Here is a 68974-nt window from a genome sequence, read left to right on the forward strand (position 1 = left end):
CTCATTTGAGGCTGAGTCGACCTAGGGGAGAACCCAGGACCGGTTCAGATAATCATCACTGGTGTTGGCCGTGAGCGGGAAGCGAACTCTGGCTGTCGGGTTCGGAGCGCAGCGTGCTAACCGCTGCGCCACCGCTCTCAGCGCATGCACTCCATAGCTACGCAGCTGCAGTCACATTATTTCGCCTCCCTTCTTATTCTTCTTGTTTACCCAGGAAAGCTTCACCGAGTCTCAAGTCTCTGTCTTTTTAAGAGAGAGGGCCCCTTATACTGGTAGGAACGAAGTGAACCAGCCTACAACAGATTATATCGTCCGTCCGTCCGATGTCCGATTAGGTGTAGCAAGATCGCCCCCTACTGCAAACACTTGGCAGGACCCTACAAAAACCTTTAGACTCAGTGACGCTTTCCTGGCTAAACAAGTGTAACATTCCCTTAATTCCCTGAGATAGTTTTTTATTATTAATTGAAACATTTAAATTAAAAATTAACTCACAGCGACCTAAAGCCTACAGCTAGGCCTAAAGCCTAGAACTAGGCCTCAAACTCTCCCTTCGTATCGTACCCCCGCCATTTCATTTTATTATAGCCATTCATTTTTTCGTTCCTACCAGCCCACCCCGCAGGGACCTGTTCATTTTAGAAAACCGGTGACATTTCACTTCAATGGGCCCTCTACACACACACACTGATCTCGGGTGGCAGACTGGCGCATTGGCAACACTTTATTTTTACCTACGTGACTTTTCCGAAAAACTCTAAGAGAATGCATTTATAATCAGAGCATGTGTGTTTGCATGTTCACAAGTACGTGTGCTTAATGCAGACATGATTCCTTGCAAAATGTTTCTATTTGGTGTTTGAACATCTTAACACCTCCTGTTTTCATATTCTTTAAATCAAAATTTAAAACCTCCTGTTTTATTGCCAGAAAGGCTAAAACCTCCTCTTACTTTTTTCACGCTCTGTCAGCCAGCCTATGGTGGCTTTTTTGTCTTCTTCAGAAACTCGTGGATATCCGTTGCCGACGCCCAACAAGGTAGGAAACACGCACACCGCGGATTGTGTAACGCCTTCCAAACTCTGCCATCGTTATTTCTGTTAAAGGCCAGCAGCATCGTCGTCATTTCCTTCCCCGTTTCCCCGTGGGTTCTGTTGCTTCTCCGATTTCCGAGGGCTCCATTGCCAAGCCCAATTAAAACGTCGCTCCTCTTCCCATCCGTTCTTGCGAGAAACATTTCCATTCGCATCGTTGCAGGATTCCCCCGTGCCGATGACTGGTCGCAATGGACGCATCTGAGCAGCCAGCCCCACAGCCCAGGCAATTCAGCGAGAGACAAAGGGGCTGTCATAAATGACGTCACGCACCTAAGGGGTGGGGGGGTCAGACCTTTGTGACGATGTGTGACGAGGGGGGGGAGGTTTGAGAAATGTGACGTCACAGCAAAATGCGCAACTTTAAATGAATATAAACACGTTCTACTTAATTAAATAGGCTTTTTAATAAATGTTTTCTCCTACAACATCAGAGTGCAGCGCTACATTAAATACGCACTACAATGACAATAGTTTAAAGGGATTTGAAGCATGTTTTATATATATATTTTTTTTTGGGGGGGGGGGGCAGAGTTTTGTGACGTCATGTTTGAGGGAGGGTGGGGCTGGGTGGGGGATGGGTGGGGCTGGGTGGGGAGGGGCTGGTCACCCCGTGGTGCCCTTATAAAACTCAACGTTTAACCTACTCACGCCGGCTTGTGCCCGCCCTCTCAGTCGGGCATATTTGCGGAATACACCACGCCGCCGTTGACCCTGGCCATTGATCGAGCAACCCAACGTTCCTACCAGCTCCCTCAGCAAGAATGTGTTTTAATTTAGTTGTTTACATTTTATATTTAAAAAAATTTCCTACGTGACTTTACCGAAAAAAACTACAATCATGTGGTTTGTCATCCAATTATTAAGTGTAGGTTGAATTTGTAGGCGTGAATTCGTGTAAATTAATTGCTTGCAGTATGCTAGATATTTGACAAGCATAAGGGAGCATATTCCACGAAAGTGCGGCTTCGACAGGATCTCCATATTCTTTGGATCTTTCGGTAAAGTCACGTAGATAGAAAATAAAATATAAAATAATAAAACAAAATTTTAAAAATGTAACGCCACCGCTCCCCATCCACAACCCCTCAGGTAAGATGGCGGCCTCTTTCTCACGCGCGCGCGTGTACGTCTTTGCCCCGCCCACACGACGCGACCTCGACCAATGAGCGTCGCCGCCGCTCCCCCACCCCCCTCGCGCCTACTAGTCTCGCGACCGGCGACGTCACTTCCTCTCCCACCGCGAGCGCGACCCGACAAGACGCGAGCAGCGCTCCGCCGCCGCCGCACAATCCGAGTCCAATCCTCCTCGACCGTGTGCCATCCGAGCCCCGGCAACGCATCCCGCGCAGCGCCATGGCCTCCGTATCCGAACTCGCGTGTATTTACAGCGCTCTCATCCTCCACGATGACGAAGTCGCCATCACGGTGAGCGGCCGAGGTTGAGGCCTAAGGCGGCAAACATGGCGCTTAAGGAGGGGAAGGGGGGCTGATCGGGTATGGATTTGATTGTGATGAGGGTAAAATAAATACAAGTGATTTGGGAGTGTGTTTGGTTGTGGGTGAAGTATTTATATGGGGGTAGTGATGGGAGAAGTTTCGTGGTAATAGTGGAGGCGGTGATCGCGGTTGGAACTCGTGATGGTGTTGGCGGGGTCGCTGTAGTAGGTGATGTGGCGTTTGGGTGATGGGCGAGGTGGTGAGGAATCGGATTTTAGTCGTGATGGTGGTCATAGGGTTGGAGGTGGTGGTGTCGATGAGAGGGGAAGGTTGGCGCTGACTGTGGTAGTACTATACCGCCTGTGTGGTGGTACTGGCGTGTGTAGACGTGTAGGTGTTAATGTATCTGGTGTTGGGCGATGTGATGGTGATGTGGGTGGTTGTGGTGATGGTGGTTGTTGGCTTGTCTCGTCCACCGCGCACACGGAGCCGGTTGCGTGCCTTCTAACTCTGCCATGGGGCACGTGAGTAACACGTGGAGTCTTAAGCCGGTCCTGGGCCTTCGCTAGGTCAACCCAGCCTCAATTGGGTACCCGGCAAAAGTGCACGCGGTTAACACCGGGGGAGACAAAGGCGGAGTGCTGGCCACAACGAGTCTTGTGCAAGCCAATGGTTTTAACTCGAATCGGGCCTCCTGTTGATGCAGCCGAAACCCACGTGGTTCTCCGTGGAGGCCGGGTCGTCTCAAAACGCCTCGAGTGGCACTGTTTTTTAAAACTCTGTGCCTCCGATCTTAACTCCGTAGAACAAAAGTGTAGAACGCATGTCCCCGGGGCCCATGCCGTTGTATTCGTGACTTTAACTTATGCCCGTGTTCACATTAAAGCCTCTTACCACATAGAAGCTGCGGGAATCTTGGGCGCACTGGTTGGGATCTAGAATGGCCTATGTTGGGTCTGGCAAAACACCGGTATGTAATTGTGGCGAACTCATGTCACTTATGTCACATTGCTAAGGCAGGGTGGAAGTTGTGCGGTCCGCCCTCCAAAGTTGTTTGAAAGTGTTGCTCTTCGGCCCCTAGTAAGGAAAATGTTTCCCCACCTCCTTGGTTGTAGAATATGGAGTTTCTTCTTGGACTCCACAGTAGCCACTCTGGTGTCTGGACAGCCGTGTACTGCTGTCGCCTTGACCCATGACTACGATTGTGTTTGCGGGATAACGCGATGGCGTGGGGGGTGAACATCACGTGTACGCAATACGGCAAATTAGGCGTGAACACCACGTGTGAACGATACTGCAGAGCACGCGTGGACACCGCGTGTGTGCTGTTTGAGATCATGAATGTGAACGCCCTCGTGTGTTCTCACCTCTCTGTAGGAAGACAAGATCAACGCGCTGATCAAGGCAGCTGGAGTCACAGTGGAGCCATTCTGGCCCGGACTCTTCGCCAAGGTGAGTGGGGCATGGGTGAGAGGTGCTGAGGGTGAGAGGTGTGTGAGTGGTGCAGTGAATGGTGCAGTGGTGAGCGAGGTGTGAGTAGTGCAGGGGGGGGTGGGTGAGCTGCACATGGGATCAGTAGTGTAGGGGTTGTGCAGTTAAAACACCACGAAACAAACGAATTAACAGGTTTGAATTTACAGGTTACCATTGACATAAATAGTGTTAGAATGCGTTTCACTTTCATGGAATTGATTGGCATTGCCTACAAATGGAAATTTGTGCGAGTGTAAGATTTACACTAAAACCTCTCAAAGCCCATGTGGTGATGGGGTATATCCGGTTACTCAACATGATGTGCAATTAACTCCACTCACTGAAATGTAATCCACTTTCCAATTCTTTTGTGGAGTTTTACCTTCTACAACAGTCTATTTAATTGATGTAATTTTAAATATGTATTGCACAACAACAATGTTAAACCGTTGCATACATGAATTTTGTAATAATTTTAAATAATTTATTTCTTGAAAACGATACTGCACAATTAAATCTAAATATATACATAAACATGGACCATCTATATATGTCACTTTCCAATAATGCATTTGCCCTCGGCAGTTTTTGGCGAATGATAACGGTCACCGTGTTTGCACCGTTAAGACCACAGGGCTCGGATGGCACCTCTGCCCAGGATGAGAGCGCCGCACGCCGTGGCGAGAGTGGCCAGGATGCCTAGGAGGGGCCCCTCTTAAATTCTCTGCAAATCTTGGGCATCTCTTTGATCAATTTAACCGATTTTAAACTAAAATTTTTTTTAATTTTACCAGGTAAAGCCCACTGAGCTATATAGCCCTTTTTCATAAGCGACCTGGGCACCAATGATAGCTCAAGTAAGTGGCTTAGCATTTCGATATTTATAACAGCCAAATACTCTAAATGCATGTTGATTCTAAAAGTGGAGGGAAAACCAGAGGACCCAGAGATAAATCCTCTCGACTACTTGGGAAAGACATGCAAACTCCAAATATACGGGCATTGGGTTTGGTTCGTATTTCCATTTGTACGACAGTTATAGTGCCACCACCCACCCTTGTTATTGACGGATGGACAGAGATTTTACATGGCCACTTTCAGTGTTGTGGTTGGTGTTAGAAAACCAGAGAAGGGTTACCAGTAGAACAGCACATGTTCAACGATTGCATCAGTCAACTATGTGGTAGGCTTGACCACGCTGGTCAGAAAGGGTTTGTAACCTAAGGATTGTTGACCCCTATTTCTCAAGCGATTATCAAGAACGCTATAAAACTGAAAATAACAACTAAAATCATAACCACTCATAACTGCACTCCGCTCCTGCATGTACAATCAACCACCCACACACAACTGAACCACTCACGGGCACCTTGCCGAGATGTTGACTTCCTCACCTGGTATGGAGGAGGTTGTGGGTTCCATCTCGACCCTGACGCCTATATATTTGGAGTTTGCGTGTTCTCGTAGCTGCATGTATTTTTGTCAGGGTCTTTCGTTTTTACGCTCCACATTTATAAACATACGTTTAGAGTATTTGGCTGCAATAAGTTTCCACGTAAGCCACTTCATCGAGCTATCGTTTGTGGCCAGGTCGCTTCGGAAAAATAGCTAATAGCTCAGTGGGCCTTACTTGATGACATAAAAATAGTTTAGTTTAAAAAATAGTTTAGTTTTATCAGCCTTTTGGGTCCAGAGCTGGGCGGTACTGCACATAAGGTGTCTAATATTCATGGCGTGCGGTTTAGTGACGCCTGATGATGTTTGTAAGTATTGATGTTGCGTGTGTGGTGTGTTGGTGGTGGTGCATGCTAGTCATGGTGTTGATGACGTGCGCTTGTACAGGCACTGGGCTCCATTGACCTGGGCAGCCTCATCTGCAACGTGGGGGCCGGAGGCGCAGCGCCAGCAGCGTCCGCGGGAGGAGCTCCCGCCAGCGGCCCGGCACCAGGTAACCACGCGTGCGTGGAGAGTGGTGGTGCATTGGTTGGCACACTGCAACCAAGACTTTTTAAATCTCACTAGCCCCAGACCTAGCTGATATTAATCCCTGACTGCATCACAGTGCCAGAAAACTAGTTAATCTAGGGATAACATCTGTGGCACATGATTCCTCCCAAGGCCTCCTTGACATTTGTAAATTTTATGTAACCAATTGTTAATGCCACTTCTTGTGGAAAGACTTCCATTCGAGGGAGCTCTGGAGAGTATTTTGGCCTCTTTTCACGCTCGTCAGACACGCTCGGAATAGGTGGGAGTACACCCCCCACCACCACACGTCATGTGCCCACTGTGGTGTTCCCAATTATCTCTAGAATATAATGTCCAGTGCTCTAACCACTGGACACCATGGCAGTCTCCCACCTTGAGTTAACTCGGCCGTAAATAAATAGCTGGTGTAGAGCATATCAGACATGAGCAGACACAACTATGCGCGATGCTGGCAGCTTGAGTATGCCTTGCCAGCCTTAGTCATGCACGCCAAGTTGTGTTTCGGGCTGGGCTCTCCCCATCAATTATTCGACTAATATGAATACACAAATAGAAGTCGCATAATGAGGCAGGACCTCGTATTAACTTTTAAAAGTAGTCTATTATATTAGTCCATTAACGTACTAATCGTCCCACTCCTATGATTTATATGTACAAGTGTGCACGTGTTCATTCATGTTTGTGTGTGTGTGCACGTGTGTCCACAAACAGCTGCAGAAAAGAAAGAGGAGGAGAAAAAGAAGGATGAGTCGGACGAAGAAGAAGACGACGACATGGGTTTCGGACTGTTTGACTAGGCCTCTGACTCGGTTGGCAATAAAATCGTTGCGATAACAAAGCTGTACTGCGTGGTGCCCTGTTATATGTTGAGTGTTGTAATGTATAGACTCTGGTGGATTTGATCCATCGGTCAGAATATTTAGCCTGGAGGAATCCTATGAGCTATGAAGCTCTTTGAATGTGTTCAGGAATGTGGGGTGTTCGAATGTGTGGTGCTGTGATGGACTTTATGATACTTATAGGATGTGTGGTGCAGCGTTAGATTGTGTGCCAGTGGTGGGTTACACTGATATCGCCTCTGTGGTGTTAGGCTGGTGCTGTGTTAGAATGCATGTGGTCTATTGAACGTGTTGATAGCGCATGTACTGTGTGGTGCTGAAGACACTTGGTAGAAACACGATCATCATAGATTACGATATTTTAATAAGAAAAGTGTACACAACGAGACTCGTGCAGATGCCTCTGACGCCACCAATAAGACTCCTTTTGGCTGGGTCCGGGGGGAGGGAGTCGGGGAATTGTTTCAGGCTCACCCGTGAGATTGTGGAAGGGGTTAATCGGGGACCAGGCAAGAGGGGTCTTGGGGTGGTGTTTCGCTGCCCTCTAACGGTGCGGCAGAGGCTGCTGCCGCTGGCAGTTTAGCCATGAGGCTGATGAGACATTTTCATTTAAGGCCGTTCCACCAGCTCGACAAAGTGCTACTTGGGTTGGGCACTGCGCCCGCTCCACCTTGGCCCAGGCGTTGGCACGACTCAGGGGGGCGCCTGGCTCGTTGGGGTGGGGGGTACGGTCCCTCGCGCCTGGTCCACGGTATCGAGCAGGGCCTTGGCGTCGATGGCCAGCACGTGGGCGTGGTTCAGCAGGGGCTTGCGTAGCCCCTGCGCCACCGTGGTGTCCGCGTACTGCTGGGCCGTGCGCAGGCCGCCGATGAGGCGGCCCAGGTCTGCGTTCAGTAGCCGCTCCCCCATCTCCACCTGTGTCGGGGGCGAGTGCGTGCGAAGACGGAAGGTAGTTATAGCCTGAACCAGAGGTGTGGATTCGAGTCATGTGACTTGGACTCGAGTCAGACTCGAGTCATGAATTTGATGACTTGCGACTCGACTTGGACTTGCATAACAATGACTTTGTCCCACCTATGAGATGTGGACTCGAGTCATGTGACTTGGACTCGAGTCAGACTCGAGTCATGAATTTGATGACTTGCGACTCGACTTGGACTTGCATAACAATGACTTTGTCCCACCTCTGGCCTGAACAGACCGGGGGCAAGTGGTGGTTTAGCGAGTGCCTATGGAAGGCGGACGCGGCACGCGAAGGGGTGGGTGGCCAACACCACGCCCGGCCGCCTTTGTTTCCCTCATGACGCATCGTACCAGGTAATTGAGGCCGATGCGACCGAGGGGAGGCCCAGGACCGGTTCTGAATTATTCATCACTGTCGTTGGACATGAGTGGAAAGCGTTACCATAGGAGAGTGCCGTGGCATTGCTCAGTGCCGGATTAAGCTAGTGCGGGGCCTGTAGCATGTTATAAAAGGGGCCCTAAATTTAAAACAAAAAGATTAAAAAAATGTTTAACTTGCACAGTAAAGTAATTGTATTTTTAAATTTGCTATACAGCCAGATAATACGACAAATCGCTAACTTTAAACACCCAGTCGTTCATAAAAGTTGAAGGCGGTATAGTACTATAGTAGTAGAGCAAGTGCAGAATCACCGAACCAGAATTGAGAGCTTGAAAGCATTTAGCGCGGGGCCCTTGAAAGTACGAGGCCCATAGCTTGTGTAGCTACAACATATATAGTAGCTACTTGTGCTACGAGGGTCCATAGCATATGTAGCTACTCGTGCTCCGAGAATAATCCGTGGGTGGTGGGTGTGACGCCGCGGAGGTCCGGCCCCCACCTGGCGATGTGAGTCGAGGGGCAGCGAGGGCAGCTCGTCCTCGACGGCGGAGAGGAGCGCTCGCAGAGCCTCCCCCACAGTCTGCAGGGCGGACACCACAAGCACCACAAGCACCACAAGCACCACAAGCACCACCAACATCAATCGGCATTCCACACATTGCTCACCCCAGAAAGAGGTGGGGCGCCACGGTAAAGCAAAGTTCACTACCTCGCCTGGGATGCACCCAAGTTGTGGGTGGGTTCGATCCCTGACGTCTTTACATTTGGAGTTTGCACGGTCTCCCCATGGTCGTATGGATTTTCCTCCGGTCTTTACCTCCACGTTTGAAATCAACATCACGCGTTTAGAGCATTTGGCTGCTATACATTTCCACGCGAAAAGCCACTTCGTTGAGTTATCATTGTAGCCAGCTCGCTTCTGAAAATGAGCTATGTAGCTCAGTGGGCCTTAGGGACCGTCCATAAATGATGTCACGCAGACATTTGTGACGATGTTTTCTACAACATCAGAGTGCAGCGCCACATTAAATACGCACTACAATGACAATAGTTTAAAGTGATTTGAAGCATGTTTTCTTTGGGGGGGGGCAGAGCTTTGTGACGTCATATTTGAAGGGGGGGGTGGGGTCTGACTTTTTATGTAGCCGTGTGACGATTGGGGGGGGGGGTCAAAAATCCTTCAAAATCGCGTAACGTCATTTATGGACGGCGCCTTACCTGATAACATAAAAAGTTTAATTCATAGCCTAGTTTTAGAGATGATCGGCGCGTGTGATTTCATCAGTAGCAGCACTTGTCTGAGAGGCAACTGGCCAAACAACTCAATGTAGGAGCAGGGTTTAATTTCGGCCAGGTCTGTCACGCTTCGGAGGCAAATAAAATCTGTCTGAATCCAGAACGCCACGTCCATTTTCTGCGGCCCACGTGCTACCTACTCCAGTCTACCGGAAAGGCCGGAAAATATTTCATGTTGAACTTCTTTCGCACCGTACTGAGCCAACCGTGCTAATCGGAGGTGCGCCTGGCACGCCACATCCAGGATGTCCATCGCGAGGGATGCAGCTTCCAGCCACGTGCCGACTCCTACTTTCAGTTTAGCAGCCAGTGCCGGATTATCCTCGTAGCACAAGTAGCTACTATATATGTAGTAGCTACTACATATGTACTACATATGTAGTAGCTACACAAGCTATGGGCCTCGCACTTTCAAGGGCCCCGCGCTAAATGCTTTCAAGCTATCAATTCCGGTTCAGCGATTCTGCACTTGCTCTGTTACTATAGTACTATACCGCCTTCAACTTTTATGAACGACTGTGTGTTTAAGGTTAGCGATTTGTCGTATTATCTGGCTGTATAGCAAATGAAAAAATACAATGGCTTTACTATGCAGGTAAAAAATTAGTCTTTAAATATTTATGTGTTTAAAAAATATATATTTAGGGCTCCTTTATAACATATGCTACAGGCCCCGCACTAGCTTAGTCCGGCACTGCTAGCAGCTACCAAAAAAGTGTGATAAATGTATCTGAGCCGGGACCCTCTGGGGGAGGGGGGTGGGGGGGGGTGAGCATCACCTTGACGAGCGCGACGAGGTCGTCGGAGGTGGCGTCCGCGGAGCGCGAGTTGAGCTGCAGCACGGCCTGCACCACCCGCGTGACGCACGCGAACACCGCGTCGCCGGCGCGCTCACGTGGCGCCGTGCGGCCCAGCACCACCGGCTCGCCCACCTGCACACAGCACGCAGCGCGATCACTCACCAAGCCTGCACCTGAACTCACCACGCCGCTGACTCACCACGCCGCTCACTCACCAAGCCTGCACCTGAACTCACCACGCCGCTCACTCACCAAGCCTGCACCTGAACTCACCACGCCGCTCGCTCACCACGCCGCTCGCTCACCACGCCGCGCACTCACTCACCACGCCGCTCACTCACCACGCCGCGCACTCACTCACCACGCCGCTCACTCACCACGCCCCGCACTCACTCACCACGCCGCGCACTCACTCACCACGCCGCTCACTCACCACGCCCCGCACTCACCACGCCGCGCACTCACCACGCCACTCGCTCACCACGCCGCTCGCTCACCACGCCGCTCACTCACCACGCCGCGCACTCACTCACCACGTCGCTCGCTCACCACGCTTCGAACTCACCGAGCCTGCAAAGCGCACTCACCATGCTGCACCCTCACCCGCCTGCACCACAGATGGCACAATACAATGCACTCTAACGCCGTCGCCGCACACTCTGTACCTGCAACACCGCACACCAAGCCGCACACAGCCCGCCGTCCGTACGCGTCACAACACAGCACGCCGCACACCGCAATCACAACAACCCCGGCGAGTCACCTTGGCTCCCGTGAGCTGCGTCTCTCCTCTGCCCAGGTCCCCCTCGGGCACCGATGGTGCCCCAGGCCTTGGGGGCTTCCGAGGAGCGAACACTTCTCCTGTCGGGTCAACAGCAAGGGGGGGTGGGGGGTGAGCTGACACCCGGAACGGAGAGCTCAGAGAGGGTGAGCTTTTACAGGCAGAGGGGGTGAGGGCTTACACGCAGATGGGTGAGCATCCATAGGATGATGTTACAGGCCGAGGGGTGAGCATACAAGGGGTGTGCTGACAGGGAAGAGGGGTGAGATTACAGGGGGGGGGGAGGGGGTGTGAGCAGACAGGAGCGGGTAAACCGATTCGAGTGGAATTGTAGCAAGGCCGTAATTATAATAGAAGTTTGGGGGGGGGGGACACACATCCCCCCCAATATTAAAATATGCTCAAAATGTCCCCCCAAATATATTGCTATAAAATAGATTTCTGTTTATATGATTGTGGTTATGGTTGTACTTTATTAATCCCTAATTTCTGCCATTACATACAATGAAACAAGAAAAGGTAAAAAAACAGAGCAATGTAATACAATACACTATTAGACATTATTGTAAAAAAAAAAAGTCCATCCTATGTGGTCGTGATTTTTAAAAATATTTTAGGCAGGAAATTCGTTTTCAAATTTAGATTTTTTTTCTGGGGGGGGGGAACTCCACACCTCCTGGAAGATTTGTCCCCCCGATTGTTGACTCCATGGCTACGGCCTTGAATTGTAGAAATCAAGGCACAGTTTGGCTCGCGCGGAAATACAAACGTGGGCACGGGCGGCCCAAGTCACCGCGTGGTTCATTCCGTCTCGCCTCTCAGCTGTAAGGGATAAAAGGGCGCAGCCCCGCAACTGCGCGCTCTCGCCACTGCTGCTGATGACGGATGGGGGGGGGGGAGCTCGAGAGCGTATTTGGACGACTTTTCCACGCGAGACTAGAAGTCTGGGAAGAGGTGGGGGGTAGGGAGGGTAGGGTTACCCACGATTTACCCCACCACGGTGAACCCATTCGTGGTGGGTGGACAGACAATAGGTTGGGGGGTGGGGGAGGGGTTAAATTGTTAAAACAAAGAATTGGAGTGTAAAAAAAACTACCGCGCCGAGAGAGGGAATCGAACCGGCGACCGCTAAGATTGCAAGTCCGGGGTACTGACCACGACGCCGCTGTGGCAGCGGCTCCGTTAACTTCTCAGCTGTCAAAGTTAAAGCGACGTCGGGATACGCATTGGCACGTGCGGCAAATCGGTATCCGGGTTTTACCGGTTTTGCAAGAAAGCGATTTTCAGAACCCAATTATTACGGACAGAGGAAAGTTGCCTTACAGCGGGGTGAGCTTACGGACGAAGGGTGATCTTACAGGGCAGCAGGTGAAGGAAAGGAGAGGCCGGTGAGCATCAAGGTGAGTTTGCGGGCGGCAGGTGAGTAAGCACTCGCGAGCTCAATCATATTCGAGACCACATCCATCCGCCAACGAACACCATTATTAACACGCCCCACTGCTGAGTGGGTGGGTGAGCGGGCGGGTGGGTGAGCGGGCGGGTGGGTGAGCGGGCGGGTGGGTGAGCGGGCGGGCGGGTGAGCGGACGAGCGAGCAGGCGGGTGAGTAGAAGAGTGGGTGAGCGAGTGAGTGGTTGTGTGAGCAAGTGGGTGAGTGAGGTGGATAAACGACTGAATGAGTGAGAGATTGGATGGATGAGTTAGTTGGTGAGAGGAGGGACGAGTGGGTGAGCGAGTGAGTGGTTGTGTGAGCAAGTGGGTGAATAGTTGGGTGAGTGAGGTGGATAAACGACTGAATAAGTGAGAGATTGGATGGATGAGTTAGTCGGCGAGAGGAGGGAAAAGTGGGTGCGCGACCGAGTGAATGAAATGAGTGGGTAAACGAATGAGGTAAGCAAGCGAGTAAGAGGGTATATGAGAGGATGGGTAAGTGAGTGAATGAGTGAGCGAGCGAGTGAGTGGATGGATGAGATAATGAATGGGTGAGTGTGTGGGTGAGCGAGCGAGCGCGCGGTTTAATAAGAGAATCGACGGGTGAGTGGGTGAGCAGACGGGTGAGCGGGTGGGTGAACTCGTGCGTGAGTCACCCGCGCGTGTGACAGAGATCCTCACCGCACGTGGTGGGGAGTGCATCTCGCCTCGTCGGCTCCACGGGGTTCTGTGTGTGTGTATGTGATTGTATGAATGTTTGTGTTTATGTGTGTGTGTGAGTGTATGAATGTTTGTGTACATGTGTGTACGTGTGTGTGTGAGTGTATGAATGTTTGTGTACATGTGTGTACGTGTGTGTGTGAGTGTATGAATGTTTGTGTACATGTGTGTACGTGTGTGTGTGAGTGTATGAATGTTTGTGTACATGTGTGTGTGTGAGTGTATGAATGTTTATATACATGTGTATGTGTGTGTGAGTGTATTAATGTTTGTGTATATGTGTGTGTGAGTGTATTACAGTTTGTATATATGTGTGTGTTTGTGCGAGTGTATGAATGTGTGTGTACGTGTGTGTGAGTGTATGAATGTTTGTGTACATGTGTGTACGTGTGTGTGTGAGTGTATGAATGTTTGTGGGCAGAAGGGAAGGGCAGGCGCGTCCGTGAGACCCCGCGGGGAGAGGCAGGCAGGGAGGGGCACTTCCTCCTGCATCGGATACGCTGACCACTCATCCCTCCACTCCTCCATCACCATCGCAATCACCCCTCCTCCTCCTCACCATCATTATCTTCCACTGCACTCACAACTGTTGATGTCTCTCGATGTCCCTGTGTCAACTCATCCCCCCCGCCCACTCACCCCTCAAATGTCATCCTCTCCCAAACCCCTCACTCACCCCTCAGTCGGAGTCGGAATCAGAATATTTATCCTGGAGCAATCCGATGAGCTATAAAGCTCTTTTTCACAAATGTCAATCATCCACCCCATCACTCACCCACTCTCTCACCCCATCACTCACCCACTCTCTCTCCCCATCACTCACCCACTCTCTCACCCCATCACTCACCCACTCTCTCACCCCATCACTCACCCACTCTCTCACCCCATCACTCACCCACTCTCTCACCCCATCACTCACCCACTCTCTCTCCCCATCACTCACCCACTCTCTCACCCCATCACTCACCCACTCTCTCACCCCATCACTCACCCACTCTCTCACCCCATCACTCACCCACTCTCTCACCCCATCACTCACCCACTCTCTCACCCCATCACTCACCCACTCTCTCACCCCATCACTCAGCCGCTCATTGACCCCTCCCCGCCCTTACTCCCTCACCCCTTCACTCACCCGCTCGCCCTCTCACTCACTCACTCACTCCCTCTCACTCACTCCCTCACCCAATTCACTCACCGTCCGCACGACGTGAGGCGCCTCCTGCTGAGGTCCTGGGGTGTCCTGCTCCTCGAGCTGCCGCGCAGCCTTGCCCGTCCTGTCCTGGTGAGAGAGACGGGCGGTAGGGACATGAGTGGGGGTAGGGGTCGGGATAGAGACAGGGTTAGGAGTAGGGTTAGCGTTAGAGGTAGGGTTTAGGATCAGGGGTAGGGTTTAGGATCAGGGGTAGGGATAGGATCAGGGGTATAGGGTTGGGATCAGGAGTAGGGATAGGATCAGGGGTATAGGGTTGGGATCAGGGGTATAGGGTTGTGATCAGGGGTAGGGTTGGGGCAGCATGCCGGACTCCACGTGCACAGTGTTCACGTGGGCAAAGCGCGGGAGAGAGAAATCTCGATAATGCGATGATCTGGAAGAACACAGTGGAGGTCGTGGATGGTGAAGGATGATCACGGTGGTTGTGGATGAACACGGTGGATGTGGATGACCACTGTGGATGAACACGGTGGGTGTGGATGAAGACGGTGTATAAGGATGAACACGGTGGATGAACACGGCGGATGTGGGTGGAGCCGGTACCGCTTTGCCAAACCGGAGTCTCAGCCGCTTTAGCATAGAGACGCAGAGTGTGAGTGCGAGTCTGAGTAATTGTGTGAGCGAATGAAAATGTGCGTGCGTGTGTGTTAGTGAGTGTGAGAGAGTGAATGTGTGTGCGTGTGTGTTAGTGAGTGTGAGAGAGTGAATGTGTGTGCGTGTGTGTTAGTGAGTGTGAGAGAGTGAATGTGTGTGCGTGTGTGTTAGTGAGTGTGAGAGAGTGAATGTGTGTGCGTGTGTGTTAGTGAGTGTGAGAGAGTGAATGTGTGTGCGTGTGTGTTAGTGAGTGTGAGAGAGTGAATGTGTGTGCGTGTGTGTTAGTGAGTGTGAGAGAGTGAATGTGTGTGCGTGTGTGTTAGTGAGTGTGAGAGAGTGAATGTGTGTGCGTGTGTGTTAGTGAGTGTGAGAGAGTGAATGTGTGTGCGTGTGTGTTAGTGAGTGTGAGAGAGTGAATGTGTGTGCGTGTGTGTTAGTGAGTGTGAGAGAGTGAATGTGCGTGCGTGTGTGTTAGTGAGTGTGAGAGAGTGAATGTGCGTGCGTGTGTGTTAGTGAGTGTGAGAGAGTGAATGTGCGTGCGTGTGTGTTAGTGAGTGTGAGAGAGTGAATGTGTGTGCGTGTGTGTTAGTGAGTGTGAGAGAGTGAATGTGTGTGCGTGTGTGTTAGTGAGTGTGAGAGAGTGAATGTGTGTGCGTGTGTGTTAGTGAGTGTGAGAGAGTGAATGTGTGTGCGTGTGTGTTAGTGAGTGTGAGAGAGTGAATGTGCGTGCGTGTGTGTTAGTGAGTGTGAGAGAGTGAATGTGCGTGCGTGTGTGTTAGTGAGTGTGAGAGAGTGAATGTGCGTGCGTGTGTGTTAGTGAGTGTGAGAGAGTGAATGTGCGTGCGTGTGTGTTAGTGAGTGTGAGAGAGTGAATGTGTGTGCGTGTGTGTTAGTGAGTGTGAGAGAGTGAATGTGTGTGCGTGTGTGTTAGTGAGTGTGAGAGAGTGAATGTGTGTGCGTGTGTGTTAGTGAGTGTGAGAGAGTGAATGTGTGTGCGTGTGTGTTAGTGAGTGTGAGAGAGTGAATGTGTGTGCGTGTGTGTTAGTGAGTGTGAGAGAGTGAATGTGTGAGTTGGTCAATTGGTGCCTCAGCACGAGCGCAGCATGGTGTGTGGTGTGCCTGTGGCAAGTCTTTGCGAGGATGCGTGAGTGGGTGGTGTAGGTGTGAGTCTGTGTGAGTGAGTGAGTGGGTGGTGTATGTGTGAGTCTGTGAGAGAGTAGTGTAGGTGTGAGTTTGTGAGAGTGAGTGAGAGGGTGGTGTAGGTGTGAGTCTGTGAGAGCGAGTGAGTGGGTGGTGTAGGTGTGAGTCTGTGAGAGGGTGGTGTAGGTGTGAGTCTGTGTGACTCTGTGAGAGTGACGGAGTCGGGGTGTCGCTATGAGAGTGAGACTCAGCACGGCGTGGCTATGAGTGCGAGTCGGTGAGAGAGTGCTGCGTGTGTTTGTCGTCCGAGCTGGATCGGTGTAAAGGGAGCGGCTTGTACCCCAGGAAGGGCTCACAGGAGAGAGGGGGGGGGGCTGTGGTTTTCCCACTGGGGGCTCACAAGGCGGGCGGGTGAGTGGGCGGCTTCCTGCTCACGCCGGCAGCGAGCGTGTCGCGTTGTGATGGAGCTCGTCCGCATTCACGGCCCTGGGTCAATTCCACATTCCTATGACGGGCGCCGGTCTATCGATGGAACAGCCCGACCACCGTGGACAATAAACCAACTTGATGCAGCTAATCCTGCTGTGACGGTCCCACCTGATGACGGATGACGGAGACTTGTGTTGCCTCCGAAACGTCGTGATTTTTGTTTTATTTTATTTTTTATAAATTTTGATGTTTTACCTACGTGACTTTACCGAAAAAACCTAAGAATATGAATCCTTGCAGTCACGAAAGCTTCAAATCTAGAAATAAACCAACCGCCCGTGAAGGACGAGTGAATCATGACGCCGCGTGCTCCAAGAGAGTTTGCTCAGCGTTTGATTTTACTGTCGCCAGATCTGTCCCCTGGGGTGACGGCGAATCGGGACGACTGCCCCGGGCCCCCGAACTTTTTTTTGGGGGGGGGAGGGAGGGTGACGCGCTTCGACGTTACGCTGTCAGACGTAATACTTCCACCCCTGGGAGCAACGCGAGTTGGTCGCCCTTGAGCTCGCTTATTTGCGTCCGCTCACGGTCATCGCTAACTGCAAATATATAAGATGCTTAGTTGGCCAATTATTTCGTGACTAGTTTCACTTCACATTTTCTTTCCCTCCGTGCTCTATCGATACACACCGGTGGGCTGAAGAAGTAACTCATTGGCGTTTTGTTACCGTGACACATTATTTACTGATTGGCCGTGTTTCGGGGCGGTGGGGTTTGCGACACATTTATAATAACGCGACCTAACCCAAAAACCTTCATTATAATCGATACAGTAGTTCATGTTAATTTGAATGTTTTTTTATTGAGGGACTACGACTACGTGCTGCTGTTGTCTTGGTGCGGACTGGGACTGGAGCTGTTTTCATGCCTTTGCCCAAAGTTTGCATTTAGTGTTGAACAATCGGCATGAATGTATTTACTTATGGAATATGTAATTATATACCTAATTTATATTTAGTGACTTGCTTTCCATTTCTCTACTTTGCACTCCTATCGGTGTTTGTATTGTCACTTGCTGACCTGCCCCGACTGGACATCTGTGAAAAAGAGCTTCATAGCTCATCGGATTCCTCCTCCAATCTAAATATCCTGATTCTGAAATATATCAAACATACACTGCTGGTGAGTGGGTGGTGAGTGGATGGTGAGTGAGTGGCAAGTGGGTGGCGAGTGGGTGGCGAGTGGGTTGGAGTGAGTGGCGAGTGGGTGGTGAGTAGGTGGTGAGTGGGTGGCGAGTGAGTGGCGAGTGGGTGGCGAGTGAGTGGTGAGTGAGTCGCGAGTGGGTGGTGAGTGGGTGGTGAGTGGGTGGTGAGTGAGTCGCGAGTGGGTGGTGAGTGGGTGGTGAGTGGGTGGTGAGTGAGTGGCAAGTGGGTGGCTAGTGGGTGGCGAGTGGGTTGGAGTGAGTGGCGAGTGGGTGGTGAGTGGGTGGCGAGTGAGTGGCGAGTGGGTGGCGAGTGAGTGGTGAGTGGGTGGTGAGTTCCGAGTGGCGTCGCCTCACCCCGTGGAGCCACAGTCCATCCCGCGCCAAGGCAGACTTCTGCAGCAGCAGCAGCTCGTCCTGCAGCAACGACGCGTTCAGCCCAAGCTGCAGAGACAAAACACGGGGGGGGGGGGGGGCATGGGGACACGCGGTCACAGGGACACTGGGACATGGGGACATGAGAATGAACACTGGGACACGCGGAGCCCACTGCAAATAAAAAAAATCCATCCGGGCAGGTGGAGGTTGTGGGTGGTGAGATGAGGGGGAGTGGAGGAGGGATGGGGGGCCGAACCTGGGTCGGCTCCCCCAGCAGATTGAGCAGCGGCACGGCGTAATCGTCCACACCCGGGGAGAGTGAGCCCTGCAAGCGGGCGGGCTGGGGGCACCATCAACATCATCATCATCGTCATCATCGTCAATAACATCTTCATCAGCAACATCATCATCGTCGTCAACAACAACGTAGGAGGTGAAACGATGTAACGATTTGCATGTCTGGTGCCGCTTGGTTACATTCCTCAGCATCTCAAATCACCTCACGTCATTGCTCTGCTGCAGTCTAGCCTAGGACCCCCCCCCCCTCCCCAAGTGGGCAGCCGTCACTACTTGGGGCGTTGGCAGAACCCGCCGCTGAGTGACTACACCGGGGTTTTTTTGGTTGTCACCGATTAAGTCATTTTTTTGGGTGGGCAAGGTTAGTGGAAGAGTTACCCAGGAACGGTCCCCGTGAGAGGGGGTAGGCGTTGGGACAGTGACGGACTGGGACTAAAAACATGCCCAGGCATTTTGTAAACACACCGGGCTCAAATTGGGGGGGCTACGGAGTACCTGCTCGACGTTGCAATGTGACGAACTGTTTGGCGTCATTCTGCCGTGCGATCTCATGGGCCCATATGGGGGCTGTGTGTCCAAAAGATCGGGGGCCCGGTGAGGAATAATCTTTGGGGCTCCCGAATATTCGGGGACTCGATGCCAACAGAGATCGCGAATAGGTAACGGAGCGTACACATTAGAGGTAATACAATATTTTTATTAAAATAGTTTTTGCTACTCTGATCACATTTGCGATTTTCCCACACAGACCGACCCACCGGCTCGAGGAATGGATCGGCCCTATGGCCAGTCCGGGCCTGAGTAGAGATACGCTGCGAGGGGGGGGGGTGGTGGGGGGGGGGGGTACAGGCTGTTCGCACCTTTGGGGGGCCGGGGTCAACCCCGCAGGGCATGCGCCACGGCCCCTTCACGCGTGGCTCCCCCTGGGCGCTCTCCTCCTCGCGGATCTCCCTGGGACACGGGGAGGGGGAGGGGGGGCTCAGTGCGTGGAGGTGCCCGCGTGCGTGTTCCAGCTGGGGTGCATGGTTGAGCTGCTGTGTGCGGTGGTGGTAGTGGTGGTGCCAGTATGCGTGGTTGAGCTGGTGCGCAAAGTGGTGATCGAGGTGTGGTGGTGGTGATAACGCTGGTGTGTGCGGCGGTGGTAATGGTGGTGGTGGCGGCGGCTAACTGGAGCTTCCGCTTGAGCTCGGAGAAGGGCGGCCGCGCCGTGGGGTCGCGCGCCCAGCAGCGCCCCATCAGCCGGTAGAGTTTGGGGGGGCAGCCGGAGGGCAGAGGCAGCCGCTCGCCCTTCTCCAGCCGCCCCAGGACCTCATCGTTCCGCACCGCGGGGAACGGCTTCGCTCCCCGGCACAGGATCTCCCACGTGCACACGCCTGGTGAGCGTGGGGGCAGGAGGGGGGGGGGGGAGCAACCAGCGCCTTAGTCTGGCTCCACGAGCCTCGCCTTCGCCGAGTGTTCGCGTGATATCATTTCTCACGGTGTGATACCGTAACAAATCACAATAGTAATATAACAATGGCATGGTTCAATCTTGACTTAAAGCTTTCGTGACTGCAGGAATTCATATTCTTTGGGTCTTTCGGTTAAATTCCCCACAATAATACAGCCATCTCGCTCGCCGAGCTCGACGTTGCTGCTCTGCGATCTTCCCTTTACATTCTAATCTCTCACAGTAACACAGCCACCTCCGCGCCCTCGGGGAGGCCGCTCTCCGATCTTACATTAACACGCTAATTTCTCACATTAACATCACTAGCCCCGCTCACTTCGTTTATGACCCTTGGGCTACAGTGCTACACCCATCTTAAACCTTTAAAACAGTCTGCCTCAGCAGCTATCCCCCTCTTTTTTCTTCCTGATGACGAACGCTTGTGTTGCGATCGGAACGTAGTTTTTGGTTATTTTCTTTGAACCTATCTACGTGACTTTACCGAAAGATCCAAAGAAAATGGCATGGTTACTATTCCATTTTACGAGGTAAGGTCCACTGAGTGATGAAGCTCTTTTTTGCAGAAGCGACCTGGCTATCACAAATGATAGCCCAATGAAGTGGCTTATCACGTGGACATTTTTAGCAGCCAAATCGTCTAAACGCGTGTTGTTGATTCTAAACGTGGGGTGGAAAAATCCACGCGACCACGGGGAGGGAGACAGAGACACGCAAACTCCAAATATACAACATGCGTCAGGGTCGGGATCAAACCCACGACTTCCTGTGTACCAGGCGAGGTAGTTAACATCTCTTAGCCACCGTGATGATGATGAGAGAGAGACACACACAGACTCCAAATATACAACAGGCGTCAGGGTCGGGGTCGAACCCACGACCTCCTGTATACCAGGCGAGGTAGTTAACATCTCGCCGCCGCGGCACCATTGCCGTTCATTCAAATAGCGTCTCTCAAAGTCGCACAGGAACCCGCAGGAGGCACGAGCGGGAGGGCAGCAACGGCAGCAGCCGCCAGGTGGCGAGTCGGTGCTACCAACAATTGCCCAAGCTTTGCGGTTTCTAGATGTGCGTTGAACTTCTTTCGCACCGTACACAGCCAACCGTGCTCATCGGAGGTGTTGGCGACCGATCAGTGAGTGTTCGTAGCACGTGACGATGTGCCGATTGTCGTGATGTACGATCGTTGACGGAGTTTGGCCCAAACGTCCAAATACAGAACCGCAGAGCCTGGGCAATCGTTGGTTAGCACCGGTTCCGGCTGCTTACCCCCCGGCCGCCTCGTCTGTGGTTTCCTGTTCACCCCTTGCGGAAACTGCGCGCGTTACACATTCCACGGCGCGTCGAGATGCAGTTCGCGTGAATTGCATTCAATAAATAAATGATCAAAAGAATAGTTTACTTTAACAATCGTTATAATGTAGTGCATGCACAGGACACATGGACACTCCGCACGGCCCACGTGTGGCTCTGTTGCCCAACGTCACCGGGTTATTCTCTCGCCCAGCGACGACGGCACCCCCCCCCACTCCTTTCTCCCCCCCCCCCCCACTATTTCTAAATTCTCCCTCCCCACCATCCCCCCCGCCCCCGCCCCTAACCATAACCTCACTTCCCCATTTCCTCCTTGCATTGGCTCTCCATCTCAAAGCTCACACCTCGCCCCAAAGACAAAGATCCCCGTATAGCCTTAAAAGACTGCTGGGGCAAGTGTCGTTAGCGAGCACCTATGAAGGCCGGCACGGCACACGAGGGGGTGGGTGGGTGGCCAGCACCAGATACTCATTTGAGGCCGAGTCAACCTAGGGGAAGCCCTGGACCGGTTTTGATAATCATCGCTGGCGTTCTTGGCCGTGAGCGCGCGAGTCAAACTCGGGTCGCCGGGAGTCGTAGCCGCAGCGCGCTAACCGCTGCGCCACCGCTCCGCCTACACCTCTCCCCAGGCCGGAAGCCTCCTGGACTCGACGCCTCAGCAGTCGGAGCTCACACGAGACCCAAGCAGCTCGCTCGTCTCGTGGTGGGCGGTGTGCTCGCAGCACGGCGCAGACACGCAAATTTACGAACTCGCTGCGAGCGCTTAGCGATTCTGCGAGTCTATAGAGCTCCGCGCGTGCGAGTCGACGCGTCTCACTATGCCAGCCCACGCAGTCCCTGTATGTATGTACCGTATGTTGGACTTCTTTCGCACCGTACGTAGCCAACCGTGCAAATCGAAGGTGCAGGGGAAGGAAAACAAACTAAACACAAAAGGCAGTTCTAACGAAATGAGTTTTCAATCTAGATAATGATTTAAAAGTGCATCGCTCCCGGTGGCTTCCTCATATCGGAAGGAAGAGCGTTCCAGACGGCCGCAGAAGTGCATCTGAATGTGCGCGATGCGGTTGGCCATCTCTGTGCGATGGCTAACCAATATCTACTACTGTCGTGAATCTCTGACCTCCAGAAATGTAACGGAGACATCGAGGCCAACCCAGCGCACATCAACTGAAGCCAATTTCATCTTCTTGGTTCTTTCGGTAAAGTCACGTAGAAGGGAAATAATAAAATAATAAAAATCAAACATAATAAATTAATTCTCACGACGTTTCGGCCACAACGCAAGCAGCCATCCTCAGCTGAAGACCAGGTCTGTCGGGAAGACAGCGTCTGAAGCCAATTTCCCGGCTACCTGACTTTGACACGGACTTTCAGGTTGCCCTTCATCCAGACAGACGGGAGAAAAGAGAGACCTTGCTCCCCTCCACACACCATTCCAGCCTCCCTCCCTCCCTCTCCCCCAACCGGGGGCCCCTCCTTGCCCTCGTACCGAACATCCACACGTCGCTGGCTGACGTGTACTTGCAGAAGCTGATGGACTCGGGTGCCATCCACCTGATGGGGAGTTTGCTTTTACTGGCGGCTGAGAGGGAGAGGTGGGGAGGGAGACGTGGGGGGGGGGGAGGTGGGGGGAGAAGTGGGGAGGGAGACGTGGGGGGGGGGAGAGGTGGGGAGAGACATTAACATCTCGACGCAGCGGCGCCCCCTCAGCTGCCAGTCGTGGGAGGATGACTGTTGATTGTTGTTGCTGAGAAATCCCCGTTGGTAGGGAGAGTGATGTCAGAATCAGAATCTTTCAGAATCAGAATCTTCATTTAGACTGGAGGAATCCGATGGCTCATTTTCACGGCTACCAAACACACCAACCCGCAACGCCTCAAGGAAATTAAAATATGTCGGGGATAAGTTGGACGTGTGACGTACCCCCAAACTCTCCTGCACGCGTTACAACATTATCGGTGAGCCGGGAACCAAATATATTGTCTTAGTTGAATTAAAGAACCGTTATATGGTACATAATGCGTTTACTAAATATATACCGTATATGTTTTATGTGGTGTATGATGTGTATCATCGATGCAATATATAGTATATCACGTGGACATTAGTATATTGCTATGTACATTAGTATTTTGTGTATCATATGGACATATAGTATTTTACAGGAACGCTGACTTCAATAGGGTACCGTGGAATAGAAATATCTGTGGATGAACACTTTATTCAAGCAACTTTAACACCTCAGCTCCACCTCACCGTCCCACCCGCACACTGCGGTAGTACTCGCTGTCCACCTCACCATGCCACCCCTCACCTCGTCCTCACCCCCCCCCCCACCATGCCACCCGCTCACCTCGTCCTCACCCCCCCCTCACCATGCCACCCGCTCACCTCGTCCTCACCCCCCTCCCCTCACCTCGTCCTCACCCCCCCCCCTCACCATGCCACCCCTCACCTCGTCCTCACCCCCCCCCCTCACCATGCCACCCCTCACCTCGTCCTCACCCCCCCCCCCCCCACCATGCCACCCGCTCACCTCGTCCTCACCCCCCCCCCCCTCACCTCGTCCTCACCCCCCCCCCCTCACCTCGTCCTCACCCCCCCCCCCTCACCATGCCACCCGCTCACCTCGTCCTCACCCCCCCCCCTCACCTCGTCCTCACCCCCCCCCTCACCATGCCACCCCTCACCTCGTCCTCACCCCCCCCCCCCACCATGCCACCCGCTCACCTCGTCCTCACCCCCCCCCCTCACCTCGTCCTCACCCCCCCCCTCACCATGCCACCCGCTCACCTCGTCCTCACCCCCCCCCCCACCATGCCACCCGCTCACCTCGTCCTCACCCCCCCCCTCACCTCGTCCTCACCCCCCCCCCCTCACCATGCCACCCCTCACCTCGGTAGTACTCGCTGTCCCCCATGCTCCGGGAGAGGCCGAAGTCCCCGAGCTTCACGCAGTCGCGCGCTGCCACCAGCACGTTCCTCGCCGCCACGTCTCTGCGTGGGGTCACGGGGTCACGAGGTGACGGGGTCACGGGGGTCGTGGGGTCACGGTGGGGCGGGCGGGGGGGTCACGCAAGCGATCGTGCGCGTGAGGTCACACGGCGTCACGCGGAGTTACGAGAAACGCCAGGGGGTCATGGGGATAACGGGGTCATGGTTGAGACACGGGGGTCACAAGGTCACAGGGTACGTGCAGGAGGGTGTTCGTGACGTGCACCCGCCTATCACCACCTCCACCTGCTTACTCAATCGTGCACCACCTCATCTATATGCTCACCTGTGCACTCGCCTGTGCACCATCTCACCTGTACACTCACCCATGCACCACATTACCTATGCTCTCAGCTGCACACTACAAAGGCCCACGTAAAAACAGATTTGTCCAAAAAAAAACATCTCAAGAATCACCCTGCTGCAGAACCTTGCAGGGACAACCTGAGGCACCTGAGCTGATGTGCTGCCATCTGCCGCCCTCTCAGTGATCTATTCTGTGACAAAGTAGATCAGCTGCACTCCAATTGCACGACAAGCCTGGTCCAGGAGCTCATGCACAACACTGCCAGATACACAATCAGATAACGCGATGCGCATCAACAACGGAACCCTGACACCGATCCCCTGGCTCCCTATTCTGGCGAACATTCTGCCACCAAATAGCCGCAGAGTTCATCGCGCAAACTGCAAGTCAGTCTACACGTTGTTTTATTGCCAAAACAAACCGCCTACCCACAGTGCCGGATTAAGCTGGTGCGGGGCCTGTAGCATATGTTATAAAGGGGTCCTAAATATGAAAACACTAATTTTTAACTCGCATAATAAAGTAATTGTATTTTTTTATTTGCTATACAGCCAGATAATACGACAAATCACTAACCTTAAACACCCAGTCGTTCGTAAAAGTTGAAGGCGGTATAGTACTATAGTAGTAGAGCAAGTGCAGAATCACCGAACCGGAATTGATAGCTTGAAAACATTTCGCGCGGGCCCTTGAAAGTGCGGAGCCCGTAGCATATGTAGCTTCTTTTGCTACTGGAATTATCCGGCACTACCTACCCACCATCAACCAAGACCTCCCACCTCGCCACCGATCCCACTTCTGGGATCACGCTGCAGCTGCTGTCACCGTCATCCTAGAATCTCACCCAGATCCGTAAGAACGCTGCTAGCGTTCTCACAGAGTGGAACAACGCGGTCGTCCAAAATAATGAACACCTCCTCCTTATTCGAGAACCAAACATCCCACACCTCCTGATTCTGACCATTCCTCCTCGAAGACACTGGTTGGTGGAATCATCAATGCCATCAGAACATCAGCACACGACGATGTGCAAACATCTACTCCATAAAATGTATTATTATATTATTTTATTTTTATTTTATTTTACCTTTATTAATTTAAATTTTAAAAAAATGTTACCTTCTTGACTTTACCGAAAAAACCTAAGAATATTAATCCTTGCAGTCACGAAAGCTTCAAATCTAGAATTAATGTAAATTTTAAGACCAGTAGTGCGATTGTGGCCATGCAACTCAAAGTATGGACCGTAGAGTTAATCACTGCAGTCCACGTTCCTTCAGTGAAGAAGGACCAGCACTCACTCCATCTACCGAAGCCCTCTCGTCGTGGATAGCAGATCTGGGACATTGGCATTCAGCGTCTAAACGTATTGCTGCCAGACGCAGCAACGACAACAACAACGACAACAGCGACAACGACGACCCGTAAACCCACCTGTGCACCACCTTGCGGCTCTCCAGGTACGAGAGCGCCGTGCTGATCTGGCAGACGAAGGAAAGCAGCAGGTCTTGCTCCAGCTCCAGACAATTGGTCTGCAGGTACTTGCGTAGCTGGGAGCACGCACACCACCATCGACACCATCACCACCATCACCACCATCACCACCATCACCACCATCACCACCATCACCACCATCACCACCATCACCACCATCACCACCATCACCACCATCACCACCACCATCACCATCGCCACCATCACCACCACCATCACCATCGCCACCGCCATCACCATCACCATCACCACCGCCATCACCACCACCATCACCACCACCATCACCATCACCACCACCATCACCATCACCACCATCACCATCACCACCACCATCATCACCACCACCACCAACATCAATGACAAGAATACAAAGATCCCCCGTGTAGCCTTGCCAAACTGTTGGGGCAAGTGCTGTTAGCGAGCACCTATGAAGGCCGGAGCGGCACACGAGGCGGTGGGTGGCCAGCACCACGCCCGGCCGCCTTTGTCTCCCCAGTGGCGATGCTTACACACCGCACCAATTACTCATTTGAGGCTGAGTCGACCTAGGGGAGGCCCAGGACCGGTTCAGATAAATCGTCGCCGGTGATGGCCGTGAGCGGGAATCGAACCCGGGTCACCAGGTTCGCAGCGCATCGTGCTGACCGCTACACCACCGCTCCCCGCCACCATCACCACCACCATCACCACCATCACCACCACCATCACCACCACCATCACCACCACCTCACCCCCCCTTCACCGCTCCCATCGCCCGCCGGCCGCCTCACCTCCCCGTAGAGGCAGAGCTCCATGAGGAGGCTTTGTGGCTCTCCCTCGGCGATGACGCCCACGAAGCGGACGATGTGAGGGTGGTTAAACTCCTGCATCGTGTCTGCGGAGAGCGCGGCGCGTTAAATACATCAAAGCTGAGCTCAGAAACACGCTCACAACCCATAGCTCATCACAATACTCACCAAAATGTTCATTACCTAGCCACCATACGCATGAGCTTACCTCAGCATAATACCTCACCGACTTACCTCACCACCTTACTGATTACCTCACCACTAAACTCACCACTAAACTCATTACCACCACACTCTCCACCATGCCGCCATTCTCGCGACCATATTCACCATCGTAACTCAACCACTATCCCTCACCAGTCACAGCGTTCAAAACAACTGGTGGCGATGATGAAGACGATGAATAAATAAATACAAACTATGATAAATTGCTGATGCTAATTTGCTAATGAGTTGTGGATGAAGATGTATTGTTGGTGATGAGGATGTTCACAACGACGATGACGATGATCTTGTTGTTGGCGATGTGCTCGTCAATGATGATGATGATGTGAATGGATGTGATGTTGACGTACAGGCCTCCTGGAGGAATGCCTTGGACACAGTGGGATCCTTGCAAGTCTTCACGGCCACAGGCACCTCCACACCGTCCTGCGGGATCAAGACGCAGACAACGATGCTCCCAGTACCCTACAAAGGGCAGCACAGGGCATGGTGCTGTTGCAAGCAGCATGTCTTCCCCGTCCGCCTTTGTCTCCACAGTGGTGATGTCTACACACTGTGCCAGGTACACTCATTTAAGGCTGAGTCGACCTAGAGGAGTCCCAATACCGGTTCAGACTAATCACCAACGGATGTGAGCCGTGGCCTGGGATTCGAACTGGGGCACCACGTGCAGTCAGATGGTCGAATGGATAGAGGGGTCGCCAGGAACAGAGACAGAAACACAGCCACATAAATGCAGAGTTAGCGAGTCATGCAGATGGAGAGACACAGCGAGGGAGGTACATGGAGAGTGGGAGACGGATGGTCAGATCGTCAGACAAACGGAGAGATACAGATGCATCGAGTCACCGAGATGTCGGGGATTTAGGATGGGCTCTGCTGGGCTAGCATGGGCTATGTCTGTACGTCGAACTTCTTTCCCACCGTTCGTAGCCAATCGTGCTAATCGGATGTGCGGAGATAGACCTCGTGTCCCTGGGTCCTCACGTCCCGATGTCATCCCTGAGGCCGCGTCCCACTGAGTCCGTGTCTGCAAGACCTCGCTCTGCCCCCCCCCCCATGAGCCCGCGACCCCTGGGGGGCTCCTGGAGGTCCCCTGGGGGTCCCCTGGGGGGCCCCGTGGCCTGACCTGGTCGGTGTAGACCCCGCGGTGCACGTCCCCGAATTGTCCCTCCCCGAGGCACTCGGAGACGCGGACGCTGGCGCGCGCCACCTCGCCTCGGCGCACTTTGGGTGACACGGGTAGGGGGGGTGGGGGGCACGGCGTGAGGTGGTGGGCGAGGTGGTGTGTGGTGTGTGAGGTGGTGTGTGGTGGGTGAGGTGGTGGGTGAGGTGGTGTGTGGTGGGTGAGGTGGTGGGCGAGGTGGTGTGTGGTGGGTGAGGTGGTGTGTGGTGTGTGAGGTGGTGTGTGGTGGGTGGTGGATGAGATGGTGTGTGGTGGGCGAGGTGGTGGGCGAGGTGGTGTGTGGTGGGCGAGGTGGTGTGTGGTGGGCGAGGTGGTATGTGGTGGGTGGCGCGCGGCGCACGTGGCGTTCACAGTGCATGGGGTGCGGGGTGTGCGTTGCGAGTGGTGGTCAGGTCCACGGGGTGTGGAGCGCGTGGAGTTACGTGGTGTGTGCAGTGCGTGATTGCGTGGGATGTGCAATGCATGGTTCGTGGTGTGTTCAATGCTTGAGGTGTGCAGTGCATGGTGCGTGGTATGTGCAGTGTGTGAGTGCGTGGTGTGTGAGTGCGTGGTTCGTGGTGTGAGTGCGTGGTGCGTGTAGAGGGCGCGCACCAGGCAGGCAGCAGTACGTGCTGTCATCGTCCGGGATCTCGGCGTAGTCGTCGGCGTCTGTACGAGGGCAGCCACGCATCGTCACGGGTACAAAGACAAAGATCCCCCGTATAGCCTTACAATACTTTAGGGCCAAGTGCCGTTTGCGAGCACCTCGTGCACACAAACACACGCAGAAATACACACACACACACACACTCTGACAAATACTCAAAAACACTCACACAGACGGGCTGATTGGGACAGGCACTCCAGACACAATCGCACACCGAGAAATGCGCACACACAGACACTCTCACAGGCACCGACTCGCTCACACAGATTCACTCACTCACACACGGACACACCCGCAGACAATGACGCGCACAGATTCACTCACTCACACACGGACACACCCGCAGACAATGACGCTCACAGATTCACTCACTCACTCACACACGGACACACCCGCAGACAATGACGCTCACAGATTCACTCACTCACTCACACACCCGCAGACAATGACGCTCACAGCTTCACTCACTCACTCACACACGGACACACCCGCAGACAATGACGCTCACAGATTCACTCACTCACACACGGACACATCCGCAGACAATGACGCGCACAGATTCACTCACTCACTCACTCACACACCCGCAGACAATGACGCTCTCAGATTCACTCACTCACACACGGACACACCCGCAGACAATGACGCGCACACAGATTCACTCACTCACACACGGACACACCCGCAGACAATGACGCTCACAGATTCACTCACTCACTCACACACCCGCAGACAGTGACGCACACAGATTCACTCACTCACACACGGACACACCCGCAGACAGTGACGCACACAGATTCACTCACTCACTCACACACCCGCAGACAATGACGCTCACAGATTCACTCACTCACTCACACACCCGCAGACAATGACGCTCACAGCTTCACTCACTCACTCACTCACACACGGACACACCCGCAGACAATGACGCTCACAGATTCACTCACTCACACACGGACACACCCGCAGACAATGACGCTCTCAGATTCACTCACTCACACACGGACACACCCGCAGACAATGACGCGCACACAGATTCACTCACTCACACACGGACACACCCGCAGACAATGACGCTCACAGATTCACTCACTCACACACGGACACACCCGCAGACAGTGACGCACACAGATTCACTCACTCACACACGGACACACCCGCAGACAGTGACGCACACAGATTCACTCACTCACTCACACACCCGCAGACAATGACGCTCACAGATTCACTCACTCACTCACACACGGACACACCCGCAGACAGTGACGCGCACACAGAGAGTGGCACGCGCCACGTGCAGGGGATCGACACCGGTACACCCCCAACACCGCCCCCCCCCGCCCCCACCCCCATTTGGCTCTCATGACCCACTCCCCCAAACATTAGGGTTCGACTCCTGGTCTGGGGGTGAGCTCCTAGACTGTGCACTAGGTTACTGGGCTCGCATGGGCTATGCATGTACGTTGGGACTTCTTTCGCGCCGTACGTAGCCAACCGTGCTAATCGAAGAGGCTCGCTTGGGTTGAGAGGCTAGCGTTTGTTGAGAAGCTAGTGTGTTTAACACGTAGGCTATCGCGACCAATATTGTTCATATTGCCCGATGATGCTGGATGCAATTACCAGCGAAACGTCGTACTCAAATTGTAAATGTTGTGGTTTCACGCTTCAACACACCGGTGGGCTAAAGCAGTGAACTATTTGTCTTTTGTCAACGTGACACTTTTTTTACTGATTGGCCGTGTCGGGTGGTGGAGGGTTACGACACATTTATAAATAACGCGATCTAAACCCAAAAATCGTTGATTATGAAGCTAGTGTGGTCTAAATTTCGATTTAAAGCTTTCCTGACTGCAGGGATTCATCTTCTTGGTTCTTTCGGTAAAGTCACGTAGAAGGGAAATAATAAAATAATACAAATAAAACATAATAAAATAATTCTCACGACGTTTCGGCCACAAAGCAAGCAGCCGTCCTCAGGTGAAGACCAGGTCTGTCGGGGAGACAGCCGCTGTCTTCCCGACAGACCTGGTCTTCACCTGAGGACGGCTGCTTGCGTTGTGGCCGAAACGTCGTGAGAATTATTTTATTAGTGTGGTCTAGCTTGGGTTGAGAGGTGAGCATAGGTTGAGAGGGTAGCATGGGTTAACATGGGTTGAGAGGCTAGTGTGAGCTAGCATGGTTTGAGAACGTGGGTTTCATTTGGGCTGTGCTGGGCTAGCAGGGTGGTGGAGCGGCCCGGGTTGGCGTGTGACCGGGCCAAGCAGGAAGCCGAGTGAGAGGATGGCGAGGATGTGGGAGAGGGAAGGGAAGTGAGGCTTGCCCTGCGGTCTCTCTCTCTCTCTGTCCCCACACTCAACCCAGTGTGCCATGCGTACACAGTACGTACACACACAGTACATACACACACACAGTACACACACAGTACATACACACAGTACACACACAGTACATACACACACACAGTAAACACACAGTACATACACACAGTACATACACACAGTACATACACACAGTACATACACACAGTACACACACAGTACATACACACACACAGTACATACACAGTACGTACACACAGTACATACACACACACAGTACACACACAGTACGTACACACACAGTACACACACAGCACATATACACACACAGTACATACACACACAGTACATACACATAGTACATACACACAGTACACACACAGTACGTACACACACAGTACATACATACAGTACATACACACATAGTACATACACACAGTACACACACTACGTACACACACAGTACATACATACAGTACATACACACATAGTACATACACACAGTACACACACAGTACGTACACACACAGTACATACATACAGTACATACACACATAGTACATACACACACAGTACACACACAGTACATACACACAGTACATACACACAGTACATACACACACAGTACATACACCATACATACACACAGCACAATCAGTACCCACACAGCACTCTTATTTAATCAGAATAATAATAAAGTCGAACAAGACACCGAAATTATTGGCAAAAATGTTTACATTTGCTGCTCCGGAGATAAAGGGAGGCGTGGGAGCGAACACAAAATTAAAATCGATTCGGTTAACCGGTTCACCGTGGTGGAGTTTACACTTCGTTGGTGCTGTCTGGGCGGGCTGTGACTCACCCCTACAAACACTCGCCCCTAAAAACACTCACCCCTACAAACACTCGCCCCTAAAAACACTCACCCCTACAAACACTCGCCCCTAAAAACACTACAAACACTCGCCCCTACAAACGCTCGCCCTGGTCCTGTTGATGCAGCTGCACGCCACAACTCGGAGCACTCCATGTCAAAATTGCATCTCGCATCTCAAAAAATGCGCATCGTTCAGTCAGTCATCGGCCCTCCGCTAGCGACTCGCAAGCGATATTAAAACACATTCCTGCGGAGGGAGCTGGTAGGAACGTTGGGTTGCTCGGTCAATGGCCAGGGTCAACGGCGGCGTGGTGTATTCCGCAAATATGCCCGACTGTGAGGGCGGGCACAAGCCGGCGTGAGTTGGTTAAACGTTGAGTTTTATAAGAGCACCACGGGGTGACCAGCCCCTCCCCACCCAGCCCCACCCCTCCCACCCCCCACCCAGCCCCACCCTCCCCACCCAGCCCCTCCCCACCCTCCCCACCCAGCCCCTCCCCACCCTCCCCTCCCCACCCAGCCCCACCCTCCCCTCTCCACCCAGCCCCACCCTCCCCTCTCCACCCAGCCCCTCCCTTCCCACCCAGCCCCCCCTGCACGACGGACGGACACAATAATCCCTTGTGGGCTGGTGTAACCAGAAGGTTCCAACCAGTACTAGCACTGGTGAACACCTATATTGCGACTCACTCGCAAAGCGCGATGGGCTAAAGGGCCGTCCATAAATGACGTCACACGATTTTGGACGATTTTTGACCCCCCCCCCCTCGTCACACGGCGTCACAAAAGTCAAACCCCCTCTCAAATATGACGTCACAAAGCTCTGCCCCCCCCCCTAAAAAAAAAACATGCTTCAAATCGCTTTAAAATATTGTCATTGTAGTGCGTATTTAATGTGGCGCTGCACTCTGATGTTGTAGGAGAAAACATTGATTAAAACGTCTATTTAATTAAGTAGAACGTGTTGTCTATATTTATTTAAAGTTACGCATTTTTACGTGACGTCACATTTCTCAACCCCCCCCCCCCTCGTTACACATCGTCACAAATGCCTAACCCCCCGCGTGCGTGACGTCATTTATGGACGGCCCCTAATCGTCGAGTGCTCACCCACTCGTGTTGGACGACTGGCTGTGTGTGCGAGGTGGCTTCGTGTGGGATGCTCGGGGCTACCCCCCCCCCCCCGTCTCACCGAATGCTCCGCTGGGCCCCCCAGCCCCCAGCAGCGAGGGGACTCCCCCGTCCACGCCGCCCTGCGCCACGCGGCAGTGGCCGTCGAGCAGCGTGGAGAGAGACTCGGCCTCGTACGACCCCCGGACCAGGAGAATGAGCGGCTGGGAGACACAAAGACACAGATCCCCCGTGTAGGTACTCGTTTGAGGCTGAGTCGACCTAGGCGATGCCCAAGACCGGGCAGACATTTGCGTCACTGGTGTTGGTGGCCCGTGAGCGGGAATCGATCTCGGTCTGTCAGGTGCGTAGCGCAGCGCGCTAACCGCTGCACCACATATCCACGCGGGAGGAGCACACACACGCGCACAAACAAACATTAACACAAACACACGAATACATTAAGACACGAAGACAGACCCCCCTTGTAGTTACACCAGGCTGTTAGGTCACGTGCTATTGGGTGGTGTGGCCGCAGCCATGTCCAGCCAGCCTTTGTCTCCTCAATGCTGACGATTTACACACTGAACCGGGCACTCATACATGGCTGAGTCGACCTAGGGGAGGCCCAGGAACGCTCCAGATCATCGCCGACGTTGGCCGTGAAGCAGGCAAGGCTGATGAGTCGGGTGCCCTCTGGTTACCTCCTCTCCCAGGCGTTGGCTAAAGTGGTCCCACGGCAGGGAATCATCACCGGCTGTGGTCAATCCACTGCTGGGTTACACTGCGGGCGAGAAGAGGGGTCAATCTAGGATTGAAACCCCCACGACCCCCCCCCTTACCCCCACCGTCTGTGCGTGCGTGAGCGGCGAGAGTCGTGGCGCGCCTCACCGTGCCCGAGTCCCTGAGTCGGAGCTGCACGCAGCCTCGCTCCGCTCCCTGCACCGCCTCCACTCGGCACACCGCGTCCAAGCGCGCCAGCAGCACCGGCTGGCGGGGGGGGGGGGAGTGAGGGGGTGGGGGGAAGAGGGGCGAAGGGTCAAGGTCAGGTGCACGAGCGGCAGGTGAGACGCGAGTATGGGTAAAGGGCAACCGGGGGGTGGGGAGGTACAGGTGAGGGGTGGGGTGGGGTAAACAGGGGTGGGGTGGACAGGTGAAGGGTGGGCAGGTGAGGGGTGGGTGGACAGGTGAGGGGTGGGGTGGACAGGGGAGGGGTGGGCAGGTGAGGGGTGGACAGGTGAGGTGAGGGGTGGGAAGGTGAGAGGTGGGGTGGGCAGGTGAGGGGTGGGTGGGCAGGTGAGGGGTGGGTGGCCAGGTGAGGGGTGGGTGGCCAGGTGAGGGGTGGTGTGAACAGGTGCTCCCCACCTCGGCGGTCGTGTCTGTCGAGTAGCTGATGTCGCTGTCGGGTCCAATCACCAGCTGCACCTGCACGGGCCACTCGTTCTGCGGGGGAGGCGGGGAGGTGGGAGCAGCAGGATGGACCTAACACCCAGAACCCCAACTCGCACCCCCATCCCGCACCCCCATCTCGCACCCCCATCTCGCACCCCCATCTCCCACCCCCATCCCGAGCCCCATTACGCGCCCTCATCCCGCACCCACACCTCGTACCCCAATCCCGTACCCCCATCTCGCACCCCATCCCGTACCCTCAACTCGCACCCCCTTCCCGCACCCCCATCCCGTACCCCCATCCCGCACCCCCTTCCCGTACCCTCAACTCGCACCCCCACCTCGTACCCCCATCCTGCACCCCCACCTCGTCCCCCATCACGTACCCCCATCCCGCACCCCCATCCCGCACCCCATTCCCGTACTCTCAACTCGCACCCCCATCCCGCACCCCCTTCCCGTACCCCTGTCCCGTACCCCCGTACCACACCCCCCGTCCCGCACCCCCAGCTCGCAGGGCACGCGCTCCTCGTAGAAGGGCCGCACGGCTGCCATCAGGCGCAGGCTGCGCTCCATGCACTGCTCCTGGGTGAGTGCCGCGTACAGACGCAGCACCTCCTGCACCTGGCGCCGCAGCAACTTCACCTGCACAGGCAACCCGCATGGCGCGAGGTCGCGTGAGGTCACGTGACACGGGGTGAGGTCAAGTGAGATGGGGTGAGGTCACGTAAGACTGGGTGAGGTCACGTGAGACGGGGTGAGGTCACGTGAGGTCGCGTGAGGTCACGTGAGACGGGGTGAGGTCTCGTGAGACGGGGTGAGGTCACGTGAGACGAGGTGAGGTCACGTGAGGTCACGTGAGACGGGGTGAGGTCGCGTGAGACGGGGTGAGGTCACGTGAGGTCACGTGAGACGGGGTGAGGTTGCGTAATGTGGTTGTGCGAGACTGCGCGTGAAGGTGTGCTGTTGCGTGAGGTTGCATGATATGGAATGAGTCTTGCGTGACAGTTGCATGGAGGTTGCGTGAGAGTTGCGTGGCAGTTGCACAAGAGTTGCATGACGGTTGCGTGAGAGTTGCATGCGTCACCTTCATGGTGGTGAGCAGAGACTCCGGGAAGAACGCACGCAGACCCCGCTCCGAGCGCCTGGGGGGAGCAAGGCGGGAGGTCACGTGGTGCTGGGGATCCGGGAGATCATCCCCCTCCCCCCCTCCCTCCCTTGGCCGTTCCAAAGAAGAGGCCGGGGCTGTGTGCCCCCTCCCCCTCTCGCTCTGCTGACGAGATACTGAATGTCGAAACCGGTTCAGAGTTTGCTTGTATTGAAGCAATTCCGCTGAGAATGATGCACGACCGTGCAGAAAGAGCCGTTCGGCTGGTGTTCAATTAATACAACGTGGGAAAATCCTACACGAAAGAAATATGGGACGGGTATGGGGATTTATCGTCTCACTATTAGTCTCCCCAACGACTCTGACGATTGTTTTGTTGTGACCTCTGGTCTGTTCTCCTCTGGGGACCTGACCTGTCCGGTGATAGAAATAATGGGCCATTGCCAGAAAATCGCCTATATTTTATATACAAAAAGTTCCTGTTAAGGACGCACACACATATCCACACACACACAGACCCACACACGCACAGACCCACACACGCACAGACCCACGCACACACAGACCCACACACACGCGGAGTGTTGCTCTTAAGGGGCCGTCCATAAATGACGTCATGCACCTAGAGGGGGGGGGGGTCAGACATTTGTGACGAGGGGGGGGGGGGTTTGAGAAATGTGACGTCACATTAAAATGGGCAACTTTAAATAAATATAGACAACACGTTCTACTTAATTAAATAGACTTTTTTTTCTCCTACAACATCAGAGTGCAACGCCACATTAAATATGCACTACAATGACAATAGTTCAAAGCGATTTGAAGCATGTTTAATTTTCAAAATGTAAATATGGTTTTGGGGGGTGGGGGGCAGAGTTTTGTGACGTCAAATTTGAGGGGGGGGGGGGGGGTCTGACTTTTTGTGACGCCGTGTGACGAGGGGGAGGGGGGGGGGTCAAAAATCGTCCAAAATCGCGTGACGTCATTTATGGACGGCCCCAACTGCGTTAGCGCAGCAGCACCGCGTCAGAAGCGTCACCGCCGAACGATTCGCGTGACAAGGCGAAGGAAGGAAGTAGTCCTGCCCACGGCTTGCCCGCGTGTCACAACTCACTCCAGATGCTCGAAGAACTTCTTATCCCCCAAATTGTACGGGCCGCTGTTGCAGGTCCGCCTGCGTCAGTCCGCACGCACGCGACAAGGAGGCGGGGGGAAGGAGTGGGAACTCGAGAGGACTCTGCGCCATCTCTAGAAAAGGGAACTGGAGAAATTATCGCGGCAGGGCCAGGCGGTTCGCCGTGACTTTGCACGTGGCTGGTCTGTAACCACCCTCCCCCCAATATCGAACTGTGGAGGCAGCTGCAGCAACGAGGGTTGATGGATCACACATAGTCGTGTTCATTATTCACACTTGAATAAATTATTCACACTTGAATAAATTATTCAAACTTGAATAAATGAACACGACTCATCGTTAATTGGCCCCAAAAAAATCTTAAGATTTCAAAAAAAGTCCCAATGCAGGAGGATCCTGCTGAAGTGTTTGTTTGTTTATTTATCTTCATTCGTGGCACGGATGGTGCCGCTAACCCAGTTGCCCGCTTATTTCACGAGGGAGATCCGTGTCGCTGCGTGAGCACAGCAGCAGCAGCAGCAACACAGACAAAACATCGACACGTATTGCAGAGAACGACACAGCAGAGCCCTTAATGAATATCGCACAACTCACCACACCAGGTGCTTAACAATCATAGCCAAAACGCACAGTGGGAAGGGCGCGAGGCCTGAGGGTAAAGTAACGTGGTCATTTTTCGAGTTTAAGCTTTCGTGACTGCAGGGATTCATCTTCTTGGTTCTTTCGGTAAAGTCACGTAGAATGGAAATAATAAAATAATAAAAAGAAAACATAATAAAATAATTCTCACGACGAGAAGACAGAGTCTCGACAGACCTGTTCTCCACCTGAGGACGGCTGCTTGCGTTGTGGCCGAAACGTCGTGAGAATTATTTGATAATGTTTTATTTTTATCATTTTATTATTTCCATTCTACGTGACTTTACCGAAAGAACCAAGAAGAAAAAAACGTGGTCATCGTGGGAAGAGGCGTGGGCCGATGGGTGGAGTGGGCGTGGTCACTCTTTGAAGGGGCGGGGTTGTGGGCTGAGTGGGCGTGGTCATCGTGTGAAAGGGGGCGGAGCTTACTGGATGTTGAGGCAGCCGAGCTGCAGCGCCATGCCGTCCGACTCCCTCTCCACGTGCTCCTCGTGGAACGCGTGCCACTCCTGGTACAGCGCCAAAGACAAAGATCCCCCGTATAGCCTGAACACTGTTGGGGCAAGTGCTGTTAGCGAGCACCTATGAAGGCCGGCACGGCGCACGAGGGGGGTGGGTGGCCAGCACCACGCCCGACCGCATTTATCTCCTTAGTGACGATGTTTACACACCGCATCAGGTGCTCATTTGAGGCTGAGTTGACCTAGGGTAGGCCCAGGACCGATTCAGAAAGTTGTCTCTGGTGTTGGCCGTGAGCGCTAACCGCTACACCACCGGGTACAGCGCCACACAGAACACAGAGACAAAGCTCACAGCATCCACGGCGCGTCCAGGTGTGTTTGGGGGGCGGGGGGCAGGTTGCCGCAACTTACCTGCTGGTACAGGTAGGTCAGAAGCACCGGGTTCTTGACCAGCTCGTCCCAGAACCCCTTGGGCAAATATCGGATCCGCAGGTCGTACCTGTGGAACAGAGGCGAGGGCTGCCATCACAACAGCCTAGGACGGTACCAGTGGGGGGTTCGATTATTTAGATTATTTGGTTGCTATAAATGTCCGCATGATAAGCCACTTCGTTGAGCTACCATTTGTGATCGCCAGGTCGCTTCTGAAACAGAGGTTAGTCTCTCGGTGGGCTTTACCTGATGAACTACAAGACATTTTATTTGTATATATTTTGAAGTGATTTGCTTAATTTTCCTATACTTTGCACTCATATCGTGTTTTTTTGTATCGTTTGTTGTTGTTGTAACCTTCTGACACCGTGCCCCGACTGGACATCTGTAAAAAAAAAGAGCTTTATCGCCCATCGGATTCCTCCCCCAGCACAAATACACATTCTGGTGGGCGAGTTTAGGTTGAGCGGACACGTGTTTAGGGTCGGGGGGGGTGGTGGGGGAGCTGGGGGTCACCCCCCCCCCCCGTGTCTCCTCACCTGCACAACAGTGGCATCACTTGGCTCGTGCGCACCTCTCGCACGAGCCACGTGTGCGGCAGCCATCGGGAGGCGCGCGTGGTCACGTGGGCCTCGCGCAGCGCGAACAGCCCCACGATGGCGCGCGCGTGCGGCCGCGCCTGCAGCATCGCGTCCACCAAGTCCTGTGCGTGTGTGTGTGCACGTGCAGGTGTGTGTGTGTGTGCACGCGCATGTGTGTGCACGCGCAGGTGTGTGTGTGTGCACGTGCAGGTGTGTGTGTGTGTGCACGCGCATGTGTGTGCACGTGCAGGTGTGTGTGTGTGCACGTGCAGGTGTGTGTGTGTGTGTGCACGCGCATGTGTGTGCACACGCAGGTGTGTGTACAGGTGAAACACAGGTAAATGCATGTGTGTGAACGGGTGGAACACGGGCGAACACGGGTTAACACGGCACGTGCAAGTGTGTGTACAGGTGAAACGCAGGTAAATGCAGGTGTGTGTACGGGTGGAACACGGGGTGAACACGGGTACATGAAGGTGTGTGGACGGGTGTAACACGGGTGAACACGGATTTGTGAACAGGTGGAGACGGGAGTGGGGAAACAGGTAAACACAGGTAAACACAGGTAAACACAGGTAAACACAGGTAAACACAGGTAAACACAGGTAAACACAGGTAAACACAGGTAAACACAGGTAAACACAGGTAAACACAGGGGTATGCGCATGGCTATACACACGTAGTGTACGGGTAAGACAACATGTGACTCATCGCTGGCACATGCAGGTGTGCTGACGGGGGAACACAATTCAACACAGGTAAACACCGATGTGTGGACAGGTAAACGCAGACGTGTGCATGACGATACAGGTGCACAAGAGTAAACACGGTATATGCACGAGACGTACACAAGCATACGAGTACGTGATAGGTGCTCGCGAACAGAACTTGCCCCCCCAAGAGACTTACAGAGATCGTTGTTTTTATATTTGGGTCAGGTGTGTGTGGGGAGTGAGGCAGGTATGTGTGTGGGGAGTAATGCAGGTGTGTGGGGGGGGGGGTGAGGTGTGTGTGGGGAGTGAGGCAGGTGTGTGTGGGGGGGGGGGGGTGAGGTGTGTGGGGGGGTGAGGTAGGTGTGTGTGTGGGGAGTGAGGCAGGTGTGTGTGGGGGGGGGTGAGGTTTGTGGGGGGGGGGTGAGGTAGGTGTGTGGGGGGGGGGTGAGGCAGATGTGTGTGTGTGGGGGAGTGCGGCAGGTGTGTGTGTGTGTGGGGGAGTGGGGACAGGTGTGGGTGTGTGTGTGTGGGGGGCAGGTGTGTGTGTGTGGGGGGGAGTGGGGGACAGGAGTGTGTGTGGGGGGCAGGTGTGTGTGGGGTCACGATTATCTGAACCGGTCCTGGGCATCCCCTAAGTTGACTCAGCATCAAATGAGTACCTGGTGCGATCTGTAAACATCGCCACTGGGGAAACAAAGGCGGCCGGGCGTAGTTACCGACCACCGACCCCCTCGTGCGCCGTGCCCGCCTTCATAGGTGCTCGCGAACAGCACTCTCCCCAACATCCCGCTCAGACTCGACGTGGGATCTTTGTCTTTGTACGCGGAACAGGTGGCAGTGTGTACACGCGCGCGCGCGCCCATAGCACGCACCTGCACGGTGCTCTGCTCCCCGTAGGGAACGCTCTCGCTGCCCGGCTGCGCGCCGCTCTTGAAGTGGTGCAGTACGCAGAGCGACGGCCCCAGCGCCCCGATGGCGCTGCCACCGCCGCTGGGTTGCACCCCGGGGCCTGGCAGGAGGCTGCTGGGTCGCGGGAGCGCGGGCACGGTGCTGCTGCAGCCCACAGCGGGGTCGTGAAGGGGGCTCTGCAACGGAGGCAGGGCGCTCGTGCCGTGATGCACGGGGGGACCTTGCAGGATGCTCGGCACGGGGGGCAGGGCGCTGGGTTGCACGCGAGGGGCTCGGGGGAGGTTGTTGGGTCGCGGGGTCAGGGTGCCGGCCACAGCGGGGTCATGGAGTAGGCTGGGCAACGGGGGCAGGGCGCTGGGACCTTGCCTCCCCGTGCCGTCGCTCGCCAGAGTCGCGTATCTCACCCTGCCTCCTGGCAGTGGCAGTGGTGCCGAGTCGTCGCGCGAGGGGCCCTGCTGCTCTCGGGGCCACGAGGAACTGAGCGGGCCGCCGCCTGCGGGTCCGCGAGGCGAGGACTGCACCGGGTGGCGCTTGGAAGACCTCTCCGATGTCCGGCTCACCATCGCGTACATAATGTCTGCAACTGGGACCAGCGGGTCGTTGACGTCCCTGGCGCGGCCTGCCGAGTAGGGGGTGAGGTGGTTGGGGTCGGAGGGGTTTTGGTTGCACGCGTCGAGAGCTGTGCGAGCGTTGGGTCAAGCGCGCGGTTGGTTCCGCCGTAGTTTTTTTTCGTGAGCTGGTCACGGCTTACGATGCCATCGAAAAGCCAGGGCATGTGGGACACCCTTCACACTTTCGTGATCCTCCGCTCTCTCTCTCTCTGATCCTCGCTGCTCGTGGTCGTTAAGGACCTGCAGGAATTGTGCGGAGGCTTCTGGTAAAGCTGCGTGATTGGCAGACAGAGCGATTCCCTGTTCACATTGAAATGTGAGCAGGGATGTCCTCTAGATCCTACACGAACGTATAATCATCACGTAATAAGTATCATGGTTTTCCAAAACTCCAGTTCTCACGACTCAACACGCTACAAAATTCCGCATGAACCAATGTTTTCCCACTCAAATACACATGAAGTATTTCCACACTGCACGCCCCCGATGATTGTTGAATACGACCCACGTGGCGCGCGCTAAGCAATGATGTCTGCGCCACGTGCAACACGTGTCCACTCGCCGATACGATGGGCGGTGGTGGTGGCTATGCACGTGGCCTGTAAATGCAGCACTGTCGAGGCAGCGAGGGTCGGTGGATCACACACAGCTGTTGTGCAACTACTGCAAGTGGACTAATCGCCACCTGGTTAAATTTGTACGGGGATGCAGTGTTGCTTCCTCGTTCGTGCATGTGGATTCTCTGCGGGTGCTTCGGTTTCTCATGATTCATTATCTGAAAACATCTTAAAATAAAAACAACCCAATGCAGGACCCTTTTGAAAAAGAGTCCTGGATAAGTAAGAACCGTATATTTAAATGAATTATCAAGTGGTGTCCCCTAGGTCTACTCAACCCTAAATGAGAGTAGCTGGTCGTGGTGCTGGCCAGACCACCAGCTCGTACGCTGTGTCAGCCTGCAAATGTAGTTGCTAATGTGGGGAGCACAGGTGGTGCATCTGTCGGTCGTCTCAGTCGGTCAACCCATGACAACCTGCGTCTGTCCTATGACGTCCTGCCATCAGCGAGCCTTCCACACTTCACTTAGCCTCGAGGCGCACCTAGCCTGGCACAAGCGCCTTGGGGACGTCACCGCCACTTGGTGGCGATCGACCGTGGTTGTTCGTTTGTCTGCGAATGATGACTGCATGTACATAGACACGTGTGTCTTTGTCTCCATGCGCCCCTTCGTGTCTGTGTGTTCTTTTAATACCTGCGCTTATATCTGTGCTTGCACGAGCGTGTGTCTTTCTGGAGCCGGTCCGTGTGCCTTTCATTGTCAGACACATAGACGTATATATATGTACCGTGTATGTATGTGTCGGCCTTTCTGTGCGCGCGCGTGTGTGTGTCTCTCTTTGATTCGTATGCTGCGCTACGAACCCAGCGAGCCGAGTTTGATTACCGCTCAACGCCCACCAACAGCAGCGATGACTATTTGAACTGACCCTTAGGTCTGTGCCGTGTTGGTCTTCAAAGGTGCATCCAAGTGCCCCGTGTGTCTCTGCGCGAGTCTCACCGTGACCGACTCCCGCCCCCGGCTCCATGCCCGGGCTCTCGTAGTTGTCTCCGACCCCTCCCTCTGCCACTCGCTTCAAGGTGCCCTGGTCCACGCGGGCGTTGTGGGTCCTGGGTGAGGGTCCTGGATAGCGCTGCAGCCCTGCCTGGTTCTTTTTGTTCTGCGTTTGAGCGCCGAGTCTGAAACAGGAACCTCCGCTGCAAGCTGATAAGGGGCAGAGACCGCAGCGTGTTCAGCACTGTACGTACACATGGACACACGGACACACACCCACACACATAGAACTATAAGACAAAGATCTCCCGTGTAGCCTTCACAGAGTTGTGTTGGGGCAAGTGCTGTTAGCGAACGTCGGCACGGCTCGCGAGAGGGTGGTGGGTGGCCACAGCACCGCGCCGTGCCGCCTTTGTCTCCCGAGTGTCGATATTTTCACATCGCACCCGGATACTCACTTGAGGCTGAGTCGACCTAAGGGAGGCCCAGGACCGGTTCAGATAATTGTCACCGGTGTTGTCCGTGAACAGGAACCGAACTCGGTTCGCGGAATGGAAAGGTACGAGTCTTGGTATAAAACCTATTTTGTCCACCGGCCCTTGTACTCAAACTTACCGAACGTTGGTCCAGGTTTAAAGAGTTCGGAGATGTACCGGTCGGTACATACGTCCACACAGGGACGCCGATTCGCCCACGTGGTATTTTAACAGATTGCGTTGGGGCATGTGCTGAGAGCGAGGAGCGCATGCGAAGGCCGTGACGTCACACCGCAGGGGGCGGGGTGGTGGATGTCACACACCACTACGTCATCGCCATCAGCCGTGATCACTCCGCTGCTGGATGAGAACCTCCCCGGTGCCATCGTGGCCGTGGCCTCCATCGCCTACCCAACCCTCACGGGCGAAATGTCCTCTCCGTTGGCTACGACCCGGTCATCAAGCCTGCACCGTCTTCCATCGTCCCTTCCCAACGACGGGTCTTTGCCCAAGCCGCGCTGATTCAACTTGTATTTTGTTGTTATTATAATTAACGATGCGATGTCTTTAAACCTGGATATATGTTCGTTATCTCATTCGCGTGCACTTCAGTGGTTTCTTCCTCGCTGTCAATCAATGCAGTTTACACGCGGACCCACCCAACGCACCCAACGTAAATACACACACGTAAATACACACACGTAAATACACACACGTAAATACACACACGCAAAAACACACACGTAAATACACACACGCGTATTCACCCGCAGAAAGCTATGCATAGGCACGAATGGGGGAAAGCATTGACCATGGTGGCTCAGGTTTGCTGATGGCAGAAATAACCATGACCGATGGAAATACACCGCAGGAAAAACGGGTGAATCATTTTAAAGTCGCGCTCAATTGCAGTCACCTATTGCAGGCCATGGTAGGCGCACGTGGCGTTAGGTGACGTCCGAAAGCGATAGACGCCACGTTGACCGTTAAGAATACACGTGCGTTCGTGTGTATTTACGTGTGCATGTGTGGCTGTGTGGAAATGGCATTGTGTGACATAGAGAGGAAACGAGAAAAAGACAGTGATTGATTTTATTTTATTTCTAACTACGTGACTTTACCGAAAGAACCACAGAGTATGGATTCCTGCAGTCACGAAAGCTTCAAATCAAGATTGAGAAAAAGACCCGACATGGATTAGAGAACAAATACCCCAGGTTATATTTTACTGAAATAGTCGCTCCATCTCCCCGCGGTAGACGTTCTATCAAGACGCCTTTCCTCACTTCGGCTGACATTCCGGCATTAGTCTTGACCATGAGCCCCTTCTAAAGCGACGGCCAATACCACACCATCACTTCCACCACACGTGCTCCAACCCACGCGTGTTCGTATTTTCGTTTCTACACGACATTCTAGGAAATGCAACTGCAGTACACATATTGAGAACAAAGTAATTAATTAGTTTACAAAAACGGAACAAGCTTCGCTGAGATCAAACGAAAAAAAACCCGCAAAATACATCGATGCACGTGTACACATATATATATCAGAAGGGAAGAGGGAAATCAGACAACATGACGCGCTGCAGATACGCCGTGCCGCGGCCGTGGTTGGATCAGCAGCGCTCCTCTTGTCTCAACCTGTTAACTGAGCCGGAAGCTACATTTACCTGCTACCCACACCGCACCAGTGGTTTTGGTCACGGAGTTTCCATTATGGAACCACAATGAGGTGTGGTTTTTTAATTTTCGTTAGCCACGTACACACATACGTACGTACACACGTACACACACACATACGTACACACACACATACGTACACACACGTACACACATACGCAAGGCCGTAATTATAATATATATTGGGGGGGGGACACATCCCCCCCCCCCAATATTCAAATATGCTTAAAATGTCCCCCCCAATATATTGCTATTAAAAAAAATTGCTATGCTATGTAAATAAAAACAACAATTTGCTAAACCTTGGCCACAATATCTGGACTTGTCTTCATATAAATCAACGTATAGATTTCTGTTTATATGATTGTGGTTATGGTTGTACTTTATTAATCCCTAATCTCTGCCATTACATACAATGAAACAAGAAATGGTAAAAAAGTAAAAACAGAGCAAAGTAATGCAAAATAAATAAAAAGCCCATCCCACGTGCTACTGAAATGTAACTGGAATTTTAAAATGCCATTTTTTAAAACACTAAATTGGAAATAGGAAAATGCTTTTATAATCCTCGCTGTTTTAAATGTCATTATAAATGCCATATGTCAGCTCGTATCACGAGTGTGTTATCATGGATCGCTTACTACATTTCCATTGCGCGTAGTTTTGGTTCATTATTTTAATTATCAATAATTGTTTGGTGCAACCCCTGTAAACTCTCTCCTCCGGTTTAACGTGCTCAGACGTTTTGGCCTGGTCGCCATGGACGTCGCCGTGGCGAGATGTTAACTACCTCGCCTGGTATACAGGAGGTCGTGGGTTCGATCGCGACCGTGGCGCCTGCATATTTGGAGTTTGCGGTGTTTCTCTCTCCGTGGTCGCGTGGACTTTTCTCCGGGTCCTTCGGTTTTTTCCCTCTATATTTATAAAGTGTTTGGCTGCTATCCATTTGCACGTGATACGCCAGTTCGTTAAGCTATCATTTGTGGCCAGGTCGCTTCTGAAACACAGCTACATAGCTCAGTGGGCCTCACCTGGTAAAATAAAAACAAATGAAAAAGAGCGTCTTAGTTCAATGGGTCTTACCCAAAATAAACTGCCTGACTTGACTGATCTGGCTACGCAGATTTACCGGGGCCTGCCCTCCGTCATCAAGGTCGCTCATGATCAAGGTATAACCGCCGTTGTGTTATGCGGGTGTTATCTATTCCACCCCGTGTCAGAGTTGATCTGAGAGTGAAACGAGAGAACACATCACTGGAAAGCGCACGAGATACTTTGGCATGGCTCTCCGCCTTCGTAATCGAAGACATGCTCACCGGGTATCCACGCACACATTATACACACGTACGCGTTCAAATGAATGCTAAGTCATACAAATGTGACCATCCCTTGAGAAAAAAAAATTAAACAGGCGAAGTCTCGCTCAGACACAGAGCTGCACCGTATTTAATTCCGCAATTAAAACACGAAGCTGTTACACCTTATATTCTTAGGTTTTTTCGGTAAAGTCACGTAGGTAAAACATTAAAATTAATGAAAGTAAAATAAAAAAAAATAAAAAATCACGACGTTTCGGAGGCAACACAAGTCTCCGTCATCAGGTGGGACCGTCACAGCCAGTGAGGCTCACTTGATGCAGCAAATCTGGCTGTGACGGTCCCACCTGATGACGGAGACTTGTGTTGCCTCCGAAACGTCGTGATTTTTATTTTTTATTTTATTTTACTTTCATTAATTTTAATGTTTTACCTACGTGACTTTACCGAAAAAAACCTAAGAATATGAATCCTTGCAGTCACGAAAGCTTCAAATCTAGAACTGTTACACCTTCTTCTTGGTTCTTTCGGTAAAGTCACGTAGAATGGAAATAATAAAATAATACAAATAAAACATAATAAAATAATTCTCACGTCTTCTCGACAGACCTGTTCTTGACAGACCTGTTCTTCACCTGAGGACGGCTGCCTGCGTTGTGGACGAAACGTCGTGAGAATTATTTTATTATGTTTTATTTGTATTATTTTATTATTTCCATTCTACGTGACATTACCGAAAGAACCAAGAAGATGAATCCCTGCAGTCACGAAAGCTTTAAATCTGTTACACCTTGAGTACATTCTACATGAACCGGCGGTGTGCACCATGTTAAATATTGTGTGTATGTATTCTTGTGTTTGTCTCGGTGTGATATTGAAAGTATACGTGCATACCTTTGGAGATATATGTTTTAAATATGTTACACAGTTTCATTGCGAGTTTGCTATGTGTCAGTCGACACACTGGACACCCTTGCAAACGAGATGGTCCATCTCCAGAGATTATGCAGGTGGAATATTTGATAATTCAAACATCTAGCTAAAAGCCCTGACCTGTTGATAGTATTGTAAACCTTGATCCAGGTCAAAAACGTGATGTGTACATAACACACGGGGATGTTATAGGTGGCACGCACGAAGATAAAGATCCCCCGCATAGCCTTGACAAACTTTGAGGACAAGTGCTAGCGATCACCTATGAAGGCCGACACGGTACGCAAGAGGGTGGGTATACAGCACCACGCCCGACCGCCTTTGTCTCCCCAGTGGCGATGTTGACACACCGCACCGGATACACTTTTGAGGCTGAGTCGACCTAGGGGAAGCCCAAGACCGGTTCAGATAATTCTCACTGGGTGTTTGGCCGTGAGAACGAATCGAAGTCGCGTCGCCGGTTTCGTACCCTGACCGTTGCACCACCGCTCCCGCAAGCTGGTGGTTTCCTCTAACAACTGTAATTGGAAACATCTTTTTATTATACGTTCTATCCAATGGTTTTTTTCGTTGCCCAACCACAGCCACAGTCGAGTAGACGGAAATTGGAACGGAGCACCTCAAAGGAAAGTTTCAGTGGTAATTCAAAAGGTTATAGAGCAGCACCGAGATGCACCCGCGGTAGAATCGTGAGTTTGACCCGCAGATGATCCAACTTCTCAACTGTAGCCAGCTGATGGTCTCCGATGATTTACACACATACCCAGACTTACATAAGACCTACAAAAGACTGTGGATTAAACCCCAGGGTGTCAACATCTTCTCGTGTCACGCATTGCACGAAGGGCATTTGGCCCCGTCCTGAGCAACTCTGATTATGATCATAACTCGCCTTTTGCCCGTCCAAGGACGGGTGTATTGCAGTAAATCTGAAACTTGCAAGCGAAAAGCAGACCGTGACATGATATTCATTGCATCAACTCGTGTGCAATTTGTAAGACCGCAGTGACACAGACGTATTTCATTTATAAAGGTTATAATCCCTTGTTCATCATGACGTCCTTTTTACTTCGATGTCTCAACAGCGTTACGGAGACCACGTGACGTGAGGGTTCTGTCTTTGTAGTGAGGGTTGTGAGTTGACGCCGAGGAGGGGGAAGGAGGCGCCTCGCCCCCCCCCCCCCTCCATGTGGAGTGACGTCACCCGCTAATTATTGTTAATTGGGGGGGGGGTGTCCATTTGGAAGACGTCACCTCTTCATGATTATTAATTAGGGGGGCTGTTCGATGCAGAGTGACGTCAACTCCCTCATGATTATTAATGAGGGGGTTGCTACATGTGGAGTGATGTCATCCGCTCATGATTATTAATGAGGGATTGGGGGTCCATGTGGAGGACGTCACCTGTTCATGATTGTTAATGAGGGGGGCTGGCCGACGAAGAGTGACGTCACGCGCGGGACACACAGACATTGTTGGCTCGTTATCGTCGTAGATTATAACAGACAAAGCGCGGTGGCACAGCAGCAGTTAGCGCTACGCTCACGGCCAACACCCGGTGACGATTATCTGAACCGCTCCTGAGCCTCCCCTAGGTCGACTCAGCCTCAAAGGAAGTGCCCGGTGCTGTGTGTGGAAACATCGCCACCAGGGAGTCAAAGGCGGTAGTGTAATTAATGCAGACAGGATTCTTTGCAAAGGAGTTTCTATTTGGCGTTTGAACATTTTAACACAACTCCTGTTTTATTGCCAGAAATATTAAAACCGTATTTTTTCCTACTATGATACTGTCCTAAAAAAAGGTCCCATGTTAAACCGTATAGGCTGACAGCTTAGGGGCCGTCCATAAATGACGTCACGCACCTAGGGGGGGGGGCAGACATTTGTGACGATGTGTGACGAGGGGGGGGGCGTTTGAAAAATGTCACGTCACATAAAATTGCGCAACTTTAAATAAATATAGACAACACGTTCTACTTCATTAAATTTACTTTTAATAAATGTTTTCTCCTACAACATCAGAGTGCAGCGCCACATTAAATACGCACTACAATGACAATTGTTTAAAGCGATTTGAAGCATGTTTTTTTCGGGGGGGGCAGAGCTTTGTGACGTCATATTTGAGGGGGGGGTCTGACTTTTTGTGACGCTGTGTGACGAAGGGGGGGGGGGTCCAAAATCGTCCAAAATCGCGTGACGTCATTTATGGACGGCCCCTTATCTCCGAACTTTTGCCAACGACACAGGATTTAGGTTTAATTCCCGAAATACGAAACGCGCTCGGCACACAGCCCTCGCGAGCCGCCGTCTGGCCGGGCTCCCTCTACATTTCCCAATGCGGATAGTCGTCACGGCCCCCTCGCGTCGCTCAAGCGAACTGGGGATTGTGAAGAGGTGTGTGGGGGGGTGTTGAGATACGCGGCCACGCACGCGCGCGCCTGCCCCGTCTGATCACTGCCTTCTGCGCTAATTGGGTCGTTGATTGATCGATCGATCCGCCCGTGGTGAGGTAGGGGGGTTGGTGGATTGATCGGCGCGGACAGGCGATGGAGGGCGCCGCCGAGGAGAGGCTCTGCGCCGAGTTCAGGAGCATCACGGGCGCCGACCGCGGCCTCGCCAAGCGATACCTGGGCAGGGCCGCCTGGGACCTGCAGGTGGCGCGCGGGGGGGGGGGCGCGGGGGGGGTTGGCACGGGGGGGGGGGGGTTGGCACGGGGGGGGGGTTGGCACGGGGGGGGGGGTTGGCACGGGGGGGGGGGGGTTGGCACGGGGGGGGGGGGTTGGCACGGGGGGGGGGTTGGCACGGGGGGGGGGGTGGCACGGGGGGGGGGTGACGCGGGGGGGGGGGGGGGTGGCGCGGGGGGGGGGGGTGGCGCGGGGGGGGGGGTGGCACGGGGGGGGGGTGACGCGGGGGGGGGGGGGGTGGCGCGGGGGGGGGGGGTGGCACGGGGGGGGGGTGACGCGGGGGGGGGGGGGGGTGGTGCGGGGGGGGGGGGGTGGCGCGGGGGGGGGGCACGGGGGGTGGCACGGGGGGGGGTGACTTGGGGTTATGGGGGGGATGTGGTTGGGAAGGACACGCTGGGGAGGGGTGTGATACACTTAGGGGGGGCACGGTGGGAGGGGGGCACGGTGGGGGGGGGGCACGGTGGGGGGGGGGGGCACGGTGGGGGGGGGCATACCGGTGGGGGGAACGGCGGGGTGGGCACGGTGGGGGGGGGGGGGGGAACGGCGGGGAGGGCACGGTGGGGGGGGGGAACGGCGGGGAGGGCACGGTGGGGGGGGGGGGGGCACGGTGGGGGGGGGGGGCACGGCGGGGAGGGGCACCGCGGGGGGGGGGGGCACGGTGGGGGGGACAGATATGGGTTGGGGGGCCGGTCTTGGGCCAGTGAATCCCAATTACGCCCCCATCTCTGCAAGACCCCTGAGCTCCATGCTGGGCCCCTAAGCCCTTAGTGGTGTGCTTGTGACTGTGTCCACAGCACGCCCTGAACACCTACTTTGAGGGGGACACTGACCCGGGCAGCTCGGTGGCTTCCGCGATGCAGCCGCCCCCCGTGGAGGTGCTGGACGTGAGCTCCGACCTGGAGGTCATCGAGGAGAACTCGCTGCCCCCCAACCTGCACAGGTGACGCCCTCCCCAGGGGGGCACCAGGGGGACGAAAAGAGCAAGGGTGGTGGCCACCGGATAGTCCGAAGGTCGCAGTCTAGGGTCACAGGAGTGTCTGGTGTGAGTCTCTGATATTCTTGGCAGGAGTCAAATAGGGTTGGAGTCTTGGGTTCGTGGGGTCGGTGTCTGAGGCGACGGTCAAGTTGGGTGCACCTCTTACGTCACGCTTCCTGGTCGCGTGGCCGCTCGTTGCAGAGGCTTCTGGTTCAAGCATGCCCCCGTGAACTTAGCTTTCCTAAGCGTCGTCAGGGTCAAAGTTCCAATTGTCAAAGTTTGCGGGTCCAAAAAGGGGTAGCCCGCGACTTTGAGCGGTGGTTAGGAACGTTTTTGAGATCCTGGCGGATGTGGAGAGGTTCGTTTCCCACAATTCACTGGACCTCCTCGAGGTTCGCAGCATTGTGGCGATTGGATGGGGGGGGGGGGGGTGATGTGCGACAGCACGGGAAGCCACGGCGTTGGGTTCGACTTGAGGATCAGCAAGTCGAGTGTGGCTTTGTCCGGTCCCTACCCATTCGCAGCACTCTGCTACGGAGTACACACAGGGCCATCACTGGCAGACTGATGGCCTCTTGCAGGCTGGTACTGCACTGGGACAGCTTCCATCAGTAGGCATTCTTGCCTTCCTGAAGAACACCGCGTTATGTAAAATCTCGTTATAATAAGAAGGTATAATATAGGGTAAAGCACAGTCCGCGATAACACGTGAGATGCTTCCACAGGCTGAACAACGACTGAGGCACGCGGAGAGCATCTAGAAGCATCCAGCAGCATCCCGCCTTGTGCGATGCTACGCTGAGGCAGCGTTATATCCAATTTGCGTTATGAAAACATGCGTGGTAGGAGAACAGACTGTGATTGAGATACAATGTAAGAAGCGTTGAGTTTCTCAGGCTTTTAAGCACCGTGTGCATGAAAATTCGTATCGGTTTTTTCGTGTCGCGGGTTGCTGCGCTCAGTGCTAGCGGCGGGGACGAGGGGTCTCTGTCGCTGCTCTGCTGGAACCTGGACGGGCTGATGGAGGAGCAGATCCAGCTTCGAGCTCGTGGGGCCTGCAACATCATCGCATTGTAAGTGTGGAGGATGTTGGGTGCACGCCTACTTCAACAATCGTCATTAGGCGTGTAACAACACGTCGATTCACTGGTTCAAATGAATCGGATTCTAAGGTCTGTTGCTGGGCCCCATAGCTCTGTTTTGGCAATGTGCCGTGAATGCTATTCCTGTAAGACTCATTCAGGAATTTATCCAAACATTGCAGTGTAATGTACATATGACTCCTGAAAGGGGTTCTTGAGACTCATACTTTAGTGTATCAGGCTTGTCTGGATATGTTAAGGTCTGGGCTTGCATGTCGCACGCTACACAGAGGCGCCACACGTGTTGTGGGGGCGGTACTGACGACCCACCCGTGTGCTCATTGCCTGATGCTGCAGACACTCTCCCGACGTGGTTTATCTGCAAGAGCTGGTGCCTCCCTACCTCGGCTACCTGCAGCAGCGAGCCACCAGCTACCACATCATCCCCGGTGTGTGGCTGAATTTGGCGGTGCCGCGGCAAATTTTGTGAGCTCCGATCGGGACGTCGCGCTGCGCGGGGTTTGCGGTTGCGTGCTCGTAACAAACGTGAAGTGCGTAGTACTGCCGGTGCTGTGTGATGTGGCGATGTTGTACAATGGGGGTTGCGGTGATTGTGGGCCGCACTCTGCAGCTGATGAGCAGGGCTACTTCACTGCCGTGATGCTGAAGAAGTCTCGCGTGCGGCTCATCTCCCACGAGGTCATCCCCTTTCCTACCTCCGTCATGGGGCGCAACCTACTGGCGGTCAGGGTAAGCCCAGTGGCATCCTGCACCCAGCCATGGCTTGCAGCAACTATCACCCAACTATAGCAAAGTAGCATCCAGCAAGTAGCCACAGCTCTGACTGCAGCACCCAATGTCTAGTACCCAGCACCCGTGGCGAGATATTCTTTTCCTCGCCTGGTATGCAGGAGGACGTGGGCTCCACCCGGACCCTGATGCCTGTATATTTGGAGTTTGCATGTTCTCCCCGTAGTTGCGTGGATTTTTCTCTGGGTCCTTTGTTTTTTCCTTCTATATTTAGAAACATTCGTTTCTAGTATTTGGATGTAAAACATTTCCATGTGAAAAGCCACTTCGTTGAGCTATCATTTGTGGCCAGGTCACTTCTGAAAGAAAGCTATATAGCTCAGTGGGCTTTACCTGATAAAATAAAAAGTTTAGTTAGTTTCGTAGTATAATCCATCAGCCAGCGACAGCACCATGCACACAGGCTCTACCTGTCTGCGTGCAGGCGGAGGTGTCGGGGGTGCCGCTGTACCTGCTGACGTCACATCTGGAGAGCACCGTCTCGCACACCAAGGAGCGCGTGCGCCAGCTTCAGCAGGTGCTGCAGAGGATTGCGCTCGCGCCTAGCAACGCCACCACCATCTTCGGGGGCGACACCAACCTGAGGGACAAGGAGGCGAGTCCCACCCTCCTCCCTCCCCGCTGACCGCCCTGCCTGCCTTACATTTGTGAATGGAATTAGTGGCAAAAGTATTCTTCGGCGAGTGTTATTTTTTTTTATTTTGGTCAACGATGACCGTGAGTGGACGAAAAATGATCAAGCATGACGCTGACTACGACTGCGACCTACCAAAGAACTAAAGCCCGACTGACAACAAAATGAACAAGTTTATTGTATCCTTCAAAGCATAAAATGAGCAACGATAATCACGATATGACGATATTTAGCAAAACGGACGACACGATTGTCATGGGTCCTTGTACCATACTACACATACCGTAGTTTGGCCATACCGTGCCAACCCTATCCGACGCAGGTGGTGTGTCGCGATGCTTGAGGGCGGTGCCGGCGTGCGTGCAGGTGTCTCAGATAGGGGGGTTGCCCCCCGGCGTGGGCGACGTGTGGGAGCTGCTGGGCCGCCCCGAGGAGACGCGCTACACCTGGGACACCACCCTCAACGACAACCTCAAGCTGGGGGGCGCTCGCTCTTCCCGCCTGCGCTTCGACCGCCTCTTCTACCAGCAGCCGCTCACCGCTCGCTCGCCCGGACCTTCCAGCCCACCCGGTGGCGGCGGCGGCGGCGTGGACGCCACGGTCGTGCCGCGCTCGCTGCGCCTCGTGGGGACCGAGCGTCTGGCATGTGGGAAGTTCCCCAGCGACCACTGGGGGTTGCTGGCACACTTTGACCTGGTGCTGTAGGCGGTGGCGTGTCCGTTTAAGGCAGGCCCGCTTGACGCGCCACCGTGCAGGCGAGTGGCGGGCCCGCGCGTGCATGCATGTGCGCGAGAATGTTTCATCTCCCCCGTGGTGTGTCGACGCGTCCCGTGTGTGTTCACCGCTTTGGTCACGACGTCGCGATCGCGACGGGAACGGGGCAGCACGCTTCCCGGGTCCCATGGGGACCCGGCCACGGTTTTCTTGTTTCAGTAGCTGAACCACCATTGCCCTCCCCGCACAAGGCCTCCGCATGACACGTGTTGGCTGAAAGGGTCGTAGGCTGGCGTTAAGACCGTCGTTGTCTTTGAAATGTAACCTGCATTAGGTAAGGTACTTCATGTTTCCCAGTTCTGTACATTCCTTAGGCGAGGAACATGACTTTAAAATACACGCCCACCCTGGCTGTAGAGATGTAGAGCGAGGGTATTAGTACAGTACACACACGCGAAGGGTTTTAAAGTGGACAATCTTTTTTGTTTTAGCCAATGCACAGGAGAATGTGACGTCAACAACGGAAAGAGTTGAGGATTGCAGACCAGCTGCGAATTAATTTTTTCGCCTGAAGGTGGGGAGATTTTGGTGAGGTGAGAGTATGTATGTGTCATGAGCGACTTCCGCGGCACGCCGAGTAGAGGGTACTCTTCTTTATTTCACATACGGGCACAACACAGGCCAACCTTCTCTTCTTATATTTCCGAGTACACAGATGTTAGCATCCTTACAGACTACGCACACGGTCGATCATTCGGCGTGGTTCCATCCATCCACTCCCGGCCTCGCCGCTGGCTGACGGCATGCCGGTAATGGTGGTGGAACTCCGCAGGAGATCTGCCATGTGGCCAAACGATGGAGAAAGATGACGGCGAGCAGCGACGCAGTCCGGACCCAAGACTCCACACACCGACCGAGTCCTCCTCCGCCCTCGCTTATATTGCCGCAGGCCCGGCTAGGCTCCGCCTCCGCCCTCTCGTGGAACCTTCCAGCGGGTTCCCGGAGTATCTCGGCTAGCCCCGCCCCTTGCCTTTGGCCCAGATACCTCTCCCTTTAGGATTGGATGATGTTTTAGTGGTGCCCGTACCCGTGCTTCCCTTTTCCCACCAGCAGGTGTCATCATATCATTACATCTGTATGTTGAACTTATTTCGCACCGTGCGTAGCCAACCGTGCTAAGGACAACAAACTAAACACAGCAGTTCTCAAGAAATTAGTTTTAAATCTAAATTTAAAAGTGCATAGCTCCAGAGGGCCGCAGAAACGCTTCTGAAAGCGCGCCATGCGGTGACCATCTTGGTTCGATAGCTCGGCAAAAGCCGCTGCGAGGATGACCGGAGTAGAGTATGGCGATGAACGTTGGAAGTCGTGAAGGCAGCAAGGAGCCTTCCAGTATTGAGGATTTGAAGTGATTTAGAGAGCGAGGAGCAGAAGGATTGACAGCGCTGAGGGGCACAGGGAGAGAAATGTTAACACCACGTGAATATTGTAACAAGTTTGAGCACTTTGTGAAGGAGAGGGTGAGTGTTGAGGTTTCTCCGTGGTTTAGTCTCAACCTGCCGTGGGGTATTTGTTCGAGTTTCATGTTTTTTCTTTGAAATCCAAATAAAAAACAGTTCTGTTTTTATACACTGGTGCTGGGGTGGGTTAATTTGTCTCTGCATGCGTCGTGTGTGCGTGCGTGCGTGGTTGTGTCGTCCCCCAACATGTGTTTTTGCACCACTCTGAGCCATATTGTGGTTTAGTGTGTGGAGCAGCAGGTCGTGAGGTGAGATTGGATCTCAGACAGCACTTGCCTGAAGACCCGAATTCATCATCATCATCTAACGATCTCGCCTGCTATACAGGAGGTCGTGGATTCGATCCCGACCCAGGCGACTGCTGCATATTTGGAGTTTGCAGTGTCTCCCCGTGGTCGCGTGGATTTTCTCCGGGTCCTCCGGGTTTTCCCTCCACATTGAGAAACACGCGTTTAGAGTCCAGTATTGGGCTGCTATCAATTTCCACGTGATGAGCCACTTCGTTGAGCTATCATTTGTGGCCAGGTCGCTTCAGAAAAAAGGAATATATCTCAGTGGTCTTGAGCTGGTAAAGTAAAAAATAGTTTACATCACGGGTATTGTGGCAGTGGTTCCCAACCTTTTCAACTCCACAAATTTCGCGGACCACCAAACGCTGCTCTCGTAGTTATATTTGGAATTGTACATTTCCTTAGTGGGGGTGTTGCTAGTATTTTACTTATTTTTTCCCACGGACCACCAGGGGTTCGCGGACCGCAGGTTGAGTGCCTCCACATCCACCCAGTGATTGAAGATGGCCACGTGGCCCTCCACGTGGCTGCAGAATTGGTGAATTCGGGGAGCACAGCAGCAGGCTGCAATCACCTGTGTCAGGCAAGGCTGTTGCTCTACTAGACATCTGTGAAAAAGAGCTTCATAGCTCATCGGATTCCGCCGGTCTAAATAAAGACTGATTCTGCTCATTCAAAGCACCATACCAGGCTCAACACTGCTGTGATGATTTTTTTGCTCGTGCCAAATTACCATGGGAATGGCTCGACATCTGGGAATGGCCGTCGTAGGGGCCATCTTACTCAGGGACATCCCGGGAGACGGCCATCTTACTCGGGAAAGAGGTGGCCCGGGAGACGGCCATCTTACTCAGGGGCGAGGTGGCCCGGGAAACGGCCATCTTACTCAGGGATGATGTGGCCCGGGAGACGGCCATCTTACTCCGGGAGGATATGGCCTGGGGTGGGGGGTGGTGCCGGCTACCTCAGCCCTCACGTGAGCGTTGAACGATGGCGCAGAACGGAGTCTCGGATGGCGAGGAGGAGGAGGAGGCGACGGAGGAGAGAGCACCGAGTAGTCTCTCCGACACGCAGCCCCTGCTCCCTCGCAGCAATGTGTCTACCCCCGGTACGAGGCCACTCCCGTGTCACCATCGACACACAACGCCATCATTACCGCCCACTCCATGACCCATCAACAACCACCTTCGTTACCATCATCACCATCATCAACATCATAGCCATCGATATCGCCATCATTCCCGTCCAAATCTCCAATCGTCGCGATGTGGAGGTCTCGGCGCTGCTTCTTCCTGTACAAAGTGGGGCGGTGTCGACTGGAGTGTCTCTCTCTGCTCGGACTGCCGCCTCATGCTCATCAGTAGCGGCCTGTATGCAAGTACTGCTCTGACGCGAGTACTGTTGCCTTAATAGGACTGGCAGTCTTCTTTTGTATGGCTAGTACTGTCGGTAGGGGCCGTCCATAAATGACGTCACGCGATTTTTGACGATTTTTACCCCCCCCCCCCATTCGTCACGCGGCGTCACAAAAGTCAGACCCCCCCCCTCAAATATGACGTCACAAAGCTTTGCCCCCCCCCCCCCCAAAAAAATATAAAACATGCTTCAAATCGCTTTAAACTATTGTCATTGTAGTGCGTATTTAATGTGGCGCTGCACTCTGATGTTGTAGGAGAAAACTTTATTATAAAGTATATTTAATTAAGTATAACGTGTTTATATTTATTTAAAGTTGCGCATTTTGATGTGACGTCACATTTCTCAACCCCCCCCCTCGTCACACATCGTCACAAATGTCTGACCCCCCCCCCCCCCCAGGTGCGTGACGTCATTTATGGACGGCCCCTTACAGATGCCTGTTAGTGCTGCCGCCTCTCAGCGTGGGCTTCGCTTGCCTCGGTTTCTGCAATGCAGTGTGTGTTGATGCCTCGTGGTATGCACGTCAGCCAGTCTGTATTGGTACCTGTGGTGTCAGCGAGTCTACTGATATCTGTGTTATCAGTGACTGTACCATCGCTGTCGCCCGCGCATGCAGGAGCGCCCATGTGCTGCTCCGCACGCTACAACCTCGCGGTGCTCTCCTTCCTCGGCTTCTTCATGGTCTACGCGCTGCGCGTTAACCTCAGCGTCGCCCTGGTCGCCATGGTGAACCACACCACCGACGGCAACGTCACGGCTGCGTCGCCGTGGCATGCGGGCGACGTGGACTGCCCGGGGCGCGTGGTGGACAACGGCACGGACGCGGGGCCCGGGCGGGTGAGCGATGCCCTGCTCGCCGCCGTCTCTCCGCTCGCCCGCTCACTTTTTGCTCACCCGAGCGCTCGCCTTTCCTGGTATCTGCCCCCCTTGTTCTCGTGCTCTCCCGCTCGCTCGCCCACTCACTGGTCCACTCTCTCACCCTTACTCGCCCACTCGCTCACACGACCACCACACACTCGCTTGACCGCCTCGCTCAACCGCAGGGGCGGTTTCTTCATTAGGGCGATTGGGCGACGCACCACCAATGTCATTCAACCACAGAGTCACGCTAGCCGTCACTGTCAGCCTCTGGATATAGTCCAATCAGCGTCATGTCACGTTCTGTAGAGTACCGCCTTATTTTGGGCGATTTCACTACGGCTGAGAATCGCCCCGAGTGGCCCCATAGACTTACATTCAAAGATGTTTTTTTTCGAACGGGGGCGCTGCAATGCATTCTCTATGGCTTCCGGGAGGGCATGCACTAACGTGCTTACGTCATCATACGTGCTAACGTCATCATACGTAAGCACGTTTCATCCAACAATATAATTTATCGCCACCTAGTGGAATCTTTAATAAAATAAATTTGAGTGGTTTGTTTTAATAGTGAGTATATAAACAAACAAGATGTATTGTTAAGAGTCACTTTATTTTTCATTAATATTAAAAAAGTGAAGTTGTCTTTACATGCTTAAGCTGTTAATTTATTCATTGCATGGGTGGACCTTATCCTTATCAATCATCCAGACATTTGCCCCCCCTGAGAGATTTTGCAGGAGCCGCCACTGCTCAACCGTTTGCTGCTGCAAAGGAACAGGAGCAAGGGAACAGATGTTTACTTTCCTTTCCTCGCGCGACCACTCACTCATCCACTTGCTCGAGGAATCTTTCTCTTCGCTCACTCGCTCGTCCATCTGTCCACCCGCTCACCCGTTTTTCTCACCAACTGGGACTGTCTGCTCACTCACTCGTGCACCCACGTATACTCTCCGCCCGCCCGCTTGCACGCCCTTTCACTCAATCTCCCACTCGCTCGCCCGCTCGCAGACCAACTCACTCGCTCGCCTGCTCGGTCGTTCGCTCACCCACACCTGCCTTCTGCTCACCTGCTCGCCCGTTGGTTTTTCTCGCTTCCCGCATCTTGTGCAGTCTGCTCACCTTGCTCGTCTCTCCAATTGCTCGCTGCTACTGCCCTCTGCCTCTCCCCGCCCCTCCACAAACGGGACAAGGATGTGATTTCACAGGGTTCTGTTTATAGTTGTCAGTGGTTTATTTTGACACGCTCCACGTGATTCTAAGCCTTCTTCTCCTCTCACCCCCCCCCCTCGTGTGGTCCTTGCTCAGGGACCGAAGTACAACTGGGATGTGAAGACCCAGGGCTGGATCCTCAGTGCCTTCTTCTATGGCTACATCATCACACAGGTGCGTGGTCGCTTAGCGGGAGGGCACGGTGGGTGAGTGCGCATCCCCCGCTTGCTCTCCGCTAAATTACACGCCGGACACGAATGCCTGGAACACACCTGCATCAGCATGCCATGCCACCCAACCACGCTATGCCACCATCACACCTGTGTGCAGGGAAGATGCCCTGCATGTAGGAACAGGTAGCGTGTGGTGGTGGGTGCGCAGGCGGTGTAGCGATTATCTGAACCAGTCCTGGGCCTTCCCTAGGTCGAGTACCCGGTGCGGTGTGTAAACATCGGCACTTGGGAGACAAAGACTGCCGGGCGCTGACCAGCCACCCCCTCATCGTGCCCCGTGCCAGCCTTTAAAAGTGTTCGCTAACAGCCCCAACAGTCTGTTGAGGCTATACGGGGGACCTTTGTCTTGTTGTGTGCGCAGGTGCCCGGGGGATACCTGGCCGGGCGCTACGGGGGGAAGATGTTGTTCGGGATCGGCGTCGCCTGCACCACGCTGCTGACGCTGGCCACGCCGCCTGCGGCGAGCTTCGGGGTCCCCTGGCTCATCGTGGTGCGCGTCATCGAGGGCTTCGGGGAGGTACGGGAGGTCGCGGAGGCTCCGAGGGGAACGCGGCACAGGGAGGCTCGCACAGATACGCGGAGACACTGGGGATGCACGCTCTTCGGTTCTTTCGGTAAAGTCACGTAGGTGGAAAAATAAATAAACTCGCGACGTTTCGTGCGCAACACAAGCGCCCGTCATCAGGTGGGACACCACAGTTAGAAGCAACTGCTGAACTGGGCAAGAAATCTGCAGTGAAACAAGACGCTTTATAAATAAGAGAGGGGTGGGAGGAGCCAAGGAGGAGATACAGAGTGGGGGGTGCGTGGGGCTGGGCGCAGGGAGACCATAGAGAGAAAAGGGAAAACACTAAACATGTCGCAATGGACAACATGACACTGGGGATGCACCCGGGAGAGGGGGTTGGTTACACGGAGACACCAGCGCACACAGAAACACGCGGGGAGATGTTGGGACTTACAAGCGGACGTAGAGATGTCTTTGTACGTGTCTGCATCTGCCCGTACGCAGGGAGCCACTTTTCCCACCATGCACGCCATGTGGGCCCACTGGGCCCCGCCGCTGGAGAGGAGCCGGCTGCTCACCATCTCCTACGCCGGTGGGCGCCCCCCACGCCTCGTCCCCCTCACTCCATCCCCTCGCTCCCCGCTGCTCCCCATGTGCTCAAGCTTCCTGGGCCAGTTCTTCTGCCACTGCAGTCTTAGACCGAGTAGTGCCACTCTGTGCCTCCACCTCTCATGGTGACAGCCACCTGCTGGGCCGATGGACCGGCCCGTTAACTCTGCTGCACATCGGGACACTGTCCGCTGACACTGGAGAATCCTCACACACACCCAGACACGAGACCACATCACCCGGACACTCCAATTCCTCCACTGGCTCCCAAACGAATCCCGGATCTATTTCATGGTTTGCACTCAGCGTGTTGAAGGTCTTCCATTGAATCGGCTGTGACTACCTCTCTTTCCCTTCTCATCTCACTCAACATCTTTATAAGCACTCTCCTACCGCTCCCATCTCATCTCACTCGACTCCCCTCCACACACTCTCCTACCTCTAAAACTCACTCTACTCCCCTCCACTCACTCTCCTACCGCTCCCATCTCATCTCACTCGACTCCCCTCCACGCAATCTCCTACCTCTCCCATCTCATCTCACTTGACTCCCCTCCACGCACTCTCCTACCTCTCCCCTCTCATCTCACTCTACTCCCTTTCACGTCCTCTCCTACCTGTCCCCTCTCATCTCACTCCACTCCCCTCTACGCACTCTCCTCCCTGTCCCTTCTCATCTCACTCTACTCCCATCCACGCACTCTCCGGCATCTCATCTCACTCTACTCCCCTCCACGCACTCTCCTACCTCTCCCCTCTCATCTCACTCTACACCCCTCCACGCACTCTCCTACCTCTCCCCTCTTATCTCATTCTACTCCCCTCCACGCACTCTCCTACCTCTCCCCTCTCATCTCACTCTACTCCCCTCTACGCACTCTCCTCCCTCGCCCCTCTCATCTCACTCTACTCCCCTCCACGCACTCTCCTACCTCTCATCTCACTCTACTCCCCTCCACGCACTCTCCTACCTCTCCCCTCCCATCTCAATCTACTCCCCTCCACACACTATCTCCTACCACTCCCCTCTCATTTTTTCCCCATGCACTCTGCTGCAGCAACCAAGACGACAGAATCCCCCAGTCAACCTTCGCTCCGTGGGAGGTCGCTCATTCTCCTCTGCTGCCCCCATCGTCTGGATCTCCTCCCCCCCCCCTGCTATCCGTACTATCGACTCCCTGCCCCTGCTCAAGTCCAAACTCAAGACGTTCCTCTTCTCCTCTGGCTAGACACATTACGCCCCACTCATGTACAGTGTCTTGAAATGCAGTCGCATTTAATTGCTGCGTAACTCCACACTGTAATCGTGTTGTTATTATACCGTGGCGGGGGGGCTCTGTTATCGCCACAGGTGCTCAGTTTGGGACGGTCGTTTCTCTACCGCTGTCGGGCCTGCTCATCGACACCCTGGGCTGGCCGTCCGTCTTCTACATATTCGGTGAGTGCCGGGTCCTTGCCAGCAGAGGCACCTGATCAGGAATTGGGTCACACTATACCCAATAACGGTGGCAGTGACGGAGTGGTGGTGTGTGGTGGTGGCGGTGTGTGGTGTGCGTTGGTTTGGTGGCAGCGGTGGTGCGCAGGTTGACGGTGAAGCTGGGTGGGTGATAGCAGGTGAATGGGTCAGGTGAGTCATGCTGAGTGAGTGAACGAGTACAAAAATGAGTCGAGCGAGTGACACTACGTAAGTGAGTGCGAGTGAGTTAGTGAGGCAGGGTGGGGGTAAGCGAGTGACTGAACGAATGAATGAGTGAGCGAGACAGTGGGTGAGTCATGCTCGGTGGGTGGGAGTCAATGAGCGATTAAGCGGGTGGGTAGGTGAGTGAGTAGATGATGCTCTGTGGGACGCGAGTGAGTGACTGAGCGAGCGAGCCAACGAGTGAGTGAGCGGGACAGGGCCTCAGTGACCTTGGGTGGGTGCGGCAGGCGGGCTGGGTGTGGCGTGGTGCGTCCTGTGGTTCCTGCTGGCCTGGGACACCCCCGACAGCCACCCACACATCTCGGAGCAGGAGAGGAGCTACATCAAGGACTCACTTCGGCACATGGAGGTGTGAGCACACGAGCGGGTGTCACTTGGGCGGTGGGTGTGTACGCGCAGCAAGCTATCCATGGAGTGAGCACCTGGCAATGAATGTTGGTGTGCAGATGGGCCTGTGCCTATATGTGTGTGACCACACACGAAAGCACGGGGGGAGCGGTGGCACAGTGGTTAGCACACTACGCGACGAACCCGGTGACTGCAGTTTAATTCCAGCTCACGACCAATGAGTTGGGCCTCCCCTAGAGTATCCGTTTCGCACTGTTGACTACGCACGGTGCGAAAGAAGTTAAACATACATGGTGTGGTGTGTAAACATCAGCACTGGGGAGAGAAAAGGCGGCCATGTGCGATGTTGACCACCCCACCCCTTCGTGCGCCGTTCCGGCCTTCGCAGGTGCCACTCGTTAACGGCTACGACTGTCGTCCTATTCGCAGCATGGCGAGGGTCACCGGCGTGTGCCCTGGGGGAGCATGGCGCTGTCCCCGCGCCTCTGGGCCATCATTGTCGCCCACTTCTGCTACAACTGGGCATTCTACACGCTCCTCACGTGCCTGCCCATGTACATGAACGACGTCCTGCACTTCAACATCAAGAAGGTGCTGCCCACCGCCCCCCCCCCTCGCCTTTCAGCTCCGCGTGCACGTCGCTCCCCTTCCGTCTTGTCGGCCGATTAATTTTGCCCACGCCTGTAAAACGTCTGGCAGGTCACCAGCATTGGTGCAAACAAGGCTGATTCTGCTGGTGACACACCCCCTCGTGTGCCATGTCAGCCTTAACAGGTGCTCGCGAACAGCACTTGCCCCAACAGTCGGTGTATGTTTATGTTTTCTTGGTTCTTTCGGTAAAGTCACGTAGAATGGAAATAATAAAATAATAAAAATAAAACATAATTAAATAATTCTCACGACGTTTATTATGTTTTATTTTTTATTGTTTTATTATTTCTATTCTACGTGACTTTACCGAAAGAACCAAGAAGATGAATCCCTGCAGTCACGGAAGCTTTAAATCGAAAAATATGTTTATGTTGTTTATTATGTTTATTATCAGCTAACACCGGCCACAACCCCGAGTCGATGTGCACCATTGTTCTCTTTTAGCCCCCCCCCCCCACCGTTCCATTCCCTGGCTACCACATTCAGATAAGCCCCTCCCCCCCCTCCCCCTTAACTTGTATTTAAGAGCTTGTCTCTTGGATTTTTCCTCACTTGATACAGTAAATTTAGCTGTGACGCTCCCACCTGATGACGGAGACTTGTGTTGCCTCCGAAACGTCGTGATTTATTACTTTATTTCTATTATCGCTATTATTTTTATTTTTTACCTATGTGATTTTCCCGAAAAAACCTAAGAGTATGAATCCTTGCAGTCACGAAAGCTTCAAATCTAGAATTAAGTCGGTGTAGGCTATACGGGGGGCGGGGATCTTTGTGTTTGTGTGAGCAGAACGGGCTGCTGTCTGCTCTGCCCTACCTGGGCTGCTGGCTGGCCATGGTGCTGGGAGGACAGGTAGCTGACCACATCCGCATGCGCCACCTGCTGTCCGTGACGGCCACGCGCAAGGTCTTCACCACGCTGGGTGCGTTCTCTCCGTCACATTCATGATCACTCTTACTCTCCGCCAATCATTCTCGATCACTCGTTCTGTCTGTCACTAATTCGCTCCGTCATTCATTCTCTCTCTTACTCATTCTCTCAGTCACTCGTTCTCTCCGTCACTCATTTTGCTTATCACTAATTCGCTCCATCACTCATTCTCTCTGTCACTCCTCTCTGTCGCTAATTTTCTCCACTCATTCTCCCTGTCACCCATTCTCACCGTCACCCATTCTCTCCGTCACTCGCGATTCGTGACTTGCGTCCGTCCCTCGCCCTCACACCCGCCCTCTCGGCCGCTCCCGCCGTCGCCCAGGCCTGCTGGGCCCCGGCGTGTTCCTGGTGGCCACCGGCTTCGTGGGCTGCAACTACACGCTGGCGGTCGCCTTCCTCACCCTCTCCTCCTCCATGGGGGGGCTCAGCATGTCCGGCTTCAACATCAACCACCTGGACATCGCGCCACAGTGAGGGCCGCACACCGGCATGTGCCCGCCGGCACGCGGGACCGCCGCGCGTAGTCGGCGCTCGCCAGCGGGTCGAGCTCGTGGGGAGCGGTAGTGTAGCGGTTAGCGTGTTGCACTATGAACCCGGCGACCTGGGTTCGATTCCCGCTCACGGCCAACACCAGTGACGATTAGCTGAACCGGTCATGGGTCTCCCCTAGGTCGACTCAGCCTCAAATGAGTACCTGGTGCGGTGTGTAAACATTGCCACTGGGGAGACAAAGGCGTTCGGGTGTGGTGCTGGCCACCCACCCCCTCGTGTACCGTTCTGGCCTTCATAGGTGCTCGCTAACAGCACTTGCCCCTACAGTCTGTTAAGGCTATACAGGGGATCTTTGTCTTTGTACAGTTATGTGGTTAGCGCACTGCGTTATGAATCTGGCGACCCGAGTTTAATTTCCGCTCACGACCAATAACAGTGACGAATATTTGAACCGGTCCTGGGCCTATCCTAGGTTAATTCAGCCTTAAATTAGAACCTGGTGTTGTGTGTAAACAACAGCATTGGGGAGATAAAAGTGGGCAGGTGTGGTGCTGGCCACCCACTCCCCTCATGTTCTGTGCCGGCTTTTTAATAGGTGCTCGCGAACAGCACTTGCCCCAACAGTCTGTAAAGGCGACATGGGGGTATCTTTGTTTTTCTGTACAGATATGCTGGCATTCTCCTCGGCATCACCAACACGTTTGCCACAATCCCCGGCTTCCTGGGGCCTCTGGTCGTAGGGTACCTGACCCCCGAGGTGAGAGGTCACTTCCAAGCCCATCCATCACATGATGACAAAATAAACAAGCAATGTCTCCTTCACATGTCCATCTCTCCACGTTAAAGTATTTTTTTTGATACAACCCATCAGCCATACGGCCTTTAGGGAATGCAAAATTACAGCGGCGTCGTTTCAAGACAAGCAAACTGTGGACCGGTTTCGCCGTACAATGCCTCAGGCTTACTAGAATCAGTCATAATCAGAATATGTATTCATACTGGAGGAATCCGATGAGCTTTCAGCTCATTTACACAAATGTCCAGTAGGGGCACGGGGTCAGAACGTTACAACAAACAATGCAAAAACACGATAGGAGTGCAAAGTATACTGATGAACTGCCGATGTTAAGAGGAAAGGAGCCTAACCCTTAACGATAATTGTCACTGTGAAATCGCCGGTCGCGGCGGAGGTCTGCGAAGCTGTGGCGCTGACGAGCTCGCTTTATCCGTGCGTGCGTGTGGGCAGCACTCGCTGCCCGAGTGGCAGACGGTGTTCAACATCGCGGCGAGCGTGGACGCGTTCGGGGCACTCGCCTACCTCGTGCTGGGCTCCGGGGAGCTGCAGGATTGGGCCAAGGACCTGCCGATTCACACGCACGCACAGTGATATCACGCACGCAACACCACGCGCGCAACACCACGCACGAACAGTGATATCACACCCACACCTCTCGCGCACACCTCACGCAGACGCACGCACAGCGATATCACACAGTGATATCACACACCCGTCAAACCCACACACCTCACACGCACGCGTGTGCAATCGTAGCCCGCACACGTGACCTCCCTGCGTGGGCGCCGGGAACCTCCATAAGTGCCTTGATTGTTTACACTACGCCCGGCTGTGAGACGTGGCGGGGGGAGACGCCGCACTTGATCGGCTCGGCCGAGACTGCTGGCGGTGGTTGTGGTGGTGGGGAGACCGCTGCCCTCCACCCACCCCTCACCCCTCACCCCCTCACCCCCTCACCCCCTCACCCCCTCACCCCCTCACCCCTTCACCCCCTCACCCAGTCGTGGGAAGCCCTGGGCAGCCACGGGAGTGATTGTCCCGCGCTGGTTGTGCTGCCGTACGCCGAGCCAGCACCGTTTCCATGCCCGTTTTGCCCAGCCGTGGGCTGGCACATTAAGAGCGAACAGGGTGAATGAAGGGGGTGGGCGGACTGCGGGGATACACAAAATGCCCCAGATGGGGAGGCTGTAGTTGGTGTCGAGGGTAGGGCTGGTGCTGCTTGTGTCTTTGGCCGGTGTATGATTAGGGGTAGGGTCTGGTTGGTTGGTGTATGGTTATGCGTAGGACAGTGTTCTTCACTAATGTTCAGAGAGGGGGGGCCCACTTTCGCCGATAATACATAAGTGTGAGGGCCGCCACACATTTAAAACCATTGGGGTTTGACAGCACTATGATGGGGGTGTTTTCCCATTTGTGTATTGTCGGCGGCCGCACTAAAGGCCACGAAGGTGCGCCAGTGGCCCGTGGGCCTTGCAACGAAGAACGCTGGCGTGTGGTCTGGTTGGCGAGTGCGATGTGGTTATTGACAAGGATTGCTTGGCTGGTGGGGTAGAGTTAGAGGTTGACACGTGGTCACCGGTCACTGCTGAGGTCAGCTCTGCCGTCACTGCCGAGTGAGCGACGCCTCCGCCACACGCTGCTCACGGCCGTGTCCGCCAAATCGCCACGGTTTTTTTTGTATCTTCAGGCTTTTTTAATCTTAAAGAGGTGGAGATAAGGGATTCGGTATTTGTTTGATGATATTGCACTTTTCTGCGGCTCGGATGAAAGGGCCCATCCGGCTAACCGGGGTGGGTGCTGTTTGCCGTGTCGCCCGCGTGATTTTGTCCGTCGATTTCTGTGCGTGCCGGTTGCGATCGTCAGCTCGGCCACTCTTTCTAATAATAAATGACACTCCCTTGGTAATAATGCCTGACGCGTGGAGCCTCACTTCAGCAAAGAAATTCGCCGTCACCCTGGTATGAGGCTGGTGGGGTGGGGGGGCCCATGTCATGAATCGAAAAGTGCCCACCCACCAAGACATTTCAAACCCGAGATCGCTGTTCACGCAGCTGGAACGTTGGTACTTTTATTTAAAAGCGTTGATGAGAACCGGCTTCAGAAACCCGCAGTGACCACGCATGAGTAGTGCGGGTAGGGGGGCCCTCATCCAGCAGTGGATTGACTTAACGGACTGACACACGTGTTGGTGGGCGGGGCTGCGTGTCCCCCTACCCTGACACACACGGGGAGGGGGGCGGGGCTGCGTGTCCCCCTACCCTGACACACACGGGGAGGGGGGCGGGGCTGCGTGTCCCCCTACCCTGACACACACGGGGAGGGGGGCGGGGCTGCGTGTCCCCCTACCCTGACACACACGGGGAGGGGGGCGGGGCTGCGTGTCCCCCTACCCTGACACACACGGGGAGGGGGGCGGGGCTGCGTGTCCCCCTACCCTGACACACACGGGGGGAGGGGGCGGGGCTGCACGCCCCCCACTCCTGGCGCGTCTCGCATCTGAAGCGCTGTTGGGAGCCGGAAGTCGGCGTCTCCCCCCATCATGCTCCGCGCGGAGGAAGCAGCAGCGGCGGCGGCGGCGCGTGTCATGGCGGACAGCGAGGAGGCGTCCGTGTCGGAGTCGGCGTCCCGCGGGGGCGGCGCGGAGCGGCTCTCCTCGCTGCCGCTCTCGCGCGTCAAGCTCATCATGAAGAGCTCGCCAGACGTGTCCTCCATCAGCCCCGAGGCGCTCTTCCTCACCGCCAAGTCCACGGTGAGCGGACGCCTGACACCCCCCCCCCCCCCCAACCTTTTTTGGCCTAGCGGTTCTGCGGGCCTGGACTCGCCGAGGTCGGTAGGGAGTGACTAGGAAAGTCCGGTGAAGCGCGTGACGCCCGTGTCTCCCTCCCGCCTTGTAGGAGCTGTTCGTGGAGCTGCTCGCGCGGGAGGCGCTCGGCGTCGCGGAGCAGGCGGGGGAGTTGGAGTACGCCGACCTGGCGCGGGGCGTGCGGCTCAGCGAGACGCTGCACTTTCTGTCCGGTGCGCACCCCTCCACGACCCCCCCCCCCCACCTTCACGACCCCCACCACCCCCCCCAACCTCCACCCCCCCCAACCTCCACCCCCCCCAACCTCCACCCCCCCCAACCTCCACCCCCCCCAACCTCCACCCCCCCCAACCTCCACCCCCCACCTTCACGACCCCCCCAACCTCCACGACCCCCCCCCACTACGACCCCAACCTCTACCCCCCACCTCTACGACTCCCCCCACACCACCCCCCCCCCCACACCACCCCCCCCACACCACCCCCCCCAACCTCCACCCCCCCCACCTCCACGACCCCCCCCCCCCCAATTCCCCCCCACCTTCACTATCCCCCCCCAACCTTCACGACCCCCCACCACCCCAACCTCCA

General features: G+C 54.2%; 5 protein-coding genes across 8 annotated transcripts in view; 4 read left to right on the plus strand and 1 right to left on the minus strand.

The window, feature by feature from the left end:
* Positions 1 to 2283: 2283 nt before the first annotated feature.
* RPLP1 (ribosomal protein lateral stalk subunit P1) lies at positions 2284 to 6834 on the plus strand. The gene is made up of 4 exons (XM_078593777.1): positions 2284 to 2522; positions 3912 to 3986; positions 5850 to 5955; positions 6708 to 6834. The coding sequence occupies exons 1-4, from the start codon at positions 2451 to 2453 to the stop codon at positions 6791 to 6793; spliced, it is 339 nt and encodes a 112-aa protein (XP_078449903.1). The 5' UTR covers positions 2284 to 2450; the 3' UTR covers positions 6794 to 6834.
* A 342-nt stretch (positions 6835 to 7176) lies between these two features.
* Positions 7177 to 43424, minus strand: LOC144717947 (focal adhesion kinase 1-like). 4 transcript variants are annotated; one of them, XR_013585164.1, is made up of 29 exons: positions 43321 to 43418; positions 42712 to 42949; positions 40506 to 41161; positions 38879 to 39042; positions 38319 to 38406; positions 37876 to 37955; positions 36787 to 36846; positions 35652 to 35709; positions 35069 to 35209; positions 34538 to 34615; positions 34064 to 34162; positions 33255 to 33396; positions 28810 to 28866; positions 28162 to 28259; positions 27383 to 27458; positions 26790 to 26893; positions 25960 to 26075; positions 24121 to 24221; positions 22715 to 22807; positions 19630 to 19834; positions 19322 to 19412; positions 18421 to 18504; positions 18144 to 18230; positions 14405 to 14488; positions 13143 to 13213; positions 11040 to 11137; positions 10256 to 10408; positions 8680 to 8760; positions 7177 to 7750 (listed from the first exon to the last, which is right to left on the minus strand). XR_013585164.1 is itself a non-coding variant. In XM_078593774.1 (29 exons), the coding sequence occupies exons 2-29, from the start codon at positions 42737 to 42739 to the stop codon at positions 7529 to 7531; spliced, it is 3390 nt and encodes a 1129-aa protein (XP_078449900.1). In that variant the 5' UTR covers positions 42740 to 42915; positions 43321 to 43424; the 3' UTR covers positions 7177 to 7528. The 4 variants fall into 4 exon arrangements, 3 of the variants coding, with proteins under 3 accessions (XP_078449900.1, XP_078449899.1, XP_078449901.1); XM_078593774.1 differs by having other exon boundaries at positions 13168 to 13213; positions 42712 to 42915; positions 43321 to 43424; XM_078593773.1 differs by having other exon boundaries at positions 13168 to 13213; positions 43321 to 43416.
* A 6039-nt stretch (positions 43425 to 49463) lies between these two features.
* Positions 49464 to 55639, plus strand: LOC144717952 (tyrosyl-DNA phosphodiesterase 2-like). Its single transcript, XM_078593782.1, has 7 exons — positions 49464 to 49766; positions 50591 to 50736; positions 51735 to 51845; positions 52212 to 52303; positions 52486 to 52604; positions 53089 to 53259; positions 53665 to 55639. The coding sequence occupies exons 1-7, from the start codon at positions 49659 to 49661 to the stop codon at positions 54001 to 54003; spliced, it is 1086 nt and encodes a 361-aa protein (XP_078449908.1). The 5' UTR covers positions 49464 to 49658; the 3' UTR covers positions 54004 to 55639.
* A 1101-nt stretch (positions 55640 to 56740) lies between these two features.
* On the plus strand, positions 56741 to 67491 carry SLC17A5 (solute carrier family 17 member 5). Its single transcript, XM_078593778.1, has 12 exons — positions 56741 to 56930; positions 57858 to 58078; positions 59408 to 59485; positions 59906 to 60061; positions 60557 to 60644; positions 62013 to 62099; positions 62588 to 62709; positions 63138 to 63299; positions 64150 to 64282; positions 64616 to 64763; positions 65452 to 65542; positions 66032 to 67491. Exons 1-12 carry the CDS (start codon positions 56813 to 56815, stop codon positions 66170 to 66172), a joined length of 1545 nt encoding a protein of 514 aa, XP_078449904.1. The 5' UTR covers positions 56741 to 56812; the 3' UTR covers positions 66173 to 67491.
* Positions 67492 to 68024: 533 nt separating this feature from the next.
* The window catches only part of LOC144717951 (chromatin accessibility complex protein 1-like), a 2236-nt gene continuing 1286 nt past the window's right edge, over positions 68025 to 68974 (plus strand). Inside the window, exons 1-2 of the mRNA XM_078593781.1 lie at positions 68025 to 68330; positions 68476 to 68596. Of these exons, the coding sequence (XP_078449907.1) occupies positions 68121 to 68330; positions 68476 to 68596 (331 nt within the window). The 5' untranslated portion in view covers positions 68025 to 68120. The remainder of the gene's footprint in view (positions 68331 to 68475; positions 68597 to 68974) is intronic.

The sequence above is a fragment of the Lampetra planeri genome, chromosome 4, assembly GCF_965212315.1.
Source record: "Lampetra planeri chromosome 4, kcLamPlan1.2.h2, whole genome shotgun sequence".
Classification (NCBI taxonomy): domain Eukaryota; kingdom Metazoa; phylum Chordata; class Hyperoartia; order Petromyzontiformes; family Petromyzontidae; genus Lampetra; species Lampetra planeri.

What these genes read in the sequence shown, in the direction of transcription:
- LOC144717952 (XM_078593782.1), top strand. Translation starts at nt 49,659, where the DNA reads ATGGAGGGCGCCGCCGAGGAGAGGCTCTGCGCCGAGTTCAGGAGCATC. An exon ending in GCAACCTACTGGCGGTCAGG is followed by an intron (nt 52,605 to 53,088) that starts GTAAGCCCAGTG and finishes GTCTGCGTGCAG; the next exon opens with GCGGAGGTGTCGGGGGTGCC. An exon ending in CCAACCTGAGGGACAAGGAG is followed by an intron (nt 53,260 to 53,664) that starts GCGAGTCCCACC and finishes GCGTGCGTGCAG; the next exon opens with GTGTCTCAGATAGGGGGGTT.
- RPLP1 (XM_078593777.1), top strand. Translation starts at nt 2,451, where the DNA reads ATGGCCTCCGTATCCGAACTCGCGTGTATTTACAGCGCTCTCATCCTC. An exon ending in ATGACGAAGTCGCCATCACG is followed by an intron (nt 2,523 to 3,911) that starts GTGAGCGGCCGA and finishes ACCTCTCTGTAG; the next exon opens with GAAGACAAGATCAACGCGCT. An exon ending in CGCCAGCGGCCCGGCACCAG is followed by an intron (nt 5,956 to 6,707) that starts GTAACCACGCGT and finishes GTCCACAAACAG; the next exon opens with CTGCAGAAAAGAAAGAGGAG.
- SLC17A5 (XM_078593778.1), top strand. Translation starts at nt 56,813, where the DNA reads ATGGCGCAGAACGGAGTCTCGGATGGCGAGGAGGAGGAGGAGGCGACG. An exon ending in GTCCGTCTTCTACATATTCG is followed by an intron (nt 62,100 to 62,587) that starts GTGAGTGCCGGG and finishes TGGGTGCGGCAG; the next exon opens with GCGGGCTGGGTGTGGCGTGG. An exon ending in CACCTGGACATCGCGCCACA is followed by an intron (nt 64,764 to 65,451) that starts GTGAGGGCCGCA and finishes TTTTCTGTACAG; the next exon opens with ATATGCTGGCATTCTCCTCG.
- LOC144717947 (XM_078593774.1), bottom strand. Translation starts at nt 42,739, where the DNA reads ATGGAGCCGGGGGCGGGAGTCGGTCACG. An exon ending in CAGCGACGTGTGGATGTTCG is followed by an intron (nt 19,835 to 22,714) that starts GTACGAGGGCAA and finishes CACGCTCACCAG; the next exon opens with GCGTGTGCACGTGGGAGATC. An exon ending in GAGCTCAAGCGGAAGCTCCA is followed by an intron (nt 19,413 to 19,629) that starts GTTAGCCGCCGC and finishes CCCGTGTCCCAG; the next exon opens with GGAGATCCGCGAGGAGGAGA.